This window comes from Rosa rugosa, chromosome 6 (genome assembly GCF_958449725.1).
Source record: "Rosa rugosa chromosome 6, drRosRugo1.1, whole genome shotgun sequence".
Classification (NCBI taxonomy): Eukaryota; Viridiplantae; Streptophyta; class Magnoliopsida; order Rosales; family Rosaceae; genus Rosa; species Rosa rugosa.
The window spans coordinates 39773066-39842992 of NC_084825.1; the positions used below are offsets into that span (position 1 = coordinate 39773066).

Genomic DNA, 69927 nt, shown 5'->3' on the forward strand with positions numbered 1-69927 from the left:
TTAAATATTTTTAGTTTTTTTTTAACTGCTACATTTTTTTTTTTTTGCAAATATAATGGATTGACTTAGATTTAGGTCATAAATCATAAGAGGATTTATTTTGTTTTCCCTCACCAATATGCGTTCAACATATATATCATACATGATGCAGTTAACGAGTTAGTAAAAAAGACCTTACTTTTGTCGACTTTTGCTCTGCTAGGGTTTTCTCCCTAGCCGAAAGACTGATCGAGTTTGGCGCAGCAATGGCGGCAGAGGGTGCGGCGGCGTCTCTCGCCTTGTCGGAGGAGGCCGTGGTGAACCTGGTGGGGGGCGGGGATGTGATCTCCGATCCGTTTTTCTACTTATGTGGGCGTCTGCTGACTAAGAAACCGGTGGTTATCCCATCATTCGTGGCGGCGATGTCCGGAGTGTGGAGGCTGAAGGAGAGGGTTCTGATCCGTGAAGAGGAGGGAGGGATCTTCGTGTTCCAATTCAGGGAGCAGGAAGTGAAGCATCGTGTTCTTCATGGCGGCCCATGGTATTTTAGCAATTCGATGCTATTGTTGGCTGATTATGACGGAGTAGGGGCTCTGGCGGAGGCTCCTTTGCATTTTCTGGAGGTGTGGGTGGCGGTGACGGGCCTGAGAGTGGCTATGCGCACGGTGCAGACTCTCACCCGGCTTGGCAACATGTTGGGCACTTTTGTGAAGGCTGATCATGTGGCGTTGCAAAGGAGGGAGGCTAGTCAGAGGATCCGATTGGTCCATGATGTGCGCCAACGAGTCTGGGCTCGGAGGACGATCTGTTTCTCGCCGGCGGTTTCGGTAGAGCTGGAGTTCCGCTATGAAAAGTGTCGAGGGATCTGCAAGGGGTGTGGTTTCTTCACCCATGATGGAGGTTGTGACCGGAAGATGGTGAAGGAGGTGGCAGTGGAGGACCTGGTTCTGCCGTCGAAAGATTTACAGAATGAGAAGTTTCCGTCCAATGGTTCCGTGGAACCGTCGTCGTCTCTTGATGTGGTGGAGGCGCTGCAGTCCGGGTCGGCGATTCTGGTACCGGCGCTGGGCTCTGGAGGAGTGCAGGTGATGGAGGCAGGGCAGGATGCGGCGGGGACGAAGCTGAGCCCTCAAATGGCAGCTCCGAGTTTTTCGGCGGGAACCCCTAATTTCAAATTAGGGTTGACCGCTGGGCTCGGGTTGACCTCTTTGAAAGGTGTTGGGCCGGGTATTGGGTCAGTTGGACTTGGCCTTGAAGGTTCTGGGTCTATTGCTGATGGTTTCCTTGGACACCCACCTAAGATTTTGGGTGTGAGGAGGCTTCGGGAGGAGGACTGGCTTGAGGATGGGAAGTGCCTGAAGTTTTCTGAAGGCTTAGCCGATGTCCCAGTCATTGATGGGAAAGTTCCAAAGAAGAAGGGCCGACCACGCGGTAGTCGGAATAAACCCAAGTCTGTATCCACTTTAGTGGTGAAGGTTGGGGGGCCATCTTCGGAGGAGCTAAACGTCCTACCTCAAGAGGGCTAGGGGTACAGACCTACATTGACTCGATGAAGCTTGGCTATGATGCTTGCGGAGACGTACACCATTGGGTCTTAGGCGTTAATGCTTCATTATAGTTGCTTTGTTTCGGGTTGTGTAGGTTTGTTTGTTTTTTTTTCTTTTTTCGCATGTTTTAGTTTTCTTCTCTAGTCCTATTTCTGTCTTCTAGATGGCACCGTGAGGCTGTGTTGATCTGTCGCGACGTACACCATTTGAGGTCTTAGGCGTCAAGATGCTTCAAGACAGTGGCTCCATTTTTAGATAGGGTAGGGTTAAGGAAATTTTATTTTTGTTGCTTTTCTTTTCTGCAGTTCCTTTAGGTTTTTTCGCTCTTTTTGGTTAGTAATAAGTTGGTTGCTTTTGGCAGTTTGGTTAGGAGATTTTTGGCTGCTTTGTGCAGTCTGTATTGTGCTTATACTTGTACCATGAGTGGTTTCTTCGAATCCTCTAGCTTGACGCAGTGAGGTCGTAATATATTTGGAACCTGATTCCATTCCCCTCAAAAAAAAAAAAACATATATATCATGCATTTTTATGTGAAATAATCTCAATCATTTTTTAATTCTTATTAAATATATATGAATGCTTTAATGAGTATGTAGTGAAATTGGAAAATGAAAATAGATAAGGAAAATAATAAGAAATACAATATAATATTATTGAATTGGAAAGTCTACATAAAATAAATATAATATTTTTTGGTATAATTATTGTCCTTAATAGTCATTTTATAGTAGGTTATATATGTCATTTAATAATTCATAATAGAGTGAGGTCAAGTGAGCAGATTTGGAGGTCCCAATAGAAACTCTCTTTTTTAATTTAAAGTCAAATGAGCCAAGATGTGCCTATTCAAGCTCGAGCTCGTCCAATAAATTGAGCCGAGCCGAGCCTAGCTCGGGCTTAAGAAAAATATTCAAGCCGAGCCGAGCTTGAGCATGGAAAAAAAAATTCAAGCTTTAGCCCGGCTCGAGCTCGATAAAAAACAAATGAGCCGAACATGATCACTTTGGTATTCGCTCCGGCTCGGCTCATTTACACCCCTACCTTATTGCTTTGTAGATATTATTTCTGCAATTTATGAATAACAATTTACATTAAAGGCATACACGTGTTTTTTGTGTGTGTTTTTTTTTTGTAGTTTTCCTCTACTATCCAGATATATATGACTTGTTGTAGCAGGCAGTGGTGAATTGTTTGATGCATGTTCTAGCTATCAGAACTTGGGTATTTATGATTCTGGCCGGGACGAATTGGTCTTGCCAACACCCCTGGGATCTATTACTTCTTTTCTTCGTTCGCATGTGTGAAACATCACACGAAGTTCTATGTGGTTGTGAACTAAATATGTCAATGGAAAGCAACACGTCACATTTTGAATGCTTATTAAGTAAGAATTTAAACTACATAGTTTTACATGCACTTGATACACCAGCCACTACCTAATGGTATAAAATTGTAAACCAATGATTAATTGCAGCATCAGATATCACATTATATGATTTAAATATAATGCACCAAACATTATTAATGAGAGTTAACCTGTCCATAACCATGACAAGACACAAATTCAAATTTATGAGTGCGGTTAAGGTTGGATACTTGGGTTGCCTTCTAATCCGCACATTAATCCATCTAAATTAGAGCCCTAGTACGAACATGTCAATAAGTAATCTAATAAATTAGTTTGGTCATATAGTTTCTTTACTGGATGGCAGTTGGAAAATTATTGCCTTAATTAAGCTGCCATAATCTACAACCATTTACCGTCGTGAGCTAGCCAAAGCTAGCTACCCGGCCTCTTTCATCTTCTACCATTGGGAGTTGATTTTGGAGGTGTGGTGTAGGTCAGATCGAATTTGGTTTTGTAGATCGACTAATAAACTATGGGGTTGTAAAGGTAAGGTCTGAAGTATTGAACTAACTGTGGTGAGCCGGACGATTTGATTAGTATGAAGCATGAACTATATCCTAAGCTTTTCCATTTAAAAGGAATATATATAGAATATAGACGGTTCATAAATTGAATAGACCTCCCAAAATCGATAAGTGCAAGTGAGAATGAATGCGGAGGTTACTTTAAAAAAAAAAAAAAACCGTAGCTCACCCCACCTTTAAATATGTCAGTGAGAATCAAACCCGACTTTTACAATGTTAGAATTATAACTTACCAACAGATCGCAGCTCACCGGCAGTGGAGGTTACTTCCTTCCTCGATGTCTCTGCCTCCCTCGTTTGTTTCTTCAATTAACAATGTCACAGAACAAGTATATAGAGGGTTTCACGAGACTAATTATCACCTAGCAGCTAGCTACGTCTCCAACATAATAGAAAAAACCCGTCCAAGTCTCTGAACATTGTCCATGGACCATTATCGATCACGATCGACAAATATGACATACATTACCATGAAGGCATGAAGTTCTACGTGGTTGTTTGACAGGGCAGGCAAACCTCTATCTTCTCCAACAAATCCAGCACCTTGAGAGTAATGCTTTGGGAAACTTGTCTTTAAAATTGTTGTGTTTTTAATGCCAGTCAAGTATATAGTTTAAGATTTATGTTTCATATGGTTTACAGTTTAACACAGATTCAGAAATAATATGTTAAAAGAATACATGTTGAGAATAATGTTGTGTATCACATTTAAACCACATAGTTTTACATGCACTTGTATGATGCTTATATACAAATGTTGAACACATCAAATGGTGTAAAATGTAAACCAATGTGTAATTGCAACATCAGTTGTCATGTTACATGATTTAAATATAAATTCAGCTAATTAACATTATCGATCAATAAGAATTTATTTGTTCAAACACAACTTTAAATTTGTGAATGCCGATTAAGGTTGGGTAACCTTCTAACCCGTACAACCCATCTAAATTAGAGTCCTGTAGTAACACAGCGATAAGTAATCAAGTAACTAAATATGGTGAACATTGCAATTTCAAAAGAAGAAGAATATAGATGGTTCATAAATTGCATATACCTCCCAAAATCGGTTAGTGTGAGCGAGTATGAAACTATAAATGCAGATCGAGGTTACTTAGCTGCGGTAGCCTACTTGGTTGACTCTTATATATAAGATCGGATATCAAGCTCTTCTTGCTTTGCACATGGAGAACCATGGCACATTTGTTTGGGGACACAGGATATAAGCGATGTAGGTTCCTTCCTCTCTTTCTCTTCCAAGTTCCAAGTTAGTTTATTCGACAAAAAATATCACAGAACCGAAAAACTAATGAGACTAATTATCATCTGGTCTCCAACATATATAGAAAATTCACCATTGTTCCAAATATCTAATATCGTCTATGGACCATGTTGATATATAGTAATCAGACAAAATTAAGACAGCAAAACATGTGCACATTCATCTAGTCCGGAGTGCTGACCGGAGTCGAATTCAACCCCATATAAGTCGATTGATTGTCGATCAGTCCTAATATCAAGCTTAGACATTCTTTCTTGATTTTTAAATTAACTTGCATGACATGTATATATATGAAACTACTACTGACAAATGCTTAAGATAGTCGCTCATATGTGTGTAAACAACCGTTAACCATTCACGGACAATCGTACGTATATGTGTGACAAATCTCAAGATATCTATAGTTAATAATCACAAATGCACGTATATAGTAACTTAACATACTAATGTCTTGTATATTTAAAATATGACTTTCTTATATGACAAAATAAAAAAAATATAAAAAATATGACTTTCTTATATCTCGTTAATTGAAAGCTAAGTAGTTCATTTTTCATAAAACATGTTGCTGAAATGCCTTAAAGAAGTTTGATTCCGGCAGATATAATTATCAATCGTAAAGAGTTATATATCAAACCGACAAAGAAAGATTTATAGATTAACCACCGCACGCGTTTATGAGATGATTAGTAAGAACAATGAACTTGAGCTAGCTTTGCCAGTGGAGATAAGATGATACATAGTGTACATGCTCACACAGTCATACTAATTAATAATAACTAATTAATCCTATCATGAGAATGATATATTTTGATCATCTCATTGTCCGTAACCCCCCAATCATGCATACGTGTTGAGAGTTTAGGTTTTGAAGAATAAGGCGCGTAATGCATGTCTTAATCATGCTGGGTTGGTATGTTCTCTAATCACATCTGTAATCTTGTAATATTTACAAGAATGAAATATTCCGTGGCTCCGGTAATATATTTTAACCGAAACTAAAACACATACATATATGCCTTCGGCCAAGGAAAACCTAAACCTATAAATAAATATGGCTTTGTCAAGGATCAAATGTACCAATCTATAGCTCGATTTACTGAGGAGGACTAAAATGGCAGGATACAATAATATTACTGCTGCATTTGCTGTGATGGTGATAGCTTTTTTGGTTTTCCGGCCGGCAAGCATGGTAGTGTTGGCAGATTATATCTTTGCTGTCGGAGAAGACACTGGCTGGAATGATCAACGTTATGATTACCAGGCTTGGGCTGATAACTATTTTTACAATCCTGGAGATACGCTATGTGAGTATTTATTAATTAGCAGTTGCTTCATCAATTTGCTGTAATATTAATTCATCTATATCATCACGTACGCATCTGTTTGCATCAGTTTTCGGACGTTTTGTGGGCTTTAATTTTATTTTCATGTTCATGCCTTTCTAAATTCATCACATGTGCTCTCTAATTTATTAATCAATCATAACCAAATATGATAACTTCGCTTATTTTTCAATTAATTGCTTACTGACAAAAAAATAACCTACAAGTTAACAACTGATTATGATTTATTAATTAAAGAATCTAAAGGCATACTCGAGTTTAGTGATTACTTAATGTACTCTAATTTTGAATTATATTGTTTTTTGTATTTACTTCTTTGATTGCATCCTTACCTTGTTTCTGCAACAGATATTGTTTCTGCAATTTATGAATAACAATTTACATCTTGTTTTTGTGTTTTTTTTCTTTTCAGTTTTCTTGTACGATCCAGGTCTATATGACGTTGTTGTTGCAGGCAGTGCTGAGTTGTTTGATGCATGTTCTATCGATCACAACTTGGGTTTTTATCATACTGGCCGGGACGAGTTAGTCTTGCCAACCCCTGGGACCTATTATTTCTTTGATAGGGCCACATGCAAAGATTTTCACATGAAGTTCTACGTGAATGTGAACTAAAAATGTCAATGGAAACCAAATATCTGCCTTTTCAACAAATCCAGCACCTTGGAGAGAAATGTCTTGGGAACCTCTTGTCTTTATAATACCAGTGCAAGCATAATAGTTTAAGACTTATGTTCTATATGGTTCACAATTATATTTGAGGTCTCGTTCAGTTAGTCTGTTTTATATTTTATTTTAGGAGGTATTGGTTTTGGTCCCCCTTCTTTTGTTCTTCTTAATTCCTTGATTAATAAGATGGATAGGGAGGCTTTATTCCTCTCCTATCCTCAATCATTCAGCAAAGAATAAAAAATAGGTTCACAATTTGATAAATGAAACTCAGAAGTAATGTGTAAAAATAGATTATACACATTTTGAATGCTTATTAAGTAAGAATTTAACCTACATAATTTTACATGCACTTGATACAACAATCACTATCTAGCTAATGGTGTAAAATTATAAGGGAAAATTCCACAAATGGTCACTCAACTATGACTCATTCGACACTTTGGTCACTCAAGTATTACACTGTCATTCACAAAAGTCACCCAATAGGCATTTTTTCTCACAACAAAGTGACTTTTGTGAATGACAGTGTAATACTTGAGTGACCAAAGTGATATATTTGAAACTTGAGTGACCAAAGTGTCGAATGAGTCATAGTTGAGTGACCAAAGTGTCTATTCTCCCAAATTATAAACCAATGTTTAATTGCAGTATCAGTTGTCATATTATATGATTTAATTGTAATGCACCTAAATTATTAATGAGAGTTAACTTGTCCATAACCATGACCAGACACAAATTCAAATTTGTGAGCGCTGGTTAAGGCTGGGTTGCCTTCTAACCCGCACAAGCCCTCTAAATTAGCGCCCTAGTACTATAATATATCAATAAGTAATCTAGTACATAAGTTAGGTCCATCTAGTTTCGTTACTGGAGTTGGAAAGTTATTGCCCTGATTAATTAAGCTGCCATAATCAACAACCACATCTACCGTTGCGAGCTACTCACTCTTTCATCTTCTACCATTGGGAGTTGATTTTGGAGGTGTAATGTAGGTCAGATCGAATTTAATTGGTTATGCAAACTAATAAACTATGTAGTTGTAAAATGGTGAGGTCTGAACTCTGAAGTACTATTGATCGAACTTATTGTGGTGAGCCGTACGATTTGATTAGTATGAAGCCGAACTATATCCTAAGCCCTACCATTTAAAAGGAGTAAAGAATATAGATGGTTCAATCGATTAGTGCGAGTGAGTATGAATGCGGAGGTTAATTACTTCCTTTCTTGATCTCTTTGCCTTCCTCGTTAGTTTCTTCAATTAACAATGTCACAGAACCAGTATATAGAGGGTTTCACGGGACTAATTATCACCTAGCTACGTCTCCAACATTTTAGAAAAAACTGGTCCAAGTCTCTGAACATTGTCCATTGACCATCATCTCGATCGACAAACATGACATACATTGAAACAAAAGTTAACAAATGACGAAGAAATTTCTTTTGAATCTGGCATACTTCTACAATCAATGATCATCCTTGTGCTTAGATTGTTAGCCCATGACTTGGTGCCTCACTAGATCGACCAATTTATAGAAAGACAAATTTTCCAACAGAGAATTTTTACATCATGGGTAATGTCAAAGAGGTACGGTGTTCAACTAGTAGCTAGAGCTTGCTAGCTAGAGGACAACAGCGGCACGCTTTGCTTTCAACTTTGTAGATCTTTCCTAACAAACGTACTAATTTTCACTCTTTTTCATGCCACAACAAAGACATAGGTTCGTACATTGGAAGTTTGAGATCTACAGCATTGTTGTGAATAATCCTATATTAGTTCATATATTCCAAGTTAGTTTCAGCAAAAGAGGAGAAAAATTATGTCCAAACCAATAAAGTTGTGTTTAGGGTTTGAAGAATTAATATATAAATTTAGTGTATATGCTAAAATAGATAATAAATAAGTTCTCCAAAATAGCAAATGAGTTAAAATAAAGAGTTTGTTAAACTCATTTAAGTGCTTAAAATTGTGAACCAATATTTATTAGTAAACATTGCAATTTAAAAAGAATAAAAATATGGATGGTTCATAATTTTTTTGTCAAACTAGATGGTTCATAATTTACATATACCTACCAATTTCCATCGATTAGAGTGAGTGAGTATGAAACTATGAATGCAGAGGTTATTTTTGGCTGCAGAAGCCACTTCGTTGACTCTTATATGTAAGATTAGATTATCTTCTAGCTTTGCACATGGAAGACCATGGCACATGTTTGGGGACACAGGATATACGGGATGTAGGTTCCTTCCTTCCTCTCTTTTTCTTCCAAGTAATTAGTTTATTCGATAAACAATATCACAGTGACTAATTATCATCTGGTCTCCACATATATTGAAAATTCACCATTGTTCCAAATCTCTAACATCATGGACCATGAAACAAAACTAAGACAGTAAGACATGTGCGTGCACATTCATCTAGTCCCAAGTGTTGGCCGGAGTCGAATTCGACACCATATAAATCGATCCATTGTCAATCACTCCTAATTTCAGGCTTAGACATTCTTTCTTGACTTTTAAATTAAAATGCATGACATGTATACGAAACTACCACCAACAAATGTTTAAGATCGTCGCTATACGTGTGTAAACAACTATTCATCGACAATCATACATGTGTGATAAATTTGAAGATATCTCTATAATTCTATAAGTAATAATCACAGATGCATGATCATGCATATGTATATAATAACTTAACACTCTAATGTCTCATATATCTAAAATATGACGTTCTTATGTCTCGTTAATTAAAAGTTAAATAATTCATTTTTCATAAAACATATTTATTGAAATGTCTTAAAAAATATTTTGACAAATATAATTTATTGTTAAGAACTTCATTTCACAACAAGTCAATAACAAAGAAAGATTTATAGATCCGCCATCACATGCGTTTATGATCGATGATCATTGTATCCATGAACCTATTTGCCATGTACCACTAGCTAGTGAGGCATCAAAACCAACCCATTTTCAGAAGCAAAATTTTCCAACAGAGAACTCTTTCATCTTGGGTAGTGTCATTATCTTATAAAGAAGGTGGTGACAGCCCACGTTGCTGTGTCCTCCATTCCTTCATACTCATAGTTTTAAGTTTTTAACCTTTACGTTTGCTACGGGGTTAGTGTTCAAGACTTCAAACAACTTTAACTTTTACAGCTAGCTAAACAGACCCTACCACCACCACTAACCTAATTTGACAAATTTTCTCACTTTTTCGGGCCACAATATATAAGAGACAAAGCCAGACGTACGTACGTGATCGTATACTGGAAAGTTTGTCACTCATCACATCATTGAGAAAATGACACCATGTTTTGTCTCCCCAGTACATGATCCATGTGCCTCATTCAAAAATTCGTCTCCAAAGCTCAGACCTGACTGCGAGGTCGACATGATGTATAGTGGTGCTGTGGACCTGTGGTGCCCTTTTTTTTTTGTTATTCTCGAAATAAAAATCCTCTCACTAGTGCCCCTTACTGTTTGTATATGCCCGTTTGGCAATTTGGGTCCTCTCCGGTCTCCCGTAGCATTTTACATGATCGATAATTACGAGACTCGTTACGGTCTAAAATGTAAGTTACACAAGTAATAGAGTTGTCAATACCAGGGGCGTAGCCACTCACAGGGATACTTGGGCTATAGCCTAAGGGAGAATTTCGCTCAAAATGCGCCAAGTATAGGTATAGCCTAAATAAAAAAATAAAAAAAATACTAATGCTTCGAAGAGTTGTTGGGTTGTTGTTGTCGGTCAGTCGGTCCCAAGACCAGTCTGTCCCGACTCTCAAACACCAACCCCGTCTCCCCGTTCAGAACTTCAGATCGGTTCCGCCTTCCACTCTTCCAGAGTTCCAGCTTTCAGGCTCCAGCCACGGAGCCACCTCCAAGGCTCCAATCGCTGCGAGCCACAGAGCCACCTCCAATCCCTGCGAGCCACGGAGCCGGGAGCCACCTCCAATCTCAGAGTTTCAGTCCACCGAGCCACCTCCTACTCTCACTCTCCTCGTCTCCCCGTTCAGAACTTCAGATCAATTTTGATTCCACCTTCCAGAGTTCCAGGCTCCAGCCACCGAGCCACCCTCTCTTTTCAGAGTTTCAGTCCGCCTGAGATTCATTGATAATTGGGAATGGGTTGAATCGATTGATGAGATTCATTGATATTATGCAGGTCACACAAAAAAAAAAAAATTTGGGCTTTTGCCCAAAAAATTGCCACAATAAATTTAGCCCACCCCATTGTCGAATCCTAGCTACGCCCCTGGTCGATACAACATAATATTCTCCTATCAAACATGATACATATTGTTGATCGGTTATGTAACGGTTTAGAGCTTTTGAGATGAGTACGTTTTATCGAGTAACGTAACACTTGTGTATTTGTATATGCCCATTTCGGTAATGAAAAGCCTTTCATGAATGGAAAAGGAAAAGAAAAGGTTTACCAGACAGAGGATCCAACCCAACAATCCTCTCACACAACATTCTGGTGATTCTGTTATATATACCTTACGTGATCAATGATTACGAGACATGTAACATGTTATTAATTATGGTTTAACTCTCACCTAAATTGCAAGCCACAAGTAATTATATATAGTGTTGGTCGGTTATCTAAATCTTTTGAGATCAGCATGTTCTAATGAATGCACATTCGCATTTTAAGTACAAGATCTCATCTTACATATAAAAATCTAGTTACATTCGACAATCAATTAAACTCTTATTGAAACAACAACAATATATATATCTCAAGTTAATACAATACACTTTGAGATAACAACAAGTGAGCCTTGCAGGAGTTTAAATTACTAAAAACCTTTTAAACAAGACAACATCGCAATATTCCTAGACCTTAAATGCAAGAAAGATTTCTTGTATTCTCCTTTTTTTATCTTTTATCTAAAAAAAAAGAAAAAGAAATAGAAACAGAGACAAAAGAGGCTTTCCTCTTTCCCACTACACAGTACACAACTACCAAAAAACTTAAGCGCACCCACGTGGAGCGAACCCGACCCGCGAACCCGCCAAGTCATAAACCACCCGAAACCCTTGCTGCTGGATATTCCCAATTATGGACAACCCGCCCATCGTACCCGCAAAAGCAAAGCAGAAGGTGCCGCTACTATCCACCGGAATCAAGTAGTTCGTCGCCGGCAACGACACGTCGGCGCCTCGGAAATGCAGCACCACCGTCGGAACCTTCACCTCCGTCTTCCCGGAGAGATCAAAGCAAGTGTCGAAGAGAGAAAACTCGGGCGCCCGCTTCAGGGTCGTGGTTCCGGCCCGGAAAGCATTCCTTAGGGAGTTGTAAGCGGATCGGGTCAACCGGGTCACGGACGTGCCCGAGTCGATTATGACCCCGCCGTTTCCAGCCGGGTCGAGTTTGAACAACGAGGCCGAGATTCCCGGGACACGTGTCCCGCCGACGCTGATACCGATGAGTTCGACGTAGTAGAACGTGTCGAGCTTCGGGTTGGAGACGAGAGGAGTGAACCGGGCGGTTCGGGAAACGGCCGAGTCGCCGAAAACGACGGAGGAGGGTTTGGAGGAGGCGGCCCGGTCTACGAGGCAGTAGGAGAATTTGGACTTGAACCGGGGACCGGTCTGGGAGGGGAACGATAGCTTCCCGCGGCCGAGACCTAACAGACCGGCGGCGCCGACGAAGAGGCCTTCGTTGTCGTGGCCGCAGCCGACGGCGACGCGCGGGACTTTGGTGCGGCGGAAGGTCAGGGTTTCGGTGGAGAACTCGCCGACGGTGAAGGAGCCGTCGCCGTAGGAGACTTGGTAGAGGCAGGTCTTCTTGGAGTTGCAGCCGGGGGTGTCGAGCTTGCGGCAGAGGGGGGAGGAGCAGGGGATGGGGGAGGAGGTGGATGATTTTCTCGGGTCGAAAACCGGGTCGGTCTGGGCGTAGCAGCGTTTGCAGGGGGCGCACTGGAGCCAAACGACGTCGGAGCCGGTGTCGAGGACCATGTAGATGTATTTGGGGGGAGTGCCGACGCCGATGCGGGTGAAGTACTCGCCGCTGCCCTGGGAGAGGCCGGAGACGATGGAGGAGCTGAAGCCGGGGGAGGGGCGGGTGCGGGCGGCGGCGAGGGAGGTGAGGGAGGTGAAGCGGAGGGCGTCGCGGTGGAGGCGGAGGTGGAAGAGCTGGGAGGGGGTTTGGTTGGAGGAGAGGGCGTCGAGGTGGTGGAGCTGGAGGGAGAGGGAGTCCGGGTCGGGTTCGGAGGTTGCGGAGAAGGATTCGGGTTGGGAGAGAGTGGGGGCGGAGGGGAGGGGGGAGAGGAGGAGGGTCTGGTGGTCGAGGAGGGCGGCGGCGGAGAAGGAGAGGAGGAGAGTGAAGATGAGGGAAAAGAAGAGATGGGTTTTCTTCTTCTCCTCCATTTTTGTGAAGAGAGGGTTTGGGCCTTTTGGGGAAGAAGAAGTGGGAGAGAGAGAGGGTTTAAATAAATGGAGAAGTGAGGGAGTGACAGAGTGAGTGTGAAATCTGAAAAGGCGGTTCAGATAGAGAGAGAGAGAGTGAAGTGAGCAGTTTTTTGGTGGGGGGTGAGATGTCAGGTTTATTGTTTATCTAGGAGATATGGCAGAAAATAATAAATATTATTTTTTTAATAGAATTTTTTTTAAAAATATTTTAGTAAATTTAAAACTTTGTCGGATTTAAAATCTACATATAAAAATATCATTCTCGTAAATAAAATTCTATGGAGATACTGAAACTAAAAATTAGTAATGTGGATATAGGTTATGGTCCAATAACTCGTTATACATGTATCGTTGTGATATACGGCCGTTTGAGATTATCCGTTAAACTTCAATGTTGCAGTTTAGATATTTGATAGTTTTCTATCATGTTGAAACACATTAATGTTGAATGAGAATTTTAAACTCTTATATGATTTTTAACTAGTTTGATTATCGGTTCATCTTACGTGGAACGATTCACATTGAAGTTAAGCGAAAAACTGTAATTTATATGGAACCAGAATATTTCTATTTATTTGGGTTAACTTACATTAAAAAATTTGACAAAAAGAAAAGAGAAAGAGTGCATTGAAAAAGATAGAAATGCCCATGAGTTAGTTTTAAGTGGGAGTAGACAGTTATCCTAAAGTTAAATTGCTTGTGTTGGTGAAAGTTGGGTTTCTATTAATAACTTTGGAGGTTGAGGAGGCAAAAGAAAAGATCAGCATGAGGAATTGGTAGTGAATAATTATATCTATCATGTGAAGTGACCATTAGGACCACAGTTGCTAATCCTAGGAATATTTGTTCACAATCTTACTTTAAAACCCTATTGACAGATATAATGTATTGTGATCTTGTGCACAAAGTATACAAAAACATGCACTTGTACTCAAGTAATCTACTTTATTTAGTAAAATGTGTCTTGGTTTATAAGGTCAATTTGTTAACTAATAAGTGCAGCAATATATTGGAGGATCTGTATTTAAAATGAAAAGAATTGAGCTTTTTGAGTTTCTTGTCTTCTATGGGAAATAGGCAATTGACCATTCCCCATTGTAATCATCCCAGATCCAATAAATATCAACCTGAATAGTTGAACAAAGGGTAGAAGAACAATTGAAATTTGAAAGGGTTGAAATTTTGCATCATTGGAGAGGCTGCATCATTAACAGTACATTAAGTAGTCTCACCAAATCTGTTAGACTTGATGCTTCAAATCCTTCACCATGTATGGGAATAATACTATCACTAATTCATGAGGTGAAAACTAGGTTTATTTGATGAGTGTTCTAGAGAGACCAAATGAGAAGACTATATTGTTCGCTCATTTTCTAACAATTTAAGCTCTTAAAATCAATAATGGTGGTTTGTTGTTCACTAGGTTTATAATTTATTTGATATATGCGAAATTTCAAGACTTGAACAATGATAAACCAATTTCCTTACTCATTTATCATATTTTTGACAAAACCTATATTTAAAAGTCAAAACGAAGTTTACACTAACTAAACTCAATTTATTGTCGGAATTTATTTTCAGCTCCGGTAGTTAGAATTGGAGTGTTTTTGCTTACATTTAAAATTCCAAGTTCAGATCTCTCGAAAACAGAAAATCCAATTTAAGCACAAGCAAGCTCTTCTAGATTGCATGTGATGAACAAGATCATCAAGTGTGTACAGTAATAGAAGAAAAGAAAATGGATAAACAAAGTTGCATGCTGGAGTAGTCATTCATGACCAAACCCCAGCAATCTCGGCAAGATTGAATGTGGTTGGTCATGAGTCTCATGATGCATCATTCAATCATTGCTGTCCCATACTTCATTTATATTACTACTACTACATTCTATATACCTTGGTTTTTGACTTTAAGCAAAGCATGAAATTCCCATGTAGTCATTGTGATGGGTTACTTAAAATAAAGGCAAATAATTAGAGGTGAATCTAAGATATTTCATGTAGTCCATGCTTCTCGCAAGTTGTAACAATGGGTCAATGGTGCTGTTTCCCCGTGACTCTATGTCTCTGCAATTATTGTTTCTTCTAATTTTCATGTACATAGTACTATAGTAGATAGCCTTCTACCTATCGCCAAGGAACAACCAATCTGAATCGGAGTCATATTTCCAGTTAACATCAGGTTAGTGAAGAGACACCGATTCATTTATAATGAAAAAAACGACACACACTATTATTGGCTACAAGGAATATTAATAAATGATTGTGGCTTTGGGTACCATTAGCATGTGTTACCCTAGTACTATTTTCCTTTTCTTGATACAACATTGCCAAGAAAACACAATGAAAGAGATAGGTAACCACAAGTCGATTATAGCTACAAAGAGAAGCGAAAAGTGCTGCAATAATGCACAATGCACATGGATTACTTCCCTCGAGTAGAGAAATTTGACCACAAAGACTTGTATTCTAATGCTTATGGATCACCTCCATTAGTTCTACTTTAATGCTCACTCACCAACTTCTCTAAGCTCTAATCAAAATGTTCAAAAACCTTACTATCTACCCATACCAGGGAAATGCTTTCAATTCTAAGCCGATTGGTTAGATAAGGCAGATAGAGATGGTAAATGGGTGCACTCATGATACTCAAATGTTACCATCAATTCTCTATTTCCTCGTCTCATGCAAGGAGAAAAAATTAGAAGAAATGAGGAATTTGATAAGTTGTCAATACCCATGGAGTAGTCATTTACCGTCATGAAATTAGTGGATGAATTTTTCATTCAAGAAAATAATTTCCAAAACAAACAATGCAAAAGAAAAGTAAAGGAATAAAGGACAAACATGAAAACCCTAGACAAAGTCCAGTTAGGCTTAGAGTTGAGGACCATGGCATTTACCTTACTCCCTTATAATTGAAGCCTAGTTCGAAAACCGTGTGGGGCAAGCACAAAAGCAAAGAAGGAAAAGAAGAGCAGTAAAAAAGAGGAATCATCAACTGGAAAGAGCACTAAAGCGTAGCAAAGACTCGATAAAGCATTATAGACTTCAAAGTTAGGCAAAAAAGATAGATCTGCAAAACTCAATGAGATCAGCTTTGAGCTTTCTAATACCCAAGTTGACTCAAATATGCTACTAGTTTTAATCAGTTCACTCAATATTTGATAGGATGTTTATGAAGTAGGATATTGCGAGGAGGGTTTGGTTACTCACCACCCACAAAACAAATAAAGAAGAATAACAGAAGCCATTTAGGATCATATTAGTAGGTAACAACTTTTTGAAATGACATATCCGATCATCTTCCATTTCATCATTACAATGTGATTTGAAAATCGGCAGTTTGGCACTACAGCACTTAACCAGCAGACAATGAGAGAATCTTGCACTATATTGAACACCATTACTTACTCCTCCCTGGACCAGTCTCCACTCTTCCCACCAGCTTTACTCTCAAGTCTTATATCAGTGATATGTATAGACTTCGAAGCAGCTTTGCACATATCATAGACTGTTAGGCCAGCAACACTCACAGCAGTCATTGCTTCCATTTCGACCCCAGTTTTCCCGGTTGAACTTGCTTCTGCTTCGATGTCCACACTGAAATCCTTGGGATTTAGAGTCAGATCAACGCGGACATGGGTCAGTGGTATGTTGTGGCATAGCGGGATGAGACTGCTTGTGTGCTTTGCTCCATTTATTCCAGCAATCTTGGCCACACTAAGGACATCTCCCTTGGCCATCTGGTTGGCTAAGACCAAATCAAACACTTGCTTGCCAAGAAGTACCTTGCCACTAGAAACGGCAGTTCTCTTGGTACTTTGTTTGGGAGAAACATCCACCATTTGAGCCTCCCCTGTACTGCCAATGTGGGTTAGGCCATGCGTATCTTCCCGTTTTTCTCGAGATGCTAACTCAGGTTCTTGAGCTGTAACATCATTTCTTGCAGAACTGGCAAGCCCACTATCTGCTGGAGGTTCACCAAATACGGATTCCATTTCCTGAACCAGAAGTTTCATTAGTTTATCAAAGTAAGTTGCAACATTCCTCATTAAATTTTCTTCAAAACATCAGATACTGCATACTAAAGTACTAAACAACTTTGAAACATCTCAAGACAAACACTTTAGCTCACATTGAAGTCTTGATAACATAACACATAACTTCTAGCAGTGGAAATATATGTTCCGAAACACAGGAATTGATTAGTCAAGTCACATTTCTTCTCGTAATCTTATACCGTCAAGTCCTTTTCCAGCTTTCTTTTATGTGCGAATTCAAATAAGTCATTACTTCAAAAACACAGAGCATAAGAAGCACTGCATTCCTACGCATTGTTCGCTATAACAGATGCACTTACTCCAATCCAAAAACAAAGCAAACAAAAGACTAGTGCAACTCTTTCATAACCCAGTATTCCATTAGCATATCAAATCATCCATAAAAACCAACAATAACAATCAGTCAGCTCTTGAATGCAGCATATACAAGACAACAGTTTACCTTGTTCAGCTCATCAATCGCTTTCGCAATATCAATGCTGCTGTTACTGCTACTGCTACTAAGAAACCTTCTCGAGTGAGAAAACGAAACCGCCATTCGCCGAAGAAACATGACCACCAAAATCTAACCCAAATATGAACAAATGAGCGAGTCAGATGCATACATAACATAACCCAATTCTGAGTCGGGCATTTTAACGAACAGGTTCAGGTCATTGGCAAGAACCACAATGAAAAGCGTAAACTTGGCACAGGAAACATAATTTGAAGCTAACCTCATAAGCAGAAGCGAAAAAATATAATTTAGGCATGCAAGATTGGGTCTCATAAGCAGAAGCTGTGTAGTAAGCATGTACCTTAGTGAGTCAAAGCAGCGATTGGCGATGAACGTAGTTTTGGGGTTTTTCGTTTTTGTTTTGGTCTTATATAAGCTTTGCCAAGTGGATTCTATTACAAATGTCCCAATTTTCCAATGTGAAACAACACTTCATACAAGTAGTGTGGGAAATTTTCAAGTGATTAGTTAATCAATTGGGTGAAATTGGGTGAAGTGGAGTACTTGTGTGAGACATTTATAGGTGCATTAACCTGACTCTGATGCCATGATAACGTAATTTGAACACTAATATCACATAAGTTGATTACTTCCAAATAAGTGATTAGTTAATCAATCTCATCGAAGAACATTGTTATTTAAAAAATAATAATAATCTGTCCGAACGAAAGGACTTTTATATAGGATCCACTTATATGAGTGTGTTGCAAAATTAAATGATCTTTGGGAGAATGACATGTCTAACGCAAAGCAACGCTGTTCTCCTTGACACTTCACTTTGTTTCCACTAATTGACCTACTCATTAAGACATCGTTTATCTCAAATCCACCTTATTTGTTACTTCATCAGGTCAAAGATTGAGAACGAGAACCACATCAAGGAGAGAAAAAAAATTTGCTTTATCTTAATTTCTTTCTGTTTTTTTTTTTTTTGTCCGTGTCATTTATTTAATCTCTCTTACCATAATCCAGTCGACAAAGTAGATAAGCATAATCCAGCCTTAAGGGGCCTTCCATATTCCTTCGGAAGTGCGCAAATTCCGGATGCATAACTTATGTTATAAACTAATCTCCATGTAGGAAAATGGAACAATCTACATCCCAAAAGATTCAACCTTCAACATATGCAATTAGCCAATACCTCCAAAACTGTCACCCTATGCAAATACATAAACTTTTGTTACTGATAAAATAATAATGAGATAGAATGTAGATTTGCTGGCATTTACTCCTACTTGTCATCTTTCTCTGCATTTGACGTTCTACAAGAAAAAAATACCATTCGTTAGTCCAAGATGCAATATTAAATAAACTTTGAGATGTAAATCAGTTCATACCAAATTAAAATTTCCAATAAGTTGGTGGTAATGGAAAATTCCCACCCCACACTCATAGCATAGGGTGTTTCTCACGTTAACCATGTTGTTAAAGTCCAAGTCTCGTTATCCAAGCAACAAAAAAGTAACATTTTAACCCAAAGTAAGTGTTTTCAGGAGATTAGTTTTTGCAAACCACCAACTGCCCTCACCAAAATGCTACTCGGAGCAACTAGCCAGTTCAAAATGCACCTCCAAGTCCAACAGTACTCTCTGATTTAAAATGAAATCAAGCACATTTAAAAATTTTAAATTTGACAAAAACAGCAGAGAGCAATATAAATAGAGAATTTAGAGAAGCTGTTGGAATTGTTTTATTTTTAACATGCTCTCTAAAATAGCTAAAAGGTCAAAATAAAAAGCACGTAGACAAAATTCGACAAAAACAGTAGAGAGCAATATATATAGAGAATTTAGTGAAGCTGTTGGAATTGATTTTTTTAACATGTTCTCCAAAATAGCTAAAAAGTCAAGATAAAAAGCACGTAAACACACTCAAAGTGGTCTACTACTTTTATGTAGGAGGTTTACCACTGTAGAAAGTTGCTCTACTCACAACAGGCGTCATGGTTTAATGTAACCTGTTGTTAGTTTGAGAATGAATTTTCGACTTTAAAACATCAGGGTAGAAAGTGTAATTAGTTTTGAGATTATGAACATTAAAAAGAAGAATACTAAATTTTAAGCACTATCAAGTTGGAATTTTGCCACAATACCCAAAAGTGTATGGTAACAAGCTAGCATGAAACATTTCTAAGCATCAAGAAGGTTCTTAGAAAGTCAAAGCTCATAGGTTAGAATGTCACCTTGGAAGAAAGTAATACACTTGATCAACAACTCCACCTTCTCTTTGGTGTTGTTGTCAACAAATTGTTGCGGCTTCCTCCTTCACAAACAAGAACAATTACACAGCAGCTCCTTCATTGTCTATGAGGCCTGCACATAGCTCCAACTCCTCCAAGATTCAATTCAATAACGTGTGGCAATGACACAACACATTGAGCGTGATGGTTGTTGCCATAGCAGCTCGAACAGTTCGCGTTAAGTCTCTAACATAGTTGCAACTCCTCCAAGATGCACTTGAAAAGACACCAGGCACAACTCCACCTTGTCATTGGTGTATTTGTCAACGAATTGATGTGGCTTCCTCCTTCACAACCAAGGTTCTGAATTGATGTGGCTTCCTCCTTCACAACCAAGGTTCTTATACGGCAGCTCAAATCTTGTCTATGAGGCATGCACCATAGATGCAACTCCTCCAAGATGAATTACAGTTAACACGTCAAAAACACCAGACACGTGGCTTCCTTCAAGCCAAGGTTGTTTAATTGAAGCTCCATATGAGGATGAGATAGCTGCAACTCCTCCAAAATGCACGTGAATAGACACAAAGCGCAACCACTACACACCTGCAACTCTTCCATGGCACAACCAAAGTTTGGTTGCTACAAACCACCAAGTGCAAAAGCTTGAACTGTTAAGCAATAATCCAACAATGTATACTACGTCGACACACTTCCTTGTGTGCGGCTCACCCTACTCTTGAACTGACATAGAGAAACATATACCTCCATCATATCCATCATACCCCTTGAGGATTAGAGACTTCAACATGAACTGCTTGCAAACATTTCTTCAATTTCATATTCAACAACCACTATACTCCAAGAACTTCGAGTTGACAAGAATGTTTATAATGCCAACAATTTCTCCATGGTGTTCAAAGGCTATTATGAGACTAGGTCACAAGATTATGAACAAGAATTATTTCCTCCTCAACGGGTGTGGCTGAACAAGAAATGCAGCAACAAAGACATGATTGGTCCTTGAATAAAAGAAGAAACAGAACGGTGTGGCTTGAGCATACCGGTGCGGGATGAAATGACACGGGCCGATCCACACGTCATATGAATATGTATGTATGGATTCTTGTTTTTTGAGGCATAGACTAGAGGAATTCACTTCAGAAAACTTCCGGTGTAGAGATGTGGGTGTGGCTTGACGTGTGCCCTTACATAAAGAAGAAACAGCTATGTGTGCCTTGAGCATACAGGTGTGCAAGTAAATGACACAACCCGATCCACAAACCATAAGAATATATGTAGGGATTGTCTCTTGAGGCATCAAATAGAGAGTTCACTCCGAAAATTTCCGATGTAGAGATGTAGTTGAACAATCATGACCAGCCACTGGTGGTCTTTATTTTGATGGAGGTGTTATAGAAAGATTTAGAAACGGTGTCGAAGTCTAGTATAGAAAACTCTAGAACGCCCGGCAGGACGTGAAGAAATCCAAGCATCCAACTCAAAACCAATTGACAATGAGGGGAGATGCTCAAGATCTTGTACCATATAGGTCAAATGTGGGAATTCCATTCTCACCCCACTCGTGTTCACGCACATCCAGGTTCCCGCCCAAAACATAAATCTCAAATATCAGCATGTTTTAAACCCGCAAAGTGGTTGCAATGAATAGCCTACTCTAAAGCATGCAATCGGAGATGGGTGGAGAGGCCAAGAACTTATGCAAGGCCTGTATTGGCAGATTGGGTACTTCATTCTCCAACGTTCCCCATCTGATGTTTCATAGATTGCCCGGACATGACCCTGGAATCTCCAACTTCCTCATACTTACAGATGGGATAATACCACAGAATTGTTTTGCATTCCAACTTTTAATTATCACCAACAATAAACTACTAATATGGCACTTTGCAAGGAGCCTAGCAATGATGGAAAAATAGTACTAGCCGCCATCATTTAATTCAAACCTTAAAACAAACCTCAAAATAAACCACGACTATATATATGAATGCCTGTTCTGTTCTAAGAAGACTCCCTCAAATTTGATATTTAAGGAAACAGAACTGTTCATTCAATAATTTCTTACACACACATGAATAGTTCAAAAATAAAGCCAAATCGGAAACCATTTAGGCATTTGATTTGATTACAATTCGAATTTTATCCGACGGGCTGAATTTCTTTGCACATTTAGATGACCAAGTGATAATACTTGCATATCAACATAAAGAATAAACGACTCAGATTATTTGTTAAATTGCATAGTGTAGTGGTTGGAGATAGTTATTTGAGGAAGTTCTTTCTAGAACGGGGCTATTGTGTAACACTGTAACTAAGCCCAAGAGTCTAAGTTTGTTTGGTAGTAAAAGCCTGAAGGATGAGAAATGGGTAGGTGTTGACTCTAAACTTATCCTACCGAAAAGACATATATGGTTGAATTAACAGATGCTACCGTCACCACACAGATGACCACCGGTAAGTCATTTCATGAGATAAATTTATACTGCAATTAAGAATTATATTCTTTGGTTTTCTTTTGATTCCCAGAAATGCACCAACCCGCTTCTATAAACTGGGTGTCCTGCTGAGTTTTATTATTTTACTTTAGGGTTTAGGGTTATAATTAAAAGAAGATCTTAGCAACAAATATAAATCAAACAAAATGAATCTTACCCAAGCCCCAGCATCAAATTTTTGGCTTCTCGCAGTGCTGAACTTACAGCATAGAGTGTCATCTTCTTCACCTGTTAAAACAAGGAAATAAAGAACAATAAACCAATAGATCCAGCGAGGAATAAAATGAAGTCATGAACCAATAGTTTCCCTGGCCTATGTCACAGAAGTCCAGCAACCAAAAATCAAATTCGGAACTCTCCCTCCCATTGTGTAAGGTGCATTTTTGCAATCTATTGATGCCTAGCATTGTACTGCTATGAATTAGAGTCTACTGGAAAAATTGCACTGTCAACTAATTGGACTAAAACTCCAGTCAAATTCATACCAGAATCATGCTAACAGTTTGATTACATGATTAAAAAAAAATTAAAAAAATTCCACAAAATTTGGTTTCTGTCCTCAAATCTCAATCCTCATGAAATAGTAGTAAGAAGACAGGCAGTCGATTGCATTTGGCAGCCTCCTAAATTATTAGTATTCTAGAGTTCTATAAGCAAAATAGATTATCTGAGATGTAAAAACTAATGTGTTACGTACTGAAAGACATCAAAATAAATATATACCTCCAATTTATCTTCCTTGGCTCTGTGGGTTTTTGGGAGTAAACGGAACTCTTCAGTTAATCGCAGACATACTTCAAGATTCTCAGGAGATACAAAATCAAGTGCTACCTTTATACAAGACTGAAAGGAATGAAATAAAAATAAAATCAAAAGAGAACAACAAATAGAAATATCTTGAAATCTGAGACTAATAAAAAGGTTATCATAATGGCAGCAAACACATCCCAAACTAAACAAGTTTTTCTACATATCAAACATGAATTTAACCATAACCCTGGAGTCTAGAAGCAAAGCAACAAATAATAAATAACTTGATCAGCTATATTACTTGTCTATTTCGCACTTGATGAGGACATCCCGCTGGAATAAAAACTGCCTCACCAAGATGTTGCTCAAATGTCCAAGGCTCCACATCTGCACATAAAATTACACACTAACAATATTGCAGCAGAAAATTGCAACTCATCAAGATTAACAAGGTAAACAAGATAAGTCTCTTACCGAACTCCTCCTTTAGTTGTTTCTTATGTCTCTCATTCAAGTACAGAGTCTGATCATGAATAGGATGAACAACCTAAGACAACATGCATAATAGATGTCATGGAACTCATTTATACAGTGTGCATACAGTAAAGTTGACAAAATCATCATTGAACTTACAGAATCTACAGGATGATTATTAAGGTGGCGAAATTTTTTTTTGTGTTTCTCCAGGTACTCTATTAACTTGGGAGTGTCCTGGATACGAAAGATGTCCCAAACAGCACCACCACGGACAATGTCCAACTTGTCACTACCTTTGAAATCCTTTGTTGCATGCGTGTTTACACTTGCATCCCTTGAAGCATCTTTCCCTTCAAGCCTTCCACCGATCATGTCACTGGAACATTGAACACGCTCTTGCTCTTTTTCAACTCCATTTGCACGAGGCGAGGTGGATTTTAGCACATCATCCCTCTGATGATCAACACTCGCAACCTTTACTTCATTTAGTTCAGTAGTAGCAAGAGGTTCCGGAACATATTCTGTTTCATCAGATCTAAGGATGCCTGGATCGACAGAATCTGACAAAAGTGAAGTTCTACATGACTGTGCTCTGTCCAGTTTGTTTCCCTTCCCATCCTGCAGAGTTGACACTAGATGGTCATTCTCCACAACTTTACCACTTTTAGTATATTCAGAAGAATCAGCACCCTTAACCAGGACGTTGCGAGTTTTCTTCAACAATGTTCCTCTAACCCTGCCCTTCTTGTGATTTTTTTCATTGTAGAGTTCACAAAGGTCTTCAGCTTCATGTTTGCTCTTCAAATTCTTTATGGCATTGTGCTGCCACGGTTCAATCTTCACTGTTGCTGTGTGTGTCAGAACATTTACCTACTCTCAAATCAAAAGAGTGTTGGAAACCATTTGTAACCAACTATGCAAGTTTCCTAAGAATATACACGTACATTATTTGTAAGCAACCAAAGAGGTGTGCACTCCGGATAAACATGAGTTAGTTTACTTTAGAAGCCCAACAAATTAAAATGTCCAATCGTAGCTCAGATATCGAGAAAAGAAAAGAATGGTAGTAATATAATGGAAGACATTGTTGTGAGAAAATATTACCGCATCAGACATATCGCAGTGCAGCTTAGTCACTGAATCACCTCTACCAAGCTCTTCGGAGAATCCATAAGCAATGTATGTTTTTGGTCCCATATCAGGTTTCAGCGACCCTTCAGGAAGTCTTGTAGCAAGATTGAGAATACCAGCATTTGAATCTTTGGGATCAGTATAGTCACTGTAGGGGAGCGCTGCAATGAATTCCGCACAGTGTCTTGGCAAGCGTTCCTCAAACAAAGTTGATGATGGCCAATCCTTTAATTTTAACATCTCTGGCCACTTATCTTTATGCATGCGACCCGCTAAGTAGCCCGTGAAAAATTGGTGAATATTAATCTCAACCTACAAAACAGTGAGATGTCAAGCACAACAATAGCAGAAGCAGATTTTTTTTTTGTTTAAAGAAAAAAAGATCAGTTATATATACTTCATTAGCTAGTTTTATATAACTCACCTCATTCCAATCCAAGCAATCAATGGCTTTTACACTTTTAGTCTCCTCTTTGAACTTTACATTAGCACCCGTTTCTCTGAAAGCCCTCCACATAACCATAGGTTCCCAACTAAGACCAGATGTCTTGTCAAGAACATTTCTGACAATCACCGGTTCCCCTTTCATCCAGTGCCTCTGAAAATGCTCGATCTCATCGTCTGAAATGTCAATAGCATCTGGACAGTATAAGAAGTTATCATGACTGTTTTTCCTGAAAGCTGCTTGCCTCCTTTCAGGCTTCCTATCATTGGTTTCCTCGGAATCATTTGGCTGGCACCAGGAACATCCTTGAGAAATATCAACTTCTTGCCACTTGAAGTCAGTAGTAACATCTTCTGCATTTTTTAGCAGCTTCATTACCCAATTAGCTTTGAATTTACGCCTCAATTCCAGCTTCGCATTGCCACAACCTCCACGTTCTTTTGGAGGGCATGGAATACTGCCATCAGAATCAGCTCTCCAATTAGGAAAAGAAATGGATGGGTCCACTTTAGAATCATCAGAAGTAGAGGCAACTTTACTCTCCCAGCAATGTCCTTTCACTTCTTTATGAGCTCTTTCTAGAGCTTGCTGGTGAGATGTTTCTCCTTCATTACCTCCAGGTTGCCGACCGTCCCTTAGCTCTTTGCAACAAGTAAGACACAGGTCATAGGAACAATTGGGGTTTGGACAGCTTCTGTGGAAATCCACAATAGATGTAGAACAATTGTCACTGTCGTATAAGAAAATATCTGTGGTCATGATTACAGTAATGATGGTTCTATAGATAACAAATAGCAATGAATATATGCTCCTACAAAAATGAGCATGATATAAATGCTGCTGGATATAAACACAATATTAATCAAGAGAGGGGTATGAGTTTAGTGCGTACTAAATAGAACCCTAGTCATGATTCCACAATGGTCTAGAGAAAGAACATTGCCTATTATTTTCATTCTCTTTATAGACTGTAGGCAGTCATGTTGGAATAATTTACAATAACCATAAAAGTGGAAGCATTTTCACCTCCGTCTTTCAAACACTTTTAACTAGGATATGTAGATTCAATATACATTAGATAATTGATAACAGTTGCTTAAAAAGAGTCTATGTATTAGTTCAACTATGAAGAAGTCTTTACATACCAGTACATTCGCTCATTTTGGTGTACTTTAGTTCTCTTTATGTCCATTTCAGTTAAGTGTACACCTGCCAACAAAGAAAAAGCCAAAAATGAAATTCAAAAACAGTAGCCAGAAGAGAAAGTAAGATGTACATTTAGTAAAATATCGTAAAAAGGTAACCTCTGATTTTGGCTTCTATCTCCAGTTCAGAGCTCTGCTCACTATATATATGCCTCAGCACAGGCAAAGCCTTATATAACAGGTAAAGCAGTCGCTGTAACTTAACACTGGGCTCAACTTCTCGGCAAGGCTGCCAAATCAATAACATCATTAGACGATAGAAATTCATAGCTTTAGATAGACAATGCAGAGAAACAGAGGAAAAGAGAACCCACTTTAACCAAAAACTCGCGCAGGCACGCTTTGCAGTTGCAGTTGCCACGGCAAAATGGGCAAGCATCCAAAAATTCCTCTCTTGATTTCCCAGGGTACCTATCAATTGACGCCAATACATCAACAAACCACTACGGTTTCCAAATAATGCATAAAGCCTCTGATTTTAGAACAATAAACAAATGCAATATACACAACCAAATTGGCAACCATTGCTTGCTTACCATCTTTCAATGCACTCATAGCAAAACCGCTTTGATTTACACAGAGAGCAGTGTACAACACCACTCTTATCGTTCCGCTGACACTGGTGACACATCAAGCTCCCCTTGATTTTGTTAGACTCACCCTGCAAATGTAAAAAGCCTCATTATACAAACAAACGTTACCAACCATTTGAACACAAATCTTCAATCAATTTCTCACCTTTTCCATTGGCTTTGGCTTTTCCTCTTTTAGTTTACTCTTCTTCATAACACTACCGGAATCTGCAGATTTACCATTCACCTTCGCTTTCACAGTCCGATTCCTCGACCTGTGCTCCGACTCCGACTCAGACTCACTCGCGGTCCTCCTCCTCTTCTTCTTCTTCTTATTCTCCGATCCGCCGGCGTTGATTTTCCGGTCACGTCCGTCTTCTTCGCCGGAATCACTGTCTCCGCTTCCCTCTCTCTTTTTCTTCCTCTCCTGGTAACTCTTGCTCTGCGCCAAGTGATGTCGGCACATCGGCTTCCCAACCGCCGCCGCCTCGCCGCACCGCCACGCTCCGGCGCGGCGATTGCAGCGGCGATCCTCCTCCACCACTTCACTGTCTCTCTTGATCTTCTTATCCCCGTTGCTCTTGAGCTCGCCGGGCCGCGACTTCGTGCCGGCGACGCGCTTGCACCGGCGGTCGTGCGGCGGCGATGATTCCATGAGTGGGAGCAAAGGGTTGGAATTGCTAGAGAGCTTGGTTTAGATATTTTTACATGCGCTGTTTTCGTTTATATATGATTGCGTTGATGACGTTTCCTTGGTTTCGTGGTTGGTGACGTACATGTACAGGCGTGACTCGCCCATGGTTTAGTTTGATGTACACTCGCCCATTGTTTAATGGAATGGATTTACTAGAGTGACAATTGCTAAATTATTGGTTAATTGCTAGTCAATTCAGTTTATTATTTGCTAAAACAATATTAAGTCATTTACACTTTTTGAGAAGAAGGAATTGCATATTATTAAGTAATTTAGATAAGTACAACATGTATTAGTACATCGGATAGTCAGTGAGGTCTACCCATTACCCTATGTGGAAAAGCAGGAAACAAAAGCGCTACCTAACTAAAACATGCGCTGCCTGAATACAATTCCTAGGGTGTATGTACAAATAACTGTAAGAAAGAAGCGGAAAAAAATCTTCGCTTCTTCTATTACATCACTTGCTACCAAAACAACGTAATTGAGAAGATAGCAATGACAACATTATAGTAACGACAATAGAGTAGCAACAACACTAGGGGAAGACTTCTATGTACTCGCTCCAAAGGCTGGCTTCGTCGTAATTTGAGGAAGGTCCACAGTTAACAAACCCAAATACTAATATCTTCCAATTTGTTCTCGAGAGAGAGGGTCCTCCTTCTCTCTAGAAATTTTCTCAAATCAACCATCATTTTGAGAGTCTCACCATCACCTCTGTTTCCACCACCACCACCACCACCACTACTTTTATCTCCATCTCCACTCCATCCACCCAGCCTTTTTCTTGACCAGATCTGCCCTTTTCCTTCAATTTCCTTCTCTTTCTCTTCCCTCTATTTCCTTCAAGTTCTCCATCTACCCATCACTTGTTGCTGCCATCATGAGCTTTGCCATGACTGGGCGAGCTCTCACTCTCACCAACCACATCACCTCTCCACCTCTTCACTCCATCACCACAATCCAAATCCTATCTCACATAAACTCATCAAATTTTTAGCACAGATCTTCCTCCTCCTTTGTTATTGTTTTTGTTTGACAGGTTGGACCAATTTAGTTTTCAGATCGGCTCCATGCTCCACCACCTCTAAACAAACTTTCATCCGTTACTCGGTAATCACTCCCTCGGTTATCTCAACAGAGGGTGCCCAGATTACCTCGGTAATCACTCCCTCTTCGGTTACTCGGTTTCTATTAGGCGTTCTTAAGCCCTGCGTGTGTCACAACCGGTGGAGAAGGCGGTACGATCTGATGCTGCGGCGATGAATTGACGTCAAGCAACAACTTGATTACTGCGGCAGGAAGACTATGCGGCTGATGAAGATGTGGTGGCTGTTAGAAAGTTTAGGGTTTCTTTCTTTTACCTTTGGGCTTCTGACTTGTAATTTGGCCACACCCATTATGGGTTGTATTTTGTTTATGCTGGGCCTAAGTGCCTCTATTGCTGGGCCTATATGCCTCTTGTTGCTGGGGCCTATGTGCCTCTTGATGCTGGGGTCTTTTGTACCTCTTGTATTTGGATGTACCAGTTGGACCATCTAATACATATTTTTCATTGACAAAAAAAAAAAAAAAAAAAATTTGCCATATAGACCACCACTCCCAAAACAGTAAGAAGAGAATGATGAAACAAAACACAAGTAGGTGATGCAATCTTGAATTGGCAGAAAAGGGATGGCCCATAGAATCAGTTCATCACCAGCTTTCACAAAAAAACAACAGCAACCCCCACTAACAAGAACACAACGAGCAAGATAAGTCCAACAAGCATAAGAAACATAACTTGTAATCTTTTTTAATATTGTTTCCAAAAAGGAAAGCAATATTGGATCAATGCATGAGCCCAGCAATTGTGAGAGCACAAATATTCGCTCCCTGGACGATCCAATCCTAGAGCAGTCCCGGACAATGCATTCATGTTTTGGAATGGGTCAACCGAGTTGAACCCAAAGGCGCCTTCCGTTTAGAAATAGCACGTGAATGGGGTTCCTGGAGGGAGCCAAATCTGAGGAATTGCAATCACCAACATCCTGGAGAAACCCCACCAAACTTTCAAGTGAAGAGGCACGCAAGATGTATTTGTCTTCAGAGAAGTCAGAAGATGGTCATCAGAAATAGTGGGATATTCTTTCGAGAATTTTGATTTCAAAGCCTTTGAGCGAGCAACTTTCTTTAAAGTAACACGACCAGAAGGAAAAGAAAGACTTTGAGAGACAATTGGTACTTCCACCAAGCCCGAATTGAGATGAAAATGATCCGAAATAGTGGGAACAATAACCGGCAAAGGATAAGAAGAAGACTCCTCAACTGACTTGGGGAGAAGAGCATCTATAGAATGCAACTGATGCAATGGCAAAGTGCCAACCGTTTGTGTAGGTGGTGTAGAAAAACCACGTGACTGTTCATAAGGGCCTAAAATGGAGTGGGCCTGAGTGGCTAAATTGGAACCCAAAGCAGAAATACAAGGGGACTGAATAGAGGAAGCCCAAGAAAAATGATCATCACCAAGACCACTGTGTAAACTATGATTGTAACCGCCATCAACTCTTGGTAACCGCTCGCTGTGAACCACCACTGCCTCTGTTCCAGTGACCACAAGGCCATCGCCGACAACACCTCCACCATGATTAGCCACCAAACCAACAGAAGGCGATGGAGAATGGACAGAGCGATACCCTGGAAGCATTCTTGAAGTATTACGCAGCGAAGAACTATATGGAAATTCCAGCGGATTATTTGGATGTTCTTTACTCTTTGGACAACCACCAGTTGTATGAAAGAGGACACCACAGAAATAGCAGAATTCGGGTAAAAGTTTATATGAAAACTCCACCTCTAAATCTTTAATGTCTTCTTGAGGCACAGTAATCCTTTGGAATAGAGCCTGATTAACATCCAGACGAACTTGGATACGAAGAGTGCTCCCAATACAGTCAAAATCATTATCACGATCAACATCAATAAACTGACCGAGAGTGTCCCCAATACGTTTCGCCATAGACTCAGTCATACTTAGCCAAGGAAGTTTATGAACATGAACCCAGAAATTAACCTGAGTCAAGTGAATTGCAGATGAGGATGCTGCCGTTACCGGTGCCATCAGTATTAAGATATTATTGTATGACCATGGTTCCCCATCAAGAACTCGTTGCATATCACTCATTAAGGTAAAGCGAAGAAGGAAGAGATTGTTGTCAACCGCCTTCACTACCAATCCTTTAGCAAACTTCCATAATCTGGTCATTTGGCGCATGAAATCATCCCGTCTAAAAACTTCATCAGTAAGAACCTTGGTCACCAGAAGAAACTTGCTCTCCTTCCGCAGGGTTGTGTTATCGACACGAATTCCGGCATCTTCCCGTAAGGTTAAGGGATGAGAGTTTGAAGAAGGTCCTACAGACATTTGTTAGGTACTTGGAAAGAACAAATTGTGAGAAAACAAGATTAAGAACCTGAACAAAATTAGAGAAAGAGAGAACCGTAGTAAGAAAGAGAAAACGTGATAACCGTCCATGATCTGGGAACCAACGTACCCACGTACTGTGGGGATATGAAACCACAATGATTACAACAACAATCTCATTGGAACCTCGTTCCAACAAACTGTCTTACAAAACAAGAGTAAGGGGAACGAGAGAGAAACATACTTTCAAACATGCTATCCTAAGTCATTTACACTTGTTCTAGAATTTCTAAATTTTAATATTTAGTCGAAAAAGATTATATTTTTTATTGGTATGAAAAGATTATGTTTTTCATTTCAATTTTTATCAGTACAGTAAATAAGTCGGGTTTGGAACTCATTTGCACTATTTATTTTTTATTTCTTTGTTTTTCCCCTAAATAAGAGGTTCTTTCCATTTCTATACTTTAATATATTTAAAACTTTGTTTATTTATCACTCACTCGAGATCCTAAAATAATGGAAACTGCAGTAAATGAGGTGGAGTTGTAGATTTCAACATTAATTACGAACATTTTTTGGGGTTTTATTTTGGGTCCTTGACCCAAAGCCCCAAAATGAGGGAAAATTATCCTACTTACCCCAGCAAGAGATTTTTGTTCCCACCTACACAAATTAACAGAAAATGACCATTTTGCCCTCAAACTAATTAAAGAATTACAATGACGTCATCAACATCAACCCCTCTCTCTCTTTCTCCTCCCGATCTGAAACTCTCTCTCTCTCTCCAGCAGGATGCCCACGACGCCGGCTTTCTCTCTCTCCCCGTCGCCACCTGGCTCTACACCAACAGCGGAAGCAGCTTCCGGTCAATGTCGCTCACCTCTATCCGACATCTCCTGGCCCTAGCTCCACCATGCCTTCGCCTCTCCAGTCAAAGCCGAATCCCATTCCCAAGAATTCGTATAGCCAAGCCGGCGATGAGGATTGGGGAAAGAGTGTAGAAGAGGAAGTAGTTGAGGAGGAGAAAGACGAGCAGGCCCTTGCCACCGAACTCCGGCGGTGTCGACATTGGCTGGAGGTAGGCGAGAGCGGCGTGCTTGACGAGCGTTTCTTATGAATTTCATGCCACTACTCTGCTTCTACAACAAATCCCGGATTCTCGGGTCTGCAACCGGCGAAGGGAGAAAGAGGGAGAAGATATGGGTGCCCATATCATTTTCTAGGTGCACAGATCTTTTTTTTTTTTTTTTTTTTTTCTAAGTAATGGGACAGAAGGGAAAAAAAAAAGTTTTGAATGTCTATTGGGGGGCAATAGACGTTTTAAAATTTATATAATCTCTTCGTTTTTTTCTTTAATCAAAGTTTTATTTGTCTAATCATAGAAAGATTAATTCCTATTCCGGCTACCAAAAGTTCTATTAGGGGGCAACAGACGTCTATTGGGGGCAATACATGGTTGATAGACGACGTCTATTGGGGGGCAATAGACGTCAATTGCCACTTTCTTGGGGGGCAATAGACGTCAATTGCCACTTTATTGGGGGGCAATAGACCTCTATTGCCCCTCTATTGGAGGGCAATAGAGGTTTTCAGAAAAATCCGGTGTGACCGGAATTCGGCGGCCGGTGATCGGTGACCGAAATCCGTCAAAAGTTGGCCTGAATCAGGCGACAGGTGACCGGATTCAAGCGGCCGGTGACCGGATTCCGGTGGCCAGTGACGGGCTCCGGCGAAGTCTCCTATGGTTTCTCTCTCTTCCATTCTCTCTCTCTCTCTAAGTAACAAAGGGGTTAGGGGTAAAATGGTATTAAAAAAAATTTAAAAAAAAAAAAAATCTTAATGGGGTATTAGGGAAGACTCCCTTAGAGTGTATTGGGTAAGAGAGAATTAAAAAAACTTAATGGGGTTAGTGGGAAAAAAATCCCTATAAATGGGGTAAATGGACAAAAATCCTTTTATTTTTTAGTCGGTGTCACGAGTATCTTCAAAATACTTTAAACTTATATTTTAAACCACATAAAAACAAAGGAAGATGCCGCCACCAAACCAAGGCCGAATTTTGCAATCCCCTTCTCGTCCGGCGGCGTTCCGACGCCGCCTCATCAACGTCGTGATGCTGCCGGATGGGTGATGCTTGGTCTGTGGTCCTTTGATTTATGTGATGGCTTGATTTTGAGGTTTTGACAGTGGAGGTTGAGGTTTTATTTGCATTGAAGCAGGCTGTTTCTGGGTGCATCTTTTCAAGAATGGCGAGGCGGCAACGAACTAGGCTCGGGCCCGAGCAAGAGCGGCGGTTGGACGACTTGGAAGCGATGGATCCCCACATGTTTTGGGTTTGAATCTACCTGTTTAGCGGGACATTTCTTTCATCCTTTGGCTGGCAATGATGGTGTCTCTTGAAGCGGAATGGAGGCCCGCGGCGGCGGTTCGGTGCGGTAGGGCTGCAGCGGGTCGTGGCGGTAGGGCTACGGCGAGTCATGGTGGCTCGTGGGTATGCAGATTGCAGCCTATGAAATTGGAGTGAAACTGGGCCTTACTTGTTGGGCCTAGGGCTTAGCTGTTTTTGAGTCTTGGGCCTTTTATTTAGTTTAGTTTTTTCTTTTTCTATTAATTCCTTACTTTTCTAGGAACCTTGCTCGTTAATTTCTAGCGAGCGCGCTAATGAGTATTAGTTAATTACTTTGCTCATATGCCTATAAACTATGTAAAAGTTTGTCATAGTAATATGCTCGCTTTAGATAAGTGAACGTTAAGTTCGAATATAGTTAGTCTATCCTATGTACTACTGTGGTTTTCATTATGAATCCTTGTTTTTGCCCATTGTTTTGAGGCAGCGGGTGGGTATGTAATGACTTTCTTGACATGAGTTCTATCAATGAAAGTATCATGTGAATTTTTGAAAATCAAGTGTGGTTCACAAGCCAAACCCACCAAAATTGTTTTCTATAGGCCATAGTTTATATGAAAAAAGATAACTAAATAAATAAATATACGAAGAGCGTATAGTACTTTTGGCATTGGGGTGTCAAGGGGAATGTGGTGGTTTGTGAGCATGAACTACATTCATCTAGTTAGAGAAGGATATGTGCCTCGTTCACTAATGCATGTGATTCGATCCCTTTCATGTTGTTCTATTATCTGGTGTATTCTTCCTTAATATGGGCTAGGTACCTGGTTTAACTCTCATTTTCAAAAATTGGATTGACCATGAAATAAAACATGTGAAATAATATCTCTCTTCACCCCAATTCTAATATTGGAATTCGTTGATGATAATACATGTGAAATATTCTTCATATTTAGAATTCGAAAGAGGTTGGAACTCTAGCCTAGGTATGAAAGTAGAATTCGAAAAGTGTTGGAACTCTGGTCTTGGTATGATAGCATCCACCTGCGGAATATATAAGGGTTTAATTCTGATGGAAGAGAAAAACGTTAGAGAGGACCTGGAGGACACGATGTCGATTGAAGACCATCTCAAGGTGAAACCCTAATTTCTGCCCTTGCTTGCCTAGATAGTGTGTAGAAAACGAGGAATGTTGAATTCGATCTTTAATGTATATAGTAGGTCTTATGTATCTATAGTAGCTGTTCGCAAGAGATTATTTACAATCATATTAAACCAAAGTCCATGATCGAGTTATGTGAAAGTGCCCCAATCCCTTGTTTAATTGGTTTGTGTTCGTTTATTCTAGTCATCTTACTTTTTCTATGTTTCCATTGCTATATATTGCAGTTTGGTTCTTTAAGCTTGATGATACTGATCTGTTTTAGTAGGCATTAATTGTTTCATCTGTGTTTTGGGTGTGTAGTCTTCCTACAAGAGAAGAGAAACGTAGATTTTATGGAGGGCATTGGTAGAATTAAGAATTTCAAGAATTTCTGTTCTGCTTATGGGTTGCTATTCTATTTTTTTGGGGGCATTGGTCGAATTAAGAACTTCAAGAATTTCTGTTCTGCTTATGGATTGTATTCTAAATTGGTTTGTGGATTAATTCAGAATATAGTTGACAAAACAGACCAGTTGAACCTTCAAGAAGATGAGAAATTGCAGGCAGAACAAGAGCTACTAAACAAGAGAAACCGAAGTTTGTTGCCTCATTATTTCAAACCGACAGCTGAACAAGACAATGAAAAGCAAGTTCCTACCACTGAAGGTATACCATAAAACCAAATATACCATCTAGTTAGCTCCCAGGAAATTAGTTTATTAGCTCTCAACTTTTGGATATTGCATAGCCTTCTTTCTCTTACACGTTCCATTACAACCAAGAATTTTTGGCTGGACTAATTATAACTTTTAATGCTTTTGTTTTACGTACTGATGAGTTCATATTGATGTTAATCGTGTTATCTCTTCAGAACCAGAAGTTAGTTTGGGAACCAGAGAAAAGGAGAATGAGAACAAGAGTTCTGTATCAAAGTTAAGGTGAGAGTTATTAGATGTTAATTTGGATTTTGGTTTTATAAGATATATGCTCATAACCACGTGGTGTGGTGTGTTGGTCGAATGGCCTAGTCTGGAACCCCCAGGTCTAGCGTTCGAATCCCAGCTCCATCCCGTGGCCAGCAGATTTGAGGGACCCTTGGGTTCGTGCGTCTGCGGTGCAGTGGATTAGTCTGGCTTTGCCAGGCTTTCTCCGCAATGTCGGTGCAGGTGTCCTGGCGCTGGGATACCACTGCATGGGTGTGTGAGTTACTAACAACTAACCCGATCAAAAAAAAAAAAGATATATGCTCATATTGTGCTTTTTCCTTTGATGCATAGAATGATGGACTGATTTCTAGTTAATACAAATGTAGATCCCGACTAGCTCAGATTGAGCCTATTCGTTTTTATGGGAAGAACTACCATATCTGGGCGCAACAGATGAAACTTTACCTAAAGAAATTGAAGGTTGCATATGTACTCTGTGAGCCCTGCCCAACCATTATGCTTGGATTAGAAGCAAGTCCAGAGGAAATTGTTCAATCCATGGCTGCTAAACAGAAATGGATGAATGATGACACCAGGTGTGGTCGTACGATCTTGCATCATCTATCTGTTTGTTTATTTCATGCTTACTCACAGAAACAGAAGACTATGACTGCGAAAGAACTGTGGAAAGATCTAGAATTAAAATTTGGAACAGAAGCATCTATGATTACAACAGAGACATCTCTGGTTGAAAAGTACATCAAATTTCGGATCCTTCGGACAAAACCAATTGTGGAGCAAGTTAAAGAATTCAATAGTATCTTTGATTCTCTTTTCGCTTCTGGACTGGTGGTCGATGAGAAATTTCATGTCAATGTCCTCATCTCTAAGCTCCCCACTTCTTGGAAAAATGTTTTCAACCGGTTGATAGGCAAGGAGTATCTGAGTAGTCTTGCAATGGTGATGGATATTTTGAGGGTTGAAGAAGGGCGGCGCTTCATGAGGAAGAATTTGAAGTTACATTCATGATTCTTTTATGGGACATTTCCATATTTTCCCCATCGAAGGTGAACATGATCTACACAAGGTTGCTTTTTAAACTTAATTGTGTTATTACCAAAAAAAAAAAAAAAAAAAACTTAATTGTGTTAGCTAGAGGACCAGTTTTATGCCAGTAAATAATAATTTGACACCTTGATTTAGAAGTAGGAATTGCTAATCAAGACTGTAATTGTGAGTTCAGTTTATCATTGCAGTTATTGAGTTCTGGACCGTGTTTTAGCTGGATCAATGTACATAAGTTGTCTTGGCCAGGTTCTCTAGAATTGATTTATCCGGAACTTATTCTTCTATAATTCTAGCTTTGCACGAGATCTTGTATTTTCTTCTCCTCATCAAGAAGGGTCATCTAACTTATGCAGTGCTTTCATTATCACATTCAGCCTCTGCTTCACTCTTATGCAGTAGCATGAGGACCCAATTAATGCTTTGAATTTTTTTCATGCATTTGTCTGGGTAATGAAACTCACAAAGTACTCAATTCAAACCTAAAGAGCATTCATTTGCTTGTATAGTTGCTTGTTATTGTTGTTGATTTTTCCTTTGTTTTCTAAAGCACCGCTTTATTCAAATCTTCCATATATAAAATGATCAATGATGAACTATACTTTATGCTAGCTCTATCGATCTGATACTCAGAAGAAAGTAATAATAACGACTATTATAAAGAACTGTGGGAAGAACTAAAGTTTATCTATATGGATCGTTTTGAAGATCTGCCTACTGTGACGCTATTCGTAGGGTCTAGCAACTAGCTCCAGCAAGATACTTAAATAGTTAGAGATCCACCTTCAATTCTTGTCCAATCTTGTGTTCTTGATCAATTTCTACTAGTTCTTCTTCAGTCCACTGTTCAATTGTTTCTGTAGCTCGTTCAACCTGCGGTTTGAATTTGGATGATTTGAAATACTAAGACATCACACTGATTTACCTAAGAAAAATTCTACATTTTAAAAATAAGAAAATAAGAACACTAGCACCAGTATACAATTAATAATTACCTCCTTGATCCAGTTGGTTTTATAAAGGATGTACAAGAGGATGAGTGTCTGCAAAACTGTTCCAAATATCATACCAACCCAAATTCCCTACAGCCAGAATTTCGCGCTTCTTATAAGTTCCATAGTTACCAATGTTAGTTAATCAACTGTTTGTTCATGTTAGGTACATATATTTTTTACCTCAACTCTCATACTTGTTCGGTAACCAAGAAAAAACCCAGTAGGTAGCCCAACAATATAATAACAAAATAAGTTTATGTAAGCCACCAGAGCTTGCCACCCTCCTCCAACAGCAACACCTGCAAAAAGATTGTGTTGTTTTTCCTAGTTCAAGAGGTAACTTGTGTTGTAAGAAAGAACCGTACATCCATATATAATTCTACTTGATCTATGAGACTATGATCCTAGTTCATTGTCTGCTACAAATTTAGTGTTTTAATTTTAAAACACACTACATATATAGTGTTAAACTGTACGACTATTCGATCAGAGATATTTTTACCTGAAATAACGTGCTGAACACTATTAATCACCATTGTAATACTAAGGAGGAAAGCTATACGAGACACGGCTTGTTGCATCTCTTTGCTGTTGGTAAAGATGATGGCAAAATTGTCCTTTGCAGCCATAATAACCACCCCGAAAAGAATCCCAAGAAGGAGAGCCTCGGTGATGGCGACAATGACAGAGTATTCTGCAGCTCTAGGATGTGCTGATCCAAGCTCGTTGGAGACCCGAACGCTGCCAAGGTGGTAAATTGGAGAAGATCATCATGTACTCTAAGTAGCGTGAGATCAAGAAAATAAGAATCAGTAGCAAAGAGCAGAACTGCATTCCTCACCTTATCGCAACATTGATCCCAACAAACAGTATTGCTTCCCAGCCATTCACATTCATGCTGAAACAGACAAACACAAATCAATTCAAAAATCAACGTCATTCACTAGGTAAACAATTAACTACAGAAATTGCATAGTTATGACCCTTACCATATTGCAAGGGAGCCAACAGCAATAACAGCATTGTCAAGGTGGCCAGTGATAACTAGTATGGTCATGAAATACCAAATCTCTAGGCAAAGCATAATAGCTGAAGCTACAGAGAGTTTTGCAAAGGACCATAAGTCCTTGAAAGCTAACCATGACAATCCCTTCCAGCCATCTCTACACCAACCAACTATATAAACCACCTGAGCCAACGTCATTGCCCAGGATGAGATGTTAAATGCTGCAGCAGCGCTGCTCATTCCCCAACCGAAAACTTTGAGGAAGACACATAGGAGTCCTATGTGTAATACGAGAGTTGCAAAACCAAACAGTGACAGAAATGAAACTTTGCTCTGTGCCTGCAAGAACTTTTGGGTTGGGAAGTTGATGGCCATTGAAAACATTTGAGGGATGATTTGGATACATAATTTCCCGGCTACATCTGCGATGTTCTCGTCTTGGCCAAGAAGCTTTAGGACTGGTGCTGCGTAGATGTAAATTGGCAGTAAACAGGAGCACGCAATAGTCATTATAATCCATGAGCGTTGCAAGTAAATTCCTAGCAGACCTACTTGCCCTGCACCAAATGCCTGCCCACATAGTGTTTCTAGTGCACTTGCCATACCATACTGCAATTTCATACAACACATTAATTCATTGCTTTATCCATGGTCCTTAATTACAAGGTGTTTTGTAAGGATGTCACTGTTTCTGCCTCATGCATGCAATGTAATTCAATAATGGGAACCATTCATTTTTTCGATTTCTCTACGACTCTACAAGGACACTTTGCAAAGAAAAAGAAAAAAAAAAGTAGCCAATCAAACATAAATGTAGTGAGAAAAAGAAAAGGACATTTTTTTTATTCGGCTGGATTCTGGCAAGGATGAAACATAAATGTGGGACTCAAATGTGGATGGTTCCAATGTAGTGAGAAAGTCCTAGAAAATCCATAAACTGGAGGTTTTCTTTGGTACTCAATATGATGCATTTATAAAATTAAAATTTAAAAATATGTACTTGGATGAAACCAAATAGATAATCCTACTAAATTTCTGTAGAGGGTAATTTACCAGGAAGCCAAAAGAGAAATTTCCGATGACATTCAGAGAGATTGCAACAGCAGAGAGCTCCACGTCTCCGATATGTCCAACAAAGATGGCTGTGGAGGAGTTAATACCATAGTAGCACAACAAGTTAAAGGCAATGGGGCCTGCAATGGTCCAAAGCTTTACGGTCTCTGCAAAACATATGTCCTTGGCATCCTTAAAGCTTCTGGTTGGTGGATAATCTCCATCTCTAGACCCGAGAAATGTCGTAGGGGCATGGTGGAGATATGAAATACTTTCCATGGCGGAAACTCCATCAATCTTTCTGTCCAGGGTTTGTTTCCTATCAGGTGAAGTTCCAAGAGTGGATGAGCTAGTAATCTTCATGGCTGAAACTCTCTTGACAGTACTATTAAGCTCCTGGTTTATATGGGCTTTAGTTCTTGGTCAGCATCAGTATTAACATTGAAACTCTAATATGTTCGATATGTCTTCTCCAGCTGAAAGCATGAGTAAAAGAAAATGGTTTGATTGTGTTTGGCAGTTTAATTACTTCCTAGCTAATTGGATAAGTCTACTGTTTGGATGAGAAGAAGTGGGAAAACTGAAGGAAAATGGATTAATATGAGAAACTGAACGGTGAAAAAACCGTGCAAATTAATCACCCAAACAATCAACGTTAATAAAATTAAGCACAATAATGATATCTGTTAGAAATTTAGTGACTTGAAGTTAATTAAGGACAACTAATATACAGAAAAAGCTTCATGTACACGACGGCTAAAAACTGTCGTCCCATGTGAAATATTTCCGTGGTGTACTATCAAGCTGCCGTTTGATGAACTAATTCAGACGACATCAGAAGGTCAACAGATATAGTCTATATTCATTGTCTGATGGAATAGGCAGAATATATGACAAGCATGGGTGAAGATTTTTAGTGTTTGCAACTTTGCACCATTAGTACGATAATATTCTTGTTCTATTGTTAGATTGACGCAATATTTCTAGCAATTTAGCTGAGAAATGCTTCATCAAAGTGAGTAGCCAAAGAGGATGCAAAGGAGGAGGTTTTGGACATGAAAATGTGCCAGACAATGTGCTAGACAGTGACCATTTGTGGACAAATTGGGCTCCAAAGGATGGTGACAAAGAGGAGCATTGGATTTGTTACGTCTTGTACCTCAATTTACTTGTTTACCAGTCATTCAGACGGTAAACGAAAATTTAGTTTCATTTTAATTTTGTTTTGATACTTTTAGGGGCACTAAAAGTTGACTTTTTGTTTCGTTAGTTATTTGAGAAAATTTTCTTCACAGAAGTTGTAGAGGACGTCAAACCGAATTTGTGGACACATGACATGCTAAAATCTGAGTTCGTATGACTAAGATATGGTCGGTAGAAATTGAAGAATTTCGTTAGAGTTTCAGGGGTAAAATAGACATTTTCTAGCCATTATATATGTGTGTGTGTGTGTGTGTGCGTGTGTGTGTGTGTGGCGGCCGGGAACCCTCTTGTTTTGTCGGGCTGTAAGAGAAACCAGTTTTCCAGGTCGACCCGACCCGAATCAGAAACCCGCCGGGTTTCACCTCTGTCTGGACGTTCGAGGCAGTGGCGGAGCCAGACCTTTAAGTTTACTGGGGCACAAATGGATATATCAAAAAATACAAAATCTCTAAATAAAATTTCTATGTATTTTTTTATGATTAACTAAGCAAAAAATAGCACGAACAAGAAACAAACAACAACAGAAATACAAAAAGGGAAAAGTTACTTCAAGAAGGTGGAGTGATCCATTCATAATTTCAACAAACAACACACGACATACCAAAAAAAAGAAAAAAGCAATGCTGCCAAGGAAAATTGAACCCTTGACCTCTTTAGTAGCATAAAAATGCCCAATCATTGCACCAAACTACCAATTTGTGATTTTAGGTAACTAAAATTTATTTGTATGTTACTATGTTAAAAAGTCAGTGGGTCTTATGACCCACTGTGCCCCTATGTGGCTCCGCCTATGGTTCCAGGCTGCCGCACCAGCGCCATCTGAGGCGCCTCCTCCTCCTCTTTCGCTTTCTAGTTGTGGTCTACTTCAAATCGAGCTTGTTACGACGAATCGAAGCTTGGAGAATCCAAGGCCGACCCGTTTTCCTTCTCCGGCCAGTTCTCCGCCGTTCGGCTACCTCCAGACTCACCACCGGTCGGAAAATGACCGTCTCCTCCTCCTCTTTGGTTTCTTGGTGGTGGTTTGGACCTTGTGGGGTGGAGGAGGGAGAATCAAAGAGTTTTAGCCGACGATGTCGATTGTAGTGGCCGGAATCAATCTCTGATCTTTGGCCACTTGTGGGTCACACCACCACTTGGGCTTGGAAGCCCTTAGCCTTGCGAACTCATCGCCACCGGTCTCGCCTCCCAACTCTGTTGGAAGCCGCTGGAATATTTGAGCTAAAAGTTGTTGTGCATGTTGTAGTGAACGTTTGGATATAAGTCTTGCAGCCAAATTTGGTGGTCAGAATGACGGCGCGTGGGGCCCAGGAGCTGCTGCTGGTGGCGGCGCGTGCCCCCGCTTCTGGCTTTCCATTTTATTCCAGTGTGTAGAGCATGATGTTACGATCGTGTGGACATAGTTTGGTAGGAGTACTCGAACTTCAAGATTGATTGGAATTTCCAAAGTTTCAGAAATTCAGGTATGAATTTGTAACGATCGTTATAATTTACAATTTTCCATGAGTATGTTAGAAATATCGAGTTTATGAAAGCCTTGGATTTTGAGTCAATTCTGATTTGATTTCGGGTTTTCAAGAATTACGACGAGTCGTTTAATTAGGGCTTTTAAGTTTTATTTGATTTCGTAATTAATTAACTGTTAACCTATTTTGATGGGAGTGTGAATGTGAATGATGATTATAATTTACAATTTATTTTGATGTGCTCTCGTAAGTGATTTTGTGAATATTTGTTTAATATCTTGGAATTGTATTAAATTATAATTTATATTGATGTTGTGACACTAGAAGAGAGGGGATGTACTGGTGGTTATAGTTATTGTTGTAGAACCAGAAGAGAAGGGATGTACTATGGTGGGTTATTGTTGTGGCATTAGAAAAGATGGGATGTACTGGTGACCATTGTTGATGATGTGATTACTGTTCCGATAATTTGATTGTATATTATGATGTGTGTTACGATATTTATATGTATGTGTTGATGCAAAATTTCGTTTGCATCAGGTCAACAGGGTTCCGTTGAAATATGAGGTGGAAAGTAGTGGGGTAGGATCTTGGATGTGGGGTTTATCTTCTCTCCATGGGTTGACTGGTCGATTCAGCATATGACAGCAGATGTCTTGGAGGTCCAAGGTGAAACTGATCCTGATATTGAAGAAAGAAAAAGGTAACTCGAACAGGCACCAGCGTGGTGCCGACCTATCAGGCTCCGATGACCAAGTCAAAAAGTGAGAATGAGGAGAATTTCTTTGGTATAATGGAAAATGATCAAAAGATTCCAGAGAGCCTTGAATGAATGAAGAGTCCATCTTTTTATAGGGCTTGGAGGTGGTTGAGGTACACTGTTGAAGTATGGCCTTGGCCCCGAAAATAAGGGTGTCAGCTCCTTTTTGACATGCCACCAGCATGGGTTTGGCCGAGTGGGTGACAGATGTCACCATTTTGTGGTCTCTTCTAATCACATCGTCCTGAACCCACGTTCATGGCCATGCTGGTCATGAGATTGTGATACTTGTCCAGTTAGGTGAGATTTGCTCCTTGATTTGAGTAAATCAAGCCCTTGTGAGCAATCTCATGTAGAGGGAGGCTTTGACAGTCCGACTGAGCAGTGCTGGTCGATCATGACATTGTAGGCTTGGGTGATGACCGAGCTATAAGAGTGACCTTCCAGCTCTAAGACCCACGACATTCGAGTAATGAGGGTTGGAAGTCGAGGCTGAGATTATTTAGTTGTAATGTATGATTGAACATTTTTGTTCGACATTTATTATTTTGTTATCGTTGAAAAGTCAGAATCCCTCGTGGACATTTTGACTTTTCAACGCATCTTACGTGTACAAGGTTTGAAAAGTCATAGACATTACCCTGTCCAAATTCCGACACGAACAGTATGATTGAGATCTGATGGGCTGTGACCCCTGTTACATATGAGTGAGTGGGTGGTTGAGGTTATGAAGAGCAGGTAGGCTCCAGGGGTTGAGAATTGTGTTATATAATTAGAAGGGAAAAATTCACCAACGGTGTCTGGACACTTAGGGGACTTTCAGAATGATACCTGAACTTACAAAGTTATCAATGTGATACCTGGACTCATTTTTTCGTATCAACATCGTACCTATGACCAATTTCCGTAACGGCTCCGTGACGAAAATTGGCCGTAGGTATCACATTGATACGAAAAAATGAGTCCAGGTATCACATTGATAACTTTGTAAGTTCAAGTATCATTCTGAAAGTCCCTAAGTGTCCAGACACCGTTGGTGAATTTTTCCCAATTTTACACGTGCGATGCACGTGAGTCACTTAATGAAGACAAAATGACCGATTTACCCTCAAATTCTTTTTTTCTTTTCTGTTCTTTTTTTCTTTATTCTTCTTTCTTTCTTTCTTTCTTCTTCTTCTTTTCTGGTTTCTTCTTCCCCTAATTTGAATCATCAAGATTCAAATCATCTTGCTCGTCCGATTCCCACCGCCGATCGCTGATCAAACACCGCCGCTGCGTCTCAATCCACCTTCATGCACCACAGATGTTTCTGGTTCCTCCAACTTCAAATCCTATGGCAAATTGAAATTATGCATTGAGGCTTCACCGCTCACTCCGAGTTCATCCCCGCCACCGCCGCCAATGACTTGACCACCACCACTCTTGTTCTCTCCTCCGACCCCCTTTTATACACCATTGATCAGAAACTCAGACTCCGCCAGCCTTCCACTCTCAAATCACAGCTCCAATCCCACCCCTCCATCCTCTCCTTCGTTCCCGACATGCAACACCACCTCCACACCATCCTCACCTGCAACTTCATCGGTTTAGCCGAAAACTTCGGCCTCTAGCCCAACTTCGATCAGAGGCAATTTTAGGCAGACAAAGATTAACAACTTCGGCCTCCACACCATCCTCACCTGCAGAAAATTCGAGCTGTTCTTATTCACCAGCTTCGCCACTCCGTTGCTACCCACCATTGTGCCTCGCCGATTAGTAGACAAAGAACTCGGAGCCTCCACCATCGAGAAATTGAGGCTCACGTTCTGCGTGTCCTGCGCGGCGGATATCGGCCTCGTCGGAGAAAATGTTGTATAAACATAAATTTAGTTTGGGTTCCACGGTGGCAGCTAGTCAGGCTCGTTGATTGCGGCCTTGGCTTTCTTGATTAGCCAATCGACGACCTTGCTAGGCTGGTCGTATCCAAGCCGGTCCTGCATGTCGTAGAATTGAATGGCGGTGTGGGCGACGAGCCGGATGCTGCGGTCCCTGGGGCCTTTGGTGGTGCAAACCTTACTGTGGCGGTCCTTCCGGTCGGTGCCCCTTAGAATGTGGCATTGAGCCTCCACGATTTTGCTAGCGGTGGAGGAAGAAGCAGTCCTTATCCCCAAACCCAATCGAGAAGCAGCGGAGGACGACGTTGTTGTGCGGTGGTGGAGGTTGTTGTGGTCAAGTCATTGGCGACGGCGCGGGGATGAACTCGGAGTGAGTGGTGAAGCCTCAATGCACAATTTCAATTTGCTATAGGATTTGAAGTTGGGGGAACTAGAAACATCTGTGGTGCATGAAGGTGGATTGAGACGCAGCGGCGGTGTTTGATCGGCGATCGGCGGTAGGAATCGGACGAGCAAGATGATTTGAATCTTGATGATTCAAATCAGGGGAAGAAGAAACCAGAAAAGAAGAAGAAGAAAGAAACAAAGAAAGAATGAAGAATAAAGAAAAAAAGAAAAGAAAAGAAAGAAAGAATTTGAGGGTAAATCGGTCATTTTGTCTTTATTAAGTTACTCACGTGCATCGCACGTGCAAAATTTGGAAAAATTCACCAACGGTGTCTGGACACTTAGGGACTTTCAGAATGATACCTGAACTTACAAAGTTATCAATGTGATACCTGGACTCATTTTTTCATATCAATGTGATACATACGGCCAATTTCCGTCACGGAGCCGTTACGGAAATTGGTCATAGGTACGATGTTGATACGAAAAAATGAGTCCAGGTATCACATTGATAACTTTGTAAGTTCAGGTATCATTCTGAAAGTCCCCTAAGTGTCTAGACACCGTTGATGAATTTTTCCCTAATTAGAAGTGTTCAATTGTTTTTGCAGGGTTGGGTAGTCCATTTTTAAGGGAAGTTCTGCTGAATTTTAGGTAAAATTTCTCCTAAAGTGGGCCACACAGGACTACTCCGGATTTCGGGATAAAATCCGGGGCCGGTCCTATTAGGATTGAATTTAGAGGCAGAGATAAAGGATTGAGGTTCAATGTCATTAGGATTTAAGAGGCAATTGGGCTTGGTCAGAGAATCAAAAGGTATGAAATTTATGTGGATGGTAAGAGGGTTGCAAATGGAACCACAGTGGGGTGCAAGAGGCTTCACAGACTTGAAAGGGGAGTAATCCATGGCCAAATTGTCAGAATTAGAATTGAAGACTCAAAAGGGCTGCCTTTGATTCTTCCATTAGTCTTCATTTTGATCCCTATTGGCACCCAAGTGGGTAGCTACTTTGATATGAAAAGTTAGGGATAAACAAAAACAATAACAGTACTATGTTACTTCTTCATCTTTAAACTTATATTTATGCACTTTTTGGTGCCCATCCTCTTGTTCTCTCTGTTTGAAATGCCTTCTATTCTGTTCTTCAAGCGTAAATAATAAAAACTAAAAAGAGTATTTTCATGGAGATTTTTCTCCTTGCCCACCCTCCGCTGTTCTACTGTTTGAAATATATATCTTGTTGCATGTACTACCCATGAGAAAAAATTTAGCCCTGTTTGTCACTCAAAAGGTGACTACCAAGTTTCTCCTACAGTATAGTGAAAACTCTCCAGCAGACCATTAGAGAAAAAGTTTCACACTTGTTCTTATGTGGTCTGTTATGCCAATTAATCGCACTCAAGATGGTTAATTGGTGAAAATATCAATCATATCACTAAAGCGTCTTTAATCACATAATATTTTTCTATTGTTGCATCAATTTATCAAGTAAACTTTTATTATTACCGTCCGAAGATGATAAGGCACATGAGCACTACTAGGCAAAGGAGTATACATAGAAAGACAAGTAATGCCTGAAGCAGTTATGAAACATGGGATTTAAGGTCTCGCATGCCATAATCTTGGGGAGGCCTTCACATAGAGACCTCCATCAATTGGTAGGGAGATCATGGTCTTGTAAGTGACAATTTTTTCCTCATAAGCTAGCTTGAATATATAGCTGCTTAAAAGCACAGCAGAAATGATTTTCATTTGCGTATAGGCATGTTCCTTTCCTAGACAAATTCTTGGACCGGCCTGCGTGTAATCACATAATCTCATCAGAAATCACATTTTGTACGTACCTTCATTTCCTTTATGTTTTAACATAGTGTGCAACAGCTAGCTGTGAGTGTTACTGTTTTCAATATCTTTTCTTACACTGAAGGATGTGAATTTGTAAGGGCTTTCATCCTGGAAAATGCCATTTTTGTCGAGCCATCTCTCTGGCCGAAACTCTTCTGCATCATCTCCCCATAGAGATTTCATCCTTCCCATTGCATAATGTTGATATACCACCACGTCTCCCTTTTTGACACTAAATCCATCTGGCCAGGTATCATCAGAAAAACACACCCTTGCATTCTATGAATGGCAGCATCATACAAACAAACTTGTAAGAAGTAGAATACGTGATTCAAATCCAGAAATGTGAGGAATTGTAACCTTACTGTCCTTAAAAGTATCAATTGATGGATATTATATTTACTTACCATTGGAATTGGAGGATAGAGTCTGATTGTTTCACTCAAAGCGGCATGGAGATATTGCATATTGTTAAGGGCTTCTTGATCAAGGCTTGCTGCAAGCTCATCAACACTTGGATTATCTTTCAAATTTATTACTTCTCTAACTTCCTGTGCAATCTTTTCTTGTATGTGAAGATGCTTGCACATCATATAAACAAACCATGAAAGAGAGCTAGCTGTCGTGTCTTGTCCGGCGGCAGTAACACAGAGGACCATGTCTCTCAAGTACTTTGGATCACTATCTTTCATTTCCAAACTCCTTGAAACCAAGTCTCTTTTCTTCAGCTGCCACTAATCCTCATTACATTAGTAATGATAAAATACCAAGTTAATTCACTCTAGCTATAAGCAATAACAAACAGATGACATGGAAAGTAACTCACATATATGTTATCATCTTCTGGACTCTGGATAGTTTCAATCTTGCTATTGATTAACTTATACAAAAATCGATCGATCTCTTTGATGTTTTTCTTTAGCTCTGCTTCCTTACCGATGTTTAAGAAGCGTTTGATCTTCCAGAAAATATCAATCAACCGATACAAGGTAGCTTCTTTCCCCGATTCAAAAGCATGGGAAAACCGGTTACCTTCTTCATCTTTTCCACTCATGCTGTCTAGTTCGATACCAAGTAGAATCTTGATGATTGAATCTAACGTTGATTTCATAAACAAATCCTTCCAAAAAAACAAGATTTATGTAATTTCAAATAGATATAACAACTTAAGACCAAAAACCAAAACAAATATAACAATTGAACCTTCCGTACATGCATGTTTCACAAACAAGTTTTTTTTCATATATCATTAACTACTTATGGATTATCAGTTAAGTGAATAACTTTTATTTAATGCCAACTCAGTTGTCACATAAGGTGGTTTCTAGCTGCTGATAGAAAGAAATGGTGAAATTGCTCATATCTTACATTTAATAACAAAAACTCTACATTAAAATTGTTGTGGTTCAGGTGGTGAAGGCAATGGGCTATTTCCTCTCACCTACATGCAATGGCTTATGTTTAACACTGAAGTCCTCAATGGGCATGTATGTCTTAATAACAATGCAATGTGATTGGTGAAACACTGAAACGTTATAGACATACTTGGATCTCTATTGCTTGGTTGCTGCTGGTTGCAGCTGCATGAATTATGCCAGCAAGTTTAATTGCATTGGTTTTGAAAACTGCACGACTGAAGTCTCTCAATACTTTTGTTGAGAATTCAGCGCTCAACAACTTCCTCTGATGTAGCCATTTTTGCCCATCCACTGAGAAGATCCCATCGCCTAGTCCATCTGACAAAATGTTGTTCATATACGACCCCTGCAGCATGTTGGAACTATAACTTAAATGGCATGTACGTATAAATTTAATTTCTATATATTTAAGCAGTACACATCATACCTTGCCATAATTAGCGAAGTTTGTTTTGAGCACATATTCAACATTTGCAGGATCTACTGTGTAAACCGCCCCTTTGAACAAGTCGAGCATCCTGTAAGTGTAATACTTGCCTGCAAGCTCAGTCATGTAATGGTGTAGCCTAGGGAAGTTGATAAGTTGGTGCACGACAGTTCCGGCAACAGGATGGTATCTCTTGTTCTTGTCACTCAATCTTTGGGCATGGTGTCTAACCACAACTACAGCTAAAACTAACGCTAAACTCAATGCTACTGCCACGGAAGCAAAATCCATGATAGTGTTGATGAAGATTATAGTAGCAGAGGAAGATAGCTTTTCTGTTTGTGCGGATCAACTCCTTATATATAGGCTTGGGACTCAGCAATTAATGAACAATAATGAAGTGAACAAGGCTAGCTCCACTTCATTTAAGTATATGGGGAGTACTGACGAATAATGACATCGAACATGTTGGTGTGATTGGAAAGAAATGACATGGCTGGCCAAATCTCCATCACACATTTCTTATCACAAAAGTTTTTCTAAATTGCAGTGACTAATCAGTGAAGCTAGCTTATGAGTTTCTGTCTAGACCAACAGTTCACTACTCATGATTAACATTTCCCCCTCTCTTTCATGTTTTGTCGACATTTTTCATATGCCTATGCTCTGCTTAGCCGATAACTCAACTCGTGCTCTGGAACAAACGGACAGTGAAATGAACAAATGATTGTTGGTCCAATAGCCCGTTCCAGATACAAACATATTTTGTGTTATTTATTTATTTATTCTTGGTACTTGATAAAATTTCAGTAAACCATGCATGCTATTTGTTCTTTAGTATATGACTAGGCTAGGAATACCCAGAACAAATAGTATATTCTAAAGAACAAATAGCATGCATGGTTTACTGAAATTTTGTCAAGTACAAAGAATAAATAAATAAGGGTAAAATTCACAAATGGTACCTGATCGAACAATCACGAAATGCAATTTTTGGTACCCACAAATTTTTAGAGAATCTCGTGATACCTCGACTATTCCTCTGTTACCCCATTTGGTACTTTCGTCTAATTCCTCGTTAAATTAGTTGATGTGGCACATATTTGCAGGGATAAAATAGTCAGCACAGTCAGCCTAGTCATCTTATTCATCCATGTTAGTATCTCCAACATACTACTATCCCTTCCCCTAAAAATATCCCAAATTTCCCTCCAAAACCTTCAGATTTTTCCTCCAAATCTTGAACCTAGGCTTAATTAAGCCTAAATACATGAATGATTAATAATATGTTTTCTTCTAACGTTGATTCATTGTATTATGCTTACAAGTATTTTGAATATGATATATGAATTAATGCAGTAAATCTTAAACTTGTCAACTTCATCGAAACATCAAAATATTCATTACAATAATTAAACTCTGAATAATCTTTATAATATAGAATAACTAAAACAAACAAAAGGTCACACATTGACCATAATCTAGGAACAAAAGGTCACAGATTGACCATGATATCATTAACAAAAGGTCACGCATTGACCATTTAAATGTTTGAATACTAAGTTAAAAATAAACACAAATGTCAAGTTATGTTTTGACCCCAATTCCTCTGGCTTTCCTTGCAAGTTCAATATGGCAGGTTCTTTTGCAAGTTAAACGAAAGAATTCTCTGGAGCTAAGATGGCTTAGTTAAAAAAAAAGGGTCTGGGACATAGTTTCAGACTTTCACTTTTTCCTCCTATCTTTTTAAATGTTGGGTGAAGACAAACACAACCATTCCCACCATCAGTTTCATCAAACAAACATAAATTAAACCACTATAGAGCCAACTAGAAACAAACAACAAAGACCCATTCCCACCAGATGCATTTAAATAGACCCAGAACAACAACAAACCAATTCCACCTGAATTATGTTTAGTCATCAATACACCCAACGAATCTTGTACAAATCAATAATTTCAACAAATAGAAAACATATATAAACCATCTTGGGACCACAAAGTGAATGAGAAAGTGACACCATCAGTTTCATCAAACAAACATAAATTAAACTACAATGGAGCCAAACTAGAAACAAACAACAAAGACCCATTCCCACCAGATGCATTTAAATAAACCCAGAACAACAACAAACCAATTCCACCCCAATTATGTTTAGTCATCAATACACCCAACGAATCTTGTACAAATCAATAATTTCAACAAATAGAAAACATATATAAACCATCTTGGGGCCACAAAGTGAATGAGAAAGTGATGCTCACAATGAAGTTCAAGGGTCCCATTAACCCTAAATTCATATCTCCAGTACTCGTCCTCCTCTATGACCATCTTAGCGAGCTTTTTCAGTAAGAAAGATAATCGGATCTCGCTTTGAATCTCTTTATGTCGATCAATCAGTAGAAGAAAGAATGCTCGATGGATATGAGATGAGAAAGGGAATTTCGAGTCAAAAGTTTTCTAAATTCTGAGTCAAATGTCGAGGAAAAAGAGATTTTAAGGGTGGTGTGGGCAAAAGACAATTTTGTCCATGCCCTGATGTCTACGTGTGTACCAAATATGTGCCACATTAGCTAATTTAACGAGGAATTGGACGGAAGTACCAACTGGGGTAACATAGGAATAGTCGAGGTACCACGAAATTCTCTAAAAATTTGTGGGTACCAAAAATTTCATTTCGTGATTGTTTGGGTATCATTTGTGGATTTTACCCAATAAATAAATAACACAAAACATGTCTGTATCTGGCACGGGCTATTGGACCAACAATCATTTGTTCATTTCACTAGGCTACACCATTACATGCTTATCAACTTCAACCATTTGATCGAACTCATGGAACACTAAAAGTATCAAATATATTCTTTCATGAATTTTCTTGGTTTTCGATTTTGAAAAATCATAAACACAAATCCGTAAAGATTTCTGTATTTCATCGGATTTCAAGTGTTGACTTTTCTGTTTTGTTTAGTCACTACGAGCTTGATTCCATCTTCCCTGTAACGCTGTTTGCTGAGAATTGCGCAACTGCCATTTTATTCGCATCTAAGGACTTTTGGCAACATCAACTGCAACTGATTTGCGGGTAATTTTTGTTCTGATGTTGACGCTGCATTTCTATCAATTCTGCATGTCATGATTGTGTCTGTTTTTCTTCGATTTAGGGTTTCTTTGTTGGGTTTTCTTTGGATTTACAGTTCGTCAAATTCGATTCGGGTTGAAAGATCGGGTTTTGGTGATGAGTTAAATTTTTGGGTTTCACGTAATCTGTTTTCTCAAGCTGATAGACAGGATCTTTTCTTTCTCTCTTTTCGTTCTTGGCTAAGGTTTGTGTTTCTGTTGTTGATAGAGTGAAAGAGAGGGAGAGAATTGCAGAGAATAGGTTCTGCATGTTCTCTGTGTGTGTGTGTTTGTGTTCTCTGATAAGTGAAATAATCAAGAAAAACGGAGAATGAAAGAATTTGTGGTTTTACATATATACATTTATCTGCAATGGGCAGCTTGTCTTCTCTTTGTGAAATTGCTCAAAAGGGTAAACTGTCACGCCCTGAATTTCAATCACAAGAAAGGGAACAAAATCAATCAAACACAAGGACTCTGGACGTGATGGTTCGGACATCAACCAAAACAGCTAAGAAAATTTTCTTTTAAACAAGGCAACTAGCTATGTCCCGAACCCACAATCTGAATACAGACCCGTTCTTTAGAATCACATATTACATTACACAGAGTTTGCGAATTAAATTGCGTTAACAACATAATAAGAAACCGCTCCTCAGAGCTTACTACACAGTGGAAGTCTTAACAACAGTAAAGCCACAAAATTAGCTTCCTACCCGATCAGCTGCTACAAAGTCTCAACTTCAGCCACGATTTCCCTGACCTGCAGGATCAACCCCTACACCATCGAATAGTGCACCGGGTTGCCACACAATAAACCCGGTAAGCTTATGAAAGCTTGTATGAGTAAACTCAAACCACAAAGCAGAAACACATTCTTAAGTCTACTCAACCTAAACAACAATAAGCACATAACTCAGAACTACAACCATCTGTTTCATAACCTTCCATAACATGCTTACATAGGTCAACTCGTGACTAAAACCACATGCTCATATTCTCAACCTAGAATCCAATTACACAAATTCCAGTCAAACAAAACCTCCTCAAGTAATGTTTGGAAATCTTTTGACACACAACTGCGAGTCACAAAGATCATACTCATTTCCTTCCCACCAGAAGCCTTTGTCATCAACATGACATCAAAGGTGAAAATAATGAATCACCCTCCTATGCTTACCACATAGCACAATCGTCACCACTATGGCCCTTAAGATTAATCAAACCATCAATCATAAAATCAAGAAGAAAACAAGGCAATCACAATTCAAAACAAGCGAAACAATTCATAGTAAACCCTGCGTATAGTTTAGTTCAGGAGGTTACATTAAGACAAGCAATTCAAGTCATAGTAATCATCATAACCCCACACTCTAACATCCGTAGGTAGCTCCAACCATCACAGCAGTCCTCTCGATCGTTGTTAACATAATAACAATTCAACTCCACTACAAAGCAGTCATCACACTGATCATCACACAAATTTCACCGGTCATCACACAGATAGCCATCATCCTACTGATCATCACACAGATTTCGCCGGTCATCACACATATAGCGATCATCCAACTGATCATCACATAGATTTCGCCGGTCATCACACAGATAACGATCATCCAACTGATCATCACACAGATTTTGCCGGTTCATTACACAGATATTCCTACACAAGCATGACAATCATCACAAAGATTCATCACACTGATGTCATTGATTCATTACACAAATATTCCTACACCAGCTACCATATCTTAAATCTCAATTAAGACGGTCATACTAGACTTATGGTATCTCAACACATGAAATTCTACAATCACAACTCAATACACAATTTCACCATTCTCGAGCAATAATGAACTCATTTCAATTATTGTTCTCATCACAATGAAGCCACCAATACATATATATTTCACGTAAACACACACACACACACACACACACACACACACACACGTAGTCATCCACTCAGGAATGCCACTAATACCAACTATAGTCATAGTTAACCTAATAACTCCTAGACAATATGGCAATTATGCTCATAATGAATATCGTGAGATTTACTCACCTCTGAATCCCGCTGCGTCTTCACATGCTAACCAAGATAAGCACAATCGTCCCAATCCGCTCAACACAACTCTGTCAAGTACCTAAATACATATGGTCTCGATTCAGTGCACGAATCACAAAATCACGAAGTGATTAAAGTTTGAAACTCCCGTTTTGAACTAAAACCACAAAAGTGACGCCAATCGAGGCGAAACCACATCTGAGACCACCCAAAGTCTCCGGAATACTTCTACGATCGATATGTCAAAACCACAAGTCGATCGAACGCTCGAATCCTCACGGATCGAATAATCGAACGGTTAGAAACCGTAAAAATCATAACATACTCATTTGATCTCCAAAAATTATGTATTATATATCAAAACGCTCGTATCGACGAGTAGATGATATATAAAGCCAGAAACTGTCCCTTACATGGCCGGAATGCCGCCAAATCGCCTCCACAGGTGGTTGCACAACCACCGCCGGCCAAAACTTAAAACCACATCAATCCAACCGTCCAAAATGTCAAGAATACCAAGTAGAGCAACTTTAATACATGGGGTTCAAGCCAACTCATCCTAGATTGCCGCCTATCGCAATCCAAAGCCCAATACACTGTTCACCATGAGTTGACTTTGCTCCGGTGAAAATCGCTCAAAGCCACCACCACGGATCGACGGAGGAGGCTTCTTTGAGATCAACCAACTTGGTTTCAAGCCTTGCCGTCGCCTGAGTTGGAAATTCCGGTGGGATCCCGAAGCTCTAAGCTTTCTTGGCTTCGATCCGCCACCTGGGACGAGAATCGGAGCAAGCCGTCACCACAGGGAAGAAGGCGACGCTAGTCTGAATCGATTCGGGCAAGCGCTGTCGTCAGAGATCGCCGAAAAATTCGGGTCGGGTCAGGCGGGTACGGGTCGGGTCGGCCGGATTGCAGAGAGAGTTTGGATTTCTAGAATTTTTCGGAAACTAACCAAAAAAGGAAATTTGGAATTATGAAATAATTTCCTGAAAAATCCAATTTATACCAAATGGAAACTTTTTCTGACGACCATAACTTCCTCATACGAACTCCGATTTCCGCGTTCCTCATGTCCACGAACTCGTATCGACGTTCTCTACGACTTTTGTGAAGGAAGTTTTTGGAGAAACCCAACGTATAAAAAGTCAACCTTTGCGCCCCCCCTAAAACCATACTTTTCGAATAAAAATTCGTCCGAAACACTTCTGCCTCATCCACGAACCACGAAATCGTCCAACAACCACTAATTAAATTCTGAAAAATCCTCGGAAAATAATAATGAATTTCTGGGGTACTACATAAACTTTAGTAGAAAACTTGGCATGCATTGTTTTGAAAAGTAAACATTTCAAGGCTCACCTTGAATCATTTTCTGGACATGTTCATAGCTTTCGGTATCATTTTGATTAAGCTCATGTGCAATCATCTACTCCCCATCAAGGTCTTCTTCAAGACAAAAAAACCTTCACAATATCTATATATACCCACTGAATTTCCAACTCTTAAACCATAGATTATTATCCTCAGAGTCATAAATCAAAGAACCCATTAATTAATCGAGGCGGGATTATGTCTTGAGATTGATGAATTAGAAAAGGAAAGGAAAAAAAAAAAAAAAACAATAAAGTGAAGAGAAGTGGATGTTTAATTAATCAATCATTTGATTAATTAATTAAACTATTAGTTAGCCAATGCTTAGTTAATTGCAGCACGTGTTACCCTCCACCTTCTCATTCCATCAGTTTCCTTCTTCTTTCCTAGTCATGCACGTGGCAGCCAAGACCTTGCAGCACTACACACTAACACACACCAGATCACAGGCCCATTTTAGTCATTTTCCTACCTCACACACAACCTTTTTAAGTTTTTATCCTCTTCTCTTCGACCAAATTGGAGGAAGGGTCCGCCGGATGCATGCTGAAGGTTTCGCGTACGACACAGCGTAGGTAGTTAAGATGGGGTAGGTCTGATTCGTTGACCATTCTATGTTGATCCACGACTGAATCGAGCTCTTCTTGGATCTTACGGAGGATGCTTGATCACCTCGGCCATCGCCCATTCGTTGGTCACAGCAGAAGTGTCTGTGGCTGCAGCTATCATATCCTGAAACTCATAAATCCATAATTTAAGAAATTGGCAACTAAAATTATATACAAATTAGTATTTTTTTTTTTTTTTTTAATAAAGGGCTGGAGCGGCTGCCCTCAAGCCTTGATTAATGAAACTGTCGAATACAAAGGGGGGGGGACATTGAGCCTAAACCCCTGAATACAATAAGCATCTAGAGTATTTTCCGAAATAATATCAGAAATCTCTACAGGAGACTTGTATTCTAACAAGCACCAACTAGCAAAGAGTGCACAAATAGCTACTCCATTTGCTTTAACATAGCAGTGACACAGCGGAAAGATAACTCGATATGTAACCCGATTACAACATAGCATCATTACCAGATTTAGCACAGCTTTCCCCCTATGTTGCCGTTGGAGAATAGCTCCGGCGACACTTAGTTTCATCTTACCACTAGGAGGGTGCGACCATTTGGGAACTCGCGACCTAACTAGGGCAAACCAGGCACACAAAAGGTGCAGTCCGGGACTAAGCCCACGTCGCCCTAACACATATTGGTAGGGACTTATTTCTGGCTTCAAGCCAATTCTAATGAAAAGAAACAAATAACATAAATATAAACTAAAATAGTTTGGGCTCGAAGCAAAAGCCCAGGCCCATATAGTTCTTAGCTCAAACACATGTCGAGATCTGCAGCCACTGTACCAGTTGCTCCCATGGAATCCCGCCGCCAGCCTTCTGCCATACACACCCCTACCCCTGCCATCCACGACCTGAGCCGACCAACCCAGCTCTGAAACCGGGAAGAAGAAACCCAGCGCTTCACCATGATCTACACCCAGGCCAAACCAGCGGCGAGTCGCACCGAAAACCGCCTCCCACCCAATCCTACCGCTAGGATCGATCCCCACCAAGAAGAAGAACTCTAAGATCTCGCCATGAAGATCGCGACCGCCACTGCCAACCACTGAACCACCACAAGCCTTCCCATCCATCGCATCTGGATCCCAGCAAACCAACCCCATCTGATCTCCACATTGACTGCTAGGCATACTAGAGGACCAACGAACAGTCCTTACACCTTGAACAGCCCGTCCGACGCCGCCGCCATGAAGGCGTGCCGTCAGACAAGGCATGACGGCACAATGTAGAAGGCCAAGCGCGTTAGGGTATTTTTTTCTGTGACAACCTTAGTATGTTTTTGATTTTAATCAACAACAAAATAGTGAAGAAAAGTAGCTTATTCTGGAATTTTGTATACCACAATAGAATACGATAATGATACTCTAATTTTAATTTAATGTGCTCGATCGGTGAGATGTGGCATATTGGTTATTTAAAATAACTGGCACCGTGGATGTTACAAGTTTAAATTTCACTGATATTATGAGATATGCAGAGTGAGAATAAAAATTGAATATTGAATAACTCTTTTCTACACGCAATCCAAAATAAAAGTAGTACCCTCATTCTTAATAGACACGTACATCATCATCTCATTCACAGACTTTCTATAATAATTTTCCTATAAAGTTAAAAAAAAAAAATTAAAACTAGATCGAAATTATGCAAAGGTCTGCCTGTATTAGAGCTTTGATTTCCACATCCTCCATATGCTTTTTCCCATCCTCACCTGGCAAAGACAACAAAAATATCCACAAAGTCCATTTCTGCCCCATCTTCCTCTCCTCCAGTTGGCTTGCTCTTCTCCTCCCTTACCCTCCTATGCTCTTCAAGAATCTTGGTATGAAAATCATCTACCCTTTTCTCCACTTCCCTCATTTTCTTCTCACAACCGTAAGGATCCACCCACCTCCAAATTAATTGGCAAGTAATCTCCCAAATATATCAACCCCAACAGCCAAAATAACTCATGGGTTATGTGCATGAACTCCATGGCCTCTTGTGGACCTGCCGACCCGGCCCCAAAATATTGTTTACCAAGCAACATCCTAGTCACATTGTTCATAGACCACCCACCCAACACTTCCCTCAAGTTCACTGCCTTCCCCGTCTGGGCCATGGCCCAAACATCTTGTACGAGGTGTTGGGCTTCATCGGCTCGGTGTTTGGCAAAAGACTCTAGGCGTTTTGTTGTTAGCAAGTGTTCCATGCATATTCGCCTCATTCGCTTCCATATATTGTGGGCCCAATGGGGCAAGCGCAACGTCGCCACAACCATAGGCCAAATGCACCGCGGCCAAAGTTCGCGGCCGTGATGCAAAGACGTCATCTTGTCGAATAAGTATTTCACGTATGATGTCGGGGTCGTTGGTGGTGATGGCATCAATGCTCCCAAGTCGTAGGTAGACCAGCGGCCCATACTTGTCGCATAAAGATGCCATGTCTCTGTGGGGTAGAGGGCCCAAATGAATCCCAACACCGGCAATCTTGCCGGCCCGAGAGGAAAAACCTTCTCGGTTTTTGGCCCAAATCTCCGCTTCACCAATTGGTATATGATACTAGCAATTGTGGCTGCAATAATAAAAGACACAGGAGATGTAAATCCATCTATAAACTATACAAGGATGAATTATGGTCGATTGAATGATGGTCTTCGTGTTGGCCATGCAACCTTTTCTCCCCTTCCTCTAAAAACTAGGTTATGTAATCATGCCTCCAAGTGTTCAAGTTAAAAGTAGAAGCACAAGTGCCAAGAAGAGGAACCCCTCAAACCTCAATGAGGTGAAGAACTTGGTATTTATCTATTATGATCGATAGCAGCATCGAAATCGTGATGACTAATTACCAGCACTAGAGTTTTGCTATTAGCTAGGGGAGTGAAATTGGCTCCCTGTTATGCAAACCACACCTCTTTCTTCGTTTTTGCACGAGTGCTTTTATACATATAGCCATGTGCTTATCAAAAGAAAGAGGGAGCTGGCCCGTATATATGCTTTTCTAAAAAGGGGTCAATTTAGCTTCCCAATTAAATTAAATTAACAAATATATATGTTCAAATCGTTGTGTAGTGATGAAACTTGGCATAATCTCAAGCTGCAGGCATGAGAGGAAGATGGAGACACACCTAGAAGCAATAGAAATTAATGAGTGGCATGGGAGAGAACGCTGATAGAATGTAGAAGATGATGAGAACTTTTACTTTTTTTGGTAAATTTCCAATAAAAGGTATTTAATTAGTGGTATTTAAAACTCAATTTGACACGTCACCATCTAATATATGCTTGCATTCTACACAGTAAAAACTGCTCACTCTGTCAAGCATGACCACTAGATCAATCAACGTTAAAAATTACTCACATGGAAGTTGCAAACTTTTGATTCATTCTATAGCAATTTCAAATAATGGTATTTGGAAATCAATTCAAACATCACCGCCAACTACATTTTTTTGAGGAAGGGATAGTATGGCTGCCCTCAAGCCATAACCATTAATGAAATTGCAGAATACATGTGGGAAGAGGGGGGGGGGGAGACATTTTGCCTGAACCCTAAATTATAATAAGGCTTAAGAGAACTTCCTGAGATAATAACAGGAGTCTCGACTAAAAACATGTATTCTAACAAGCACCAATTAGCAAAGAGTGCTCTACTAGCTACTCTATTCGCTTTACAATTGTGGTGACATACCGGAAAGATATTGCTCACGCAGAGCCATAAGTCACGCAGAGCCATAAGTTGTTGTTACTATCAGCTTTCCCACTATGTTGCCACCGAAAAATAAATCCGGTGACACTCAGTTTCATCATGCCACTTGGAGAAGGGGGGGGGGGGGACATTTTGCCTGAACCCTAAATTATAATAAGTCTTAAGAGAACTTCCTGAGATAATAACAGGAGTCTCGACTAAAAACATGTACTCTAACAAGCACCAATTAGCAAAGAGTGCTCTACTAGCTACTCTATTCGCGTTACAATTGTGGTGACATATCGGAAAGATATTGCTCATGCAGAGCCAGAAGTTGCTGTTACTATCAGCTTTCCCACTATGTTGCCACCGAAAAATAAATCCGGTGACACTCAGTTTCATCATGCCACTAGGAGGGGGGGGGGACATTTTGCCTTAACCCCAAATTATAATAAGCCTTAAGAGAACTTCCCGAGATAATAACAGGAGTCTCGACTAGAAACATGTACTCTAATAAGCACCAATTAGCGAAGAGTGCTCTACTAGCTACTCTATTCGCTTTACAATTGTGGTGACATATCAGAAAGATATTGTTCACGCAGAGCCATAAGTTGCTATTACTATCAGCTTTCCCATTATGTTGCCACCGAAAAATAAATTCGGTGACACTCAGTTTCATCCTGCCACTAGGACGCTGCAACCTCTTAACAATGCAAAGAACTCGCAACCTACCTAGAGCAGATAGGGCTATACATGTATAGACCGGGACCAAGCCCACCTAACTTTACCAAGAATCGGTAAAGATTTATTGAAGGCATAAAGCCAATAATAACTAAATCAAAGCAATGAATTAGAACACATCAAATTAAATCAACCTAGCAAAGGCCTAAAGACATGGCCCAGGACCAGGCCCACCCATAGGGTTACCAGTACCACAAGCCTGTGATGATCCAAGCCCACGACTCCCACCTGATTTGCGCCACCACCCCCACAACGACACCGTCAACCTGCCGGCGACAAGCCACCACTGTTGCACAAGACCAATCAACCAAATAGACCAGACCATATCTAAGTCTAAATCGATCCCGTAGAGAGACCGTCGACCAATCTGATGCTCTTATCCCAATCCTAGATGCATGCGCACCCAAACTCAACCTTATTAGCTGTCGTCCTCCCAGGCCCACGACAAACCCGTACGTGCTACCACTGCTCGATCTCCAATTTCGCAGCATCTCACACCTCCGTCTGCGATTTCTGGACCGCCACACAGACGAGGTTAAAGACGATCTGGGGAAAACAAATCCTCTAATATACCAACCCATCCTAGATCTCGTCCACACCAATTGGCCTTGCTGTTGATCTTGTCGAACCCACAAGCCTGTCCGACGACAACGCCCAGAAGGCGTGTTGCCGGACGGAGCATGAACGGTAGAAGTTTGGTCACTAGACGCGTGAGGCCCATTCTGCTAGACTAGGATTTTTTGGCATTCTTTTGCATGCGTTCACCACCAACTACATTCATGTACGCATTCTCCGCAATAAAGTTTGGTCACTTTGTCAGACCTTTCCACTAATTTTAATCGACTTTAAAAATTGCTCACATGAAAGATTCAAATTTTTGATCCGTTTTGTAAAAATTTAATTAATGGTATTTAATTAGTGGTAGTTGAAACTTAATTCAAGACATCACAACCTAATACATGCCTGCATGCTCTGCTCTAACATCTAGTCGCCCTATTAGACTTGTCCACTAGTTTAATCAACGTTAAAAATTGCTCATGCAAAGTTGCAAACTTTTTTATTTCTTTAGTGAAAATCCAATTAATGATATTTAATTATTGGTGTTTGAAACTCAAATTGAATAAATACAATCTAATGCATGTACTTATTCATTCCACGCACTAAAGCTGCTCCAAATCTTCAGTCCTCATTCTTCTGTCTCCTTTCCCGGCTCCCACTAAAACCTAGTTCACATGGAAATTGCAACTTTTGATTCGCTAACCAATTAATGGTAATTAAAACTCAAATTAAAACTTATGTCTATACATATATTTGTTATTTGTTGATTGATTATAATTAAAGTTGCAGATATTAATACTCTAATAATATATTAGGATCGGTCCACTAATTCAATTAACTTTCAAAACGACTCATGCTCATTTTAGATAGCATTTTCTTAACATGAAAATTGAAACTTTGATTCTATTTTATAGAACCAATTAGATCGAATTCAATTGGAGCAATTCAATCAAATAGATTTACAACTTTGAAGGCTTAGGGATTGAGTGATAATTTTCCTGCATAAAATTAATTCAAGCATATATAAACAAATATCTGTTTTAGAGAAACGGTAATTGAGAGAGAATTGCTATGTATTTTCATTGATAATAGGGACCTCTTTATATAGAGGATTACAATGCATAGAATCCGAATCATACAAGGAAAGGTAATCATACATTGAATAGGAATCTCTAAGATTCTTCTAGTTAAACCTTATTACCACTAGGTCAAGTAACCTAGAGTTTGGGCCAGACACATATTCTAGATTTACTTGAACACTCCCCCTTGTGTCGCCCAAACGTGGTGCTTCTCTCGTTGCCTCATTAAAAACCTTGCCGAGTAACAAAAACCCTGTGGGACAAAAATAACCTCGGTCGAAGGGGAAAAAGAGCACAACACACCCTTCACGTTTCAAGACCATACATGTAGACACTTCCCCTTGATGTCTGCATCTCCCCCTGATGACAACGGTCATGGGAGTTCGGATAACTTCCGCAAACGATGCTATCAACATGTTTCTCGAAAGTGGAATTTAGGTAATGACTTAGTGAGCAAGCCTGCCACACTGTCCTCAGATTGAACCTAGTTCACTTTGATCTTAAGGAGAGTCTGTTGTTGCTGATTATGCTTGGTGTTGTCACTTTTGATGTTGCATTGCTTCACTTATTCAAAATAAGCAGCATTATCCTAAATGCTCATAGGCTCATCTGTGGTAGACTTCAAACCACAATTGTTCGAACATGCGTAATTATGGATCCAATCCATATACATTCACGAACCACTTCATGAAGAGCAATGATCTCTGCAATGTTCGAAAATATAGCGATTAGGGTCTATTCTGTAGACCTCCAAGATATCACGGTCTTTACCCATGGTGAACACTTAACCAGTTTGGGAAGACTTTTGTGTGGGTCAGAGAGATACCCAACATCAGCAAAACCTTCCAAAACACATGTTGTTTTGGGATGGGGATAGTGGACGCAGGCCAGTGTTGGCGGCGTTCCTGGTGTGTGATGGGTCTGAATCCATCATCTCTTTATAGGGATAGAACAAGCTCATATCAATCGTACATCTCAAGTACTGAAAGATATCTTTTTCCACCAATCCAATGGCATCGCGTTGGCACATAGCTATATCTAGCTAACAAGTTTACTGCAAATGAGATGTCAGGTCTTGTGCATTGAGCTAAGTACAATAATGCGCCTATTGTACTCAAGTAAGGCACTTCTGCCCCTAGCACATCTTCGTCATCATCCTTCAGACGAAGAGGATCATTTTCAAGATCAAGACTACGGACGATCATGGGGGTGCTTGAAGGTTTGACCTTGTCAAAATTCCTAAGCATCTATCAACACGATGCTCAAGTTCCAAACCGAGACATAATCGTGTTCTCCCAAAATCCTTCATCTCAAACTCGGATTTCAAGTGTTCAGCGGTTTCCCTTAACTCTTTAAGGGCTTCTAATGAAGATCATGTCCAACATGAACCGCGATAGAATCCGAAACTTGTTATAGAAACGCGCGGGCATATCCCTTCCCAATCAAGTAGTCACTTTAGTAAGCGTTTCAACCTTATTGGAAAAGCGCTCCGTGGTCTAGAGCCACTTAACTTGAAGTCCACCACAAACCTTCATGTATATTCCGTATCTAGATCCCCATAGAGATACGTGTTGACCACATTTGTAAGCTGCATGTTTAGTTATTTGGAAACTACCAAACTGACAAGGTAGTGGAGTGCAATGACATCCATTACGAGAGAATATGTCTCATCGTAGTCGATTCCAGGGCGTTTTGTGAGAAGCCTTGTGCCATAAGGCGAGATTACCATCTCTTTTTCTCATCACGCTTTCTAACGAAGACCCATTAGTCAATAGGTTTTATGTCAGGAGGTGTTGGCATCACTGGCTCGAGAACCTTCCTCTTCATTAGAGAATCCAACTTAACCTGGATCGCATCTTTCTATTTAGGCCAAATTTCTCTACGTTGGCATTCATTCATCAACGGAGCGTGCTTCGATATCATCAGACTCAACAAACTCATGCGCAACGAAATGCACGACTACATTATCAATTATGATGGAGTTTCTATCCCACGTCTCATGTACACTAGTGTAATTTTCAAAGAGCTCTATATTCTCAGGAATAGGTTCTGACGTTGAGGCGTCCCCCAACGATAACCATAACCCGGAAGATTCTCATGAGACAGATTTTGAGTCTTGATGATCAAAGGATTGGAATGTGCCAAAGTATCCTTCGAACTCACGGGCCTCCCACGCATCCTAGCTGGGGCCATGGCCTATAACGCCAGAGTGCCACTCTCTTTGGCGTTGGCGCCATGCCTACCTCCGTGTAGGGTGGCGGTACATCCTCTTGTAGGGACGTCCATCCTTGCAGGCATGTTTGCAGCATATTTGTGTGATCTCGTCACTTTAACAGGGATCGAGATGAGACATAGTGGGGACAGGCCACGACATCCTGTCGTTCCTGCTGAACATCAGTGTTCTTATCTCCCCCTAACGACGGGAAGACTGTCTCATCAAAGTGACATCCGCAAATCTAACGGTAAGGAGATCGCCTTGCAAGGGCATTAAGTGACGGACGATTGTTGGAGTCTCAAATCCAACTGAGTTGCCCATTCGTCTGTACGGACCCATCATAGGGCACTGTGGCGGCGCAATTGGCACATAAATGGCACACTCAAAAGATGCGTATGTACGATACTTGTACCCAGTCACTAGCTCTAATGCAGAGGTAGATTGAGTGGCAGTGGGTCGTAGACGAATTAGCATAGCTGCATGCGATATTGCATCACCCCAAGCGGATATAAGGAGATTGGTGCACATTACCAATGTCCGGACTACCATCGTAGTCGTTTTCGCGAGACCATTTGGGTGTGTACATGAGAATATGATGTCCAACACCAGTCCCATTGCAATATCCATTGAAAGTTTTCGATGTAAACTCTCTAGTATCGTCAAGTCCAATTGACGGAATAGGATGATTCGGGGAGTGAGCCTGTTGTCATATGATATGTGCTAGGAGTGTAGCATAAGCAACATTACAAGTGGACAATGGCACAACACGTGACCAGTGTGTTTGCGTGTCAACCAATTTCATGAAATATTTAAGCGTCCGCAACTTGGTTGAATCAGTCCACAGAATCCCCATGGATTCTATGTAAGAACAGAATGAGTATTTTCATATCCTTTGCATAGGACGGTCTCAGTCCAAACTTCCCTAAGGAACAGGCTTTGTAAAACGAGCGAGAGGCATTAGAAACAACCAATGAGGATTTTGGTTGGGCCTAAGCGTCTGAAACGCTATTTGAAGCAAAGTTGGTGATTGCAACATCACCTGAGGCGTCATCACCATGATGTACGCTATCCATGGCGTCATAGATAGGGACTGTGTCAGCCTTAGGCTGGTGGTGGACGGCGGTGGCGCTAGAGGCAGCGGCGGCAGTCACACTTAGTCCAAGAATCAACCTTTGATTCATGCTTCATTTCGCTCGAGAGAATGGATGTCCGTGTGAAGTCTTTTGTAGACGGATCATCATATCATGACTAGGATGATCTATCCTGTCATGACAAAGCCAATATGTGTCTAAATCCAAGAGATTTTCTCTCATAACTTGATTGGATTTAATAGCTCAAATAGTGACATAGAGTCTACTAGAGAGACACATAAACTTATCTAAGATGTGCCTTTGTTCGCAATCATTAGAGGTATTGCAAAGGAACTCATTTCCGTTCTCTACATGCGTTTTCGCATGGAATTCGTTGACTATTCATAGGGTACGATTTGCCCTAAGAGCGTAGAGAGTTTCTGTGACAATAATCAAGGTGCCATTTGGCAAGTGGAACTTGGGCTATTCCATGTCCTTGAATTAATACTGATGGCCCAGCCATCATAGTCACAAAATAATATGCTCAGAATCAAAATGGAGTCATAATGAAAAGAACTCAAAATTTTATTCATAAGCCAACAGAGTACATCATTGTCTCTTAACCATTAGGAGAATCTAATCCAAATGCTAGCTAATGCAAATTACCTATTGCATCTCTTGGAAAAATAAAGACTTAAACAGAATTGGCGATCTATTGATCCCAGCCAGATTTGTAGTCTTCAATCCTTCACTCTAGATCATCTTCTTGATCTTCTTGTTCCACATAGTGAGCTTCTCTTGCTTCACAATATGCTTTGTAGGCGGTGACAATTTCTTCATGAGCTCTACAAATGTGTGCCCAATGATCGGATACTCCACATAGAGAACATACATCTCTTTGCTCAGACTCCATTGATTGAGACGCCTTGAAAGCGTCATTTAGATGGCTCTTAATGTTGGTGGCGCCACCAACATGGCCAGAGGCGTTGCCTCCCTCTCTCTTTCCACGTTGACCTCTTCGGTTCCGTGTTCGCCTATTTTGGCGGTTACCTTCCCAAGTAGAGCGATTATATGGACCAGAACGTCCAGAAGTATCCCTAAGATTAGGGTTTCGCTCTTGGCGCCATCTCTTAGGGGCGCGACTATAATTGGATTCCGGAATATGCTCTGTTTCCATGGATCTTGAATTATAGTTCTTCACAAGGATGTGGTCATGGTTTTCAGCGACATTCATGGCTCCAATAAGCTCATGAAACCTTGTGATCCGTTCTACAGTAACATCGATTCGATAGTTCTTAGCAACTATCAATGCAGAGACGGGGAAGGTAGAGAGAGTCTTCTCAATCAACATCGCATCTGTGATCTCTTTACCACAGAATTCCATTAAGGATTTAATGCGAAGTGCTTTCGAGTTGTAGTCAAGAACTGACTTGAAATCACAGAAGCGGAGGCTATGCCATCTCACTTCTAGGTCAGGAAGCAGGGAGTCACGGACGTTGCCAAATCTTTCTTCGAGTGAGACCCACAGCCTTCTGGGGTCTTCTTCATTCATACACTCGTACTGGAGCGAATCATCCATATGACGAGTCATTAGGATGATGGCTTTCACCTTATTTGCATCTAAGGCTGCTCTATTTGCTTCCAAAGCTTGAGCTTGCTCAACAGTTAGCACGTCCTGGCTAGGCTCGAGAATCGTATCCAGGATTCCATCGGCCTTGAGATGCTGGCGGACATCACGAACCCACCTGTGATATCCAGAGCCAGTTGTTCCCAATGGAGCAAAATCCAATTTGTTCAGGTTACTCATCCTGAAAGAGAACAAGAAATTAGGGTTAGTTTCGGAGCGAAAAGACTACCACGAAAACATATAAAATTTCTGAGCGTAGTTGCTTCCAAGAAATTAGGGATTTCTGAGCGTAGTCGCTTCCATGAAAATCTGATTCCAAAAGATATTGGATTAGATCAAAACAACGATGTATGTGGTCGATCGTTTTCTTCCCAACAAACTCTAAGTTTGGAGGACTCTACAAGCTCCAAGCTTGGAGTGAGCATGAACCCCCATAGTTCGGCTTTTTGGTCTCCCCTATGAAGAAGAAAGGGGGGTAGAAGAAGGGAGGTTGCAAGTCCCTGAGAAAAAGAAGAGAAAAAGAGGAAAAACTCAAAAACGGGAACCTATAGTAAAACATATCTCTTAGGATTGCAGAATGTATTTGGTCCTTGTCATGGGATTGGAGACGAGCTTCAGTCCTAGTGCAAGCAAGCAGACTTTCCGCGGGGGTTGCGGAGTTGGGGAATCGCGGGGTCGCTGAATCGCGGAGTCACTAGGCCGCGGGGTAGGTTGCGGGGTCGCAGTGTCTCGGAGTAGTAGCGGGGTCGCTTGGTCGCGAGGTCGTGGTCGAGCGAACGTGAGAGCAGGCGAGCGCTCGCGGGCGCTGTAGGGGCAGCGAGGCTAACCTGGTAGGGTTAGCATTGAGTTGCAACGTGGGGGCTGCTGCGAAGCTACTGCGGGGCCGCTGCGGGTGCTGTAGAGCTACGGGTGGCACCGATCGCACGGGTGCGTGCCAGGCTGGTTGGCGCAGGGGCGCGCTAGCAAGCCGGCTGTCGCAGGGTCACGCAGGCGTGCGAGGAGGCAGGCTGTAAGGCTGAGGATTGCGGGGGGCAGACGCTAGAGTCGGCTAGCTGTGTGCGGTGGTTGCGGAGGCAGTGGGCGAGCGTAGGGCTGCTGGGGCAGCAAGCACGGGGCTAGGGCTTGCGGCAGATTAAGTGAGAAGAGTTTTAGGGTTAGGGTTAGAGCTCATGCTGATAACGTGTTTTAGAGAAACGGTAATTGAGAGAGAATTGTTGTGTACTTTCATTGATAATAGGGGCCTCTTTATATAGAGGATTACAATGCATAGAATCCGAATCATACAAGGAAAGGTAATCATACATTGAATAGGAATCTCTAAGATTCTTCTAGTTAAACCCTATTACCACTAGGTCAAGTAACCTAGAGTTTGGGCCAGACACATATTCTGGATTTACTTGAACAATAACAAGTTTTTTTCATTTGTAATCCTAATGGCTCATACGGCTAGATTTAAGAGGTGGCACAGTTTGTTTTGCAAAGAATATCATAGAGATGAAGACAAGCTACACAATAGGAGTAACTAAATTCCAATCAAAAGTGGATACAAAATTGCATGTATATGTTAATTTTCAATACATACGGAACCCAAATTTTGAACACAATAACTTCTGTTTTTCAATTTTTTTGGAAATATTTGATTGTGCAATTTTGTAAATGAACTAGAAGATCACAGGAAGATGTTCATGATCTTGTTGCTGCCAATATGAAGGAGGCTTCCTCAGACTGTGATGAAAAACACATTGCCTGATGCTACATACTCAATCAATTACCTGCTAATCAACCCCTGAACAATAAGAAACTAATATAGAATGGTTTAACTGATAAACTTTACGAAAAGAAGGCAGACTTTATTAAACTCATCCTATATCAAGTGGCTGGCTTGAGAGGAAGAAGGAGAGACACCCAAAGACAATAGAAACGGGTGGCTTGGGAAAGAAACCAATAATTTGGTCACCTTCTTAATTTTCGTAAGAAGATGAAGTGAAAAGAGAAGGAATTCTTTCCCAACCACCCATCTGATCCACTAGCCTTTGGGAGGCCAATCTCCCATTTCAACTCAGCCAATTCTAAGAGAGTTTTGCTACTAGTGCTAACCATAGATATGAACAAGAGACTAAACATGCACACCCTTATATAGCAAAGCCTCTAGGGCACCAATGTAAATAACTCAATAAAAATGGATAATTAGTTGGAACATTTCGATAAAAACAGCGTATTTAAAACTCAATCAATGATAAAAATTACTCACATGAAAGTTGCAAACTTTTGATTTCTTTTGTAAAGATCCAATTAAAGATATTTAATTAGTGGTATCTAAATCTCAATTCGAGATGTCACCCCAACGAATACATATCTATATTCTCCGCACAAAAGGCTGCTTACCCTGTCAAACATGACCCCTAGTTTAATCAACATTAGAAATTGCTCACATGAAAGTTTCAATCTTTTGATTCCTTCTATAAGTTTTCAATTAATATTATTTAATTAGTGGTATTTGAATCTCAATTCAAAAGTCACCACTTACTAGATGTCTGCATTCTCTGCACTAAAGTTTTGTCATTCTGTCAAACCTGTCTAGTTTAATCAACATTAAAAATTGCTCACATGAAAGTTGCAACCAAATAACAAGGTTTTGTAGAGAATCTTGGTACTATTTCAGGATATTATCTTTCTGATTATTGTAATCTGGAGTTCAGACTCTACGTCCCCTACTTGTATTTTCCAATTTCATTAATCAAGGTTTGAAGGCAACCA

At 40.1% G+C, this 69927-nt stretch overlaps 7 protein-coding genes and 1 pseudogene across 11 annotated transcripts; 2 read left to right on the plus strand and 6 right to left on the minus strand.

Annotated features, from left to right (window-relative positions):
• Window positions 1–5847: 5847 nt before the first annotated feature.
• LOC133714589 (mavicyanin-like) lies at window positions 5848–6894 on the plus strand. Its single transcript, XM_062140736.1, has 2 exons — window positions 5848–6047; window positions 6499–6894. Exons 1-2 carry the CDS (start codon window positions 5855–5857, stop codon window positions 6699–6701), a joined length of 396 nt encoding a protein of 131 aa, XP_061996720.1. The 5' UTR covers window positions 5848–5854; the 3' UTR covers window positions 6702–6894.
• A 4641-nt stretch (window positions 6895–11535) lies between these two features.
• LOC133714103 (aspartyl protease family protein 2-like) lies at window positions 11536–13212 on the minus strand. The gene has a single exon (XM_062140181.1). The coding sequence runs from the start codon at window positions 13140–13142 to the stop codon at window positions 11745–11747; it is 1398 nt and encodes a 465-aa protein (XP_061996165.1). The 5' UTR covers window positions 13143–13212; the 3' UTR covers window positions 11536–11744.
• A 3056-nt stretch (window positions 13213–16268) lies between these two features.
• On the minus strand, window positions 16269–18838 carry LOC133714105 (cyclic pyranopterin monophosphate synthase, mitochondrial). Of its 2 annotated transcripts, none has more exons than XM_062140182.1 (3): window positions 18706–18838; window positions 17690–17812; window positions 16269–17187 (listed from the first exon to the last, which is right to left on the minus strand). In XM_062140182.1, the coding sequence occupies exons 1-3, from the start codon at window positions 18733–18735 to the stop codon at window positions 16594–16596; spliced, it is 747 nt and encodes a 248-aa protein (XP_061996166.1). In that variant the 5' UTR covers window positions 18736–18838; the 3' UTR covers window positions 16269–16593. The 2 variants fall into 2 exon arrangements, with proteins under 2 accessions (XP_061996166.1, XP_061996167.1); XM_062140183.1 differs by lacking the exon at window positions 18706–18838 and adding an exon at window positions 18045–18643.
• Window positions 18774–27723, minus strand: LOC133714102 (lysine-specific demethylase JMJ27-like). Of its 3 annotated transcripts, none has more exons than XR_009848447.1 (13): window positions 27185–27723; window positions 26983–27107; window positions 26761–26857; window positions 26546–26675; window positions 26387–26450; window positions 25221–25971; window positions 24770–25108; window positions 23822–24535; window positions 23663–23735; window positions 23490–23575; window positions 23162–23281; window positions 19926–22666; window positions 18774–19005 (listed from the first exon to the last, which is right to left on the minus strand). XR_009848447.1 is itself a non-coding variant. In XM_062140180.1 (13 exons), the coding sequence occupies exons 1-13, from the start codon at window positions 27671–27673 to the stop codon at window positions 18975–18977; spliced, it is 3090 nt and encodes a 1029-aa protein (XP_061996164.1). In that variant the 5' UTR covers window positions 27674–27723; the 3' UTR covers window positions 18774–18974. The 3 variants fall into 3 exon arrangements, 2 of the variants coding, with proteins under 2 accessions (XP_061996164.1, XP_061996163.1); XM_062140180.1 differs by having other exon boundaries at window positions 22596–22666; XM_062140179.1 differs by lacking the exon at window positions 18774–19005 and adding an exon at window positions 19022–19332 and having other exon boundaries at window positions 22596–22666.
• A 6658-nt stretch (window positions 27724–34381) lies between these two features.
• LOC133713679 (uncharacterized) lies at window positions 34382–36915 on the plus strand. Its single transcript, XM_062139709.1, has 4 exons — window positions 34382–34600; window positions 35119–35275; window positions 35481–35547; window positions 35922–36915. Exons 1-4 carry the CDS (start codon window positions 34388–34390, stop codon window positions 36562–36564), a joined length of 1080 nt encoding a protein of 359 aa, XP_061995693.1. The 5' UTR covers window positions 34382–34387; the 3' UTR covers window positions 36565–36915.
• A 456-nt stretch (window positions 36916–37371) lies between these two features.
• LOC133716774 (protein DETOXIFICATION 34-like) lies at window positions 37372–40017 on the minus strand. The gene is made up of 7 exons (XM_062143432.1): window positions 39655–40017; window positions 38585–39210; window positions 38437–38493; window positions 38098–38336; window positions 37776–37894; window positions 37596–37682; window positions 37372–37473 (listed from the first exon to the last, which is right to left on the minus strand). Exons 1-7 carry the CDS (start codon window positions 40015–40017, stop codon window positions 37372–37374), a joined length of 1593 nt encoding a protein of 530 aa, XP_061999416.1.
• A 6800-nt stretch (window positions 40018–46817) lies between these two features.
• Window positions 46818–49443, minus strand: LOC133717585 (cytochrome P450 704C1-like). 2 transcript variants are annotated; one of them, XM_062144306.1, is made up of 6 exons: window positions 49033–49443; window positions 48733–48951; window positions 48014–48307; window positions 47595–47915; window positions 47263–47466; window positions 46818–47139 (listed from the first exon to the last, which is right to left on the minus strand). In XM_062144306.1, exons 1-6 carry the CDS (start codon window positions 49321–49323, stop codon window positions 46942–46944), a joined length of 1527 nt encoding a protein of 508 aa, XP_062000290.1. In that variant the 5' UTR covers window positions 49324–49443; the 3' UTR covers window positions 46818–46941. The 2 variants fall into 2 exon arrangements, with proteins under 2 accessions (XP_062000290.1, XP_062000289.1); XM_062144305.1 differs by having other exon boundaries at window positions 47595–47921.
• A 6638-nt stretch (window positions 49444–56081) lies between these two features.
• Window positions 56082–59928, minus strand: LOC133716775 (cytochrome P450 703A2-like; annotated as a pseudogene).
• Between the last annotated feature and the right edge of the window lie 9999 nt (window positions 59929–69927).

What these genes read in the sequence shown, in the direction of transcription:
- LOC133714589 (XM_062140736.1), top strand. Translation starts at nt 5,855, where the DNA reads ATGGCAGGATACAATAATATTACTGCTGCATTTGCTGTGATGGTGATA. An exon ending in CAATCCTGGAGATACGCTAT is followed by an intron (nt 6,048 to 6,498) that starts GTGAGTATTTAT and finishes TTTTCTTTTCAG; the next exon opens with TTTTCTTGTACGATCCAGGT.
- LOC133717585 (XM_062144305.1), bottom strand. Translation starts at nt 49,323, where the DNA reads ATGGATTTTGCTTCCGTGGCAGTAGCATTGAGTTTAGCGTTAGTTTTA. An exon ending in ACCAAGCAATAGAGATCCAA is followed by an intron (nt 48,308 to 48,732) that starts GTATGTCTATAA and finishes TTTTTTTGGAAG; the next exon opens with GATTTGTTTATGAAATCAAC. An exon ending in TCTATCCTCCAATTCCAATG is followed by an intron (nt 47,467 to 47,594) that starts GTAAGTAAATAT and finishes TGCCATTCATAG; the next exon opens with AATGCAAGGGTGTGTTTTTC.
- LOC133714103 (XM_062140181.1), bottom strand. Translation starts at nt 13,142, where the DNA reads ATGGAGGAGAAGAAGAAAACCCATCTCTTCTTTTCCCTCATCTTCACT.
- LOC133714105 (XM_062140182.1), bottom strand. Translation starts at nt 18,735, where the DNA reads ATGCTTATCTACTTTGTCGACTGGATTATG. An exon ending in ACTTTGTCGACTGGATTATG is followed by an intron (nt 17,813 to 18,705) that starts GTAAGAGAGATT and finishes TATTTGGGTTAG; the next exon opens with ATTTTGGTGGTCATGTTTCT. An exon ending in CGATTGATGAGCTGAACAAG is followed by an intron (nt 17,188 to 17,689) that starts GTAAACTGTTGT and finishes CTTCTGGTTCAG; the next exon opens with GAAATGGAATCCGTATTTGG.
- LOC133716774 (XM_062143432.1), bottom strand. Translation starts at nt 40,017, where the DNA reads ATGAAGATTACTAGCTCATCCACTCTTGGAACTTCACCTGATAGGAAA. An exon ending in TGTTCAGCACGTTATTTCAG is followed by an intron (nt 37,895 to 38,097) that starts GTAAAAATATCT and finishes ATCTTTTTGCAG; the next exon opens with GTGTTGCTGTTGGAGGAGGG. An exon ending in AAACCAACTGGATCAAGGAG is followed by an intron (nt 37,474 to 37,595) that starts GTAATTATTAAT and finishes TTCAAACCGCAG; the next exon opens with GTTGAACGAGCTACAGAAAC.
- LOC133714102 (XM_062140179.1), bottom strand. Translation starts at nt 27,673, where the DNA reads ATGGAATCATCGCCGCCGCACGACCGCCGGTGCAAGCGCGTCGCCGGC. An exon ending in TGCGCGAGTTTTTGGTTAAA is followed by an intron (nt 26,676 to 26,760) that starts GTGGGTTCTCTT and finishes TTGATTTGGCAG; the next exon opens with CCTTGCCGAGAAGTTGAGCC. An exon ending in ATAATCATCCTGTAGATTCT is followed by an intron (nt 23,736 to 23,821) that starts GTAAGTTCAATG and finishes ATGTTGTCTTAG; the next exon opens with GTTGTTCATCCTATTCATGA.
- LOC133713679 (XM_062139709.1), top strand. Translation starts at nt 34,388, where the DNA reads ATGATAATACATGTGAAATATTCTTCATATTTAGAATTCGAAAGAGGT. An exon ending in CGATTGAAGACCATCTCAAG is followed by an intron (nt 34,601 to 35,118) that starts GTGAAACCCTAA and finishes GGATTAATTCAG; the next exon opens with AATATAGTTGACAAAACAGA. An exon ending in AGTTCTGTATCAAAGTTAAG is followed by an intron (nt 35,548 to 35,921) that starts GTGAGAGTTATT and finishes ATACAAATGTAG; the next exon opens with ATCCCGACTAGCTCAGATTG.